Below are 70,397 nucleotides of genomic sequence, written 5' to 3'. Positions count from 1 at the left end.
ATACACCGGATCAGCACCCGGTGGATCTCGCCCCCTTTTTGACCCCGTCGCTCAAAGGAGACCGAGCAGATTCCCTTTTCTTTTGTGTCTTACAGGAACCTTAGATGAACTGTACGTGGACAGACGAACTGTTGCCACCTCACGACTGAAGAGAGATGTGACTGGTATCTTAGGAACAGGACTGGGAGTCTTAAATAGTATAGATACTTGCAAAGAAACTAGTCACAACTACTAGTGATCTAGACAAATTAAAACATCCTCTACAGTCCTCTCGATCGGCATTGGGAAATCACCAATGGCTTTTATTGAATATATTGCCTCAGTGGGAAGAAACAGGTGAAAAGGACCATCAGCTGATCACAAATGCACTTGGTACAACCCAAAACAAAGTTTCTTTGGCTCTTAGTTGTATCCAAGACCAAGTATGGATGTGTAGGAATGTATCTGAGAGAAAATGGCCATGTGAGCCAGCCTCCCTACTGTGAGAGATTAGATTAAGGGCAAAACAGGCGGTAGAAGATGGCAGTAGTACATGGGAAAAACGGGAACTGAGAAGGCAGAAAACATGTTGTGCTAATGACTAAGCAATTTACTATGCGAATTCTTGTAACCAATCTGATGTGTGAACGAACTGCATGCACAGCGCGTGGACAGTGTAACTGGCTGATCAGAAATAAGCGAGTCGCGTGTACGGCTACAACACAGGGTATAAAAGATGATGATCGGTGCTTAATAAACGGCTTCTGTTGATTCACACTGGATCATCTGGAGTCCAGTTATTTCTCCTCAACGGGGTGCGGGAGGAGAAACCATGCTCTCTGCTAAGACACTAGAGGAACCCACTAGCAGGGTTTGACCAGCCACATTTTAACCAAAAGAGGCAGAAAATGCCAGCGACGACACTGTGAGCACCCGGAGATCTGCGGAAAGGTCTGAAAGTCCATTCAGTCCCTGGCCAGATGAGAGAGAGCTTCACCCGGAGCTGCTTCTGGACTTTCTCATGGGATCTTTTGAGAGAGGTCCCAGCCCTAGCTCTGTCCCAGCATCAGTGACACCTCCAGCATCTGAGCTGATCCCATCCCTGCTACGAGTCCCTCTTCACCAGCAGCAGCCAAGGGAGCACAGCCGCCAGCATGGCCACCGTCAAGATGAGCAGGACGGCGAGGGCGATGGGCGACTGGCAGCATTTCACCCCCAGGGCCGAGCTGGATGACACCGAGCTTCGTGTTTCCGTTCTGCTTCTCCTCCCCAGGGAGCTGCAGTCCGCATCCACCAGTGGCATCCCATGGTCACTGATGACAAAGATGTGGGCTTCCTGCGCCAGCTCTCCTGGGACCCCCTGCGAGTCCATGGGGCTGTTTCCTGTGCTGCAGCACCGGTCGAAGCTCTGCACCAGCATCACAAAATGGCTGGGCACCACCAAGGTGTTGCTGGCCTCCAATTTGGTCAGATGGGACAGGGAGGAAGGTGACAGAGGCATCTCCAGGGCCCGGAGGTTGGTGCCTGCCTTGGGCGGCCATAGAGCCGCCTTCTTGCTGAGGAAAGTCACGTAGCGGCAGATGGGTAGATGATGCTGCTCTGGACCTGGCCGTCAAGCTTGGCGGAGAGCAAGCACTTCACCAGGCAGTCGTGGCAGAAGGTGTGCCCGCAGCTGAGCTGGCGGTGCATGGCCTCCAGCGGGTGGAACTTCTCGTAGCACATGGGGCACTAGGCCGGGGGTCCCTCCTTGCTGGACGAGGCCTCAGACATCCCTGCTCTGTCGGCCACAGGCGCTCCCCAGCTGCGAGGAAGAGGCACGATGGGTTAATAAGGTTGAAATGATAAGCATGATCCATCTCTTCATCTCTCCTCCTCCTCCCTGCTCTCTTGCTTTTGCCCTCTTGCCCCTAACAGATGCAGTTGACAGCTACTAGGCATCCTCTCAACAAGACAGGGCATTTTCAGGAGCATTACGCCTCTCAGTGTGGCCCTTGGGGCAAAAGAGAGATGACGGGAGGACCCCAACTCCAGAGCCAGCGGGGGCAACAATCCCCGGCTGCAAAATCACATGCACGAGCCCCTGCATGGACGTGCTCAGCACGTGGTACAGCTAAAGCAGGTTCAGCTTGTGTCACGAGTGCCGCCGTGCACTGCTGCCAGCTCCAGGTGCATGGGAGGTGGGAACTCCCATCCCACAAAGAAACCTGCCATGGAAAGGGAGATGCTCCCATCCCAGGGGACACAGAGGGGCCGGCGGGAGCAGGGGGAGGCCAGGGCAGTGGGACAGGTGGGAGCACAGGACCCCCCGGGGATGGAGAGGGGGCATGCTGGACCCGGGGCAGGCAGCGAGCACCCACGCCAGGCTCCTTCCAGGCTGCTGGAGGATGTCCCAGGCTGGTGGCCAGGCCACAGCCATCTCCAGGCTGTGCTCCTCACGCCGGAGCATGGTGTGGTCAGCAAGCCCCGGAGCCCGGCGTCTCCTCTTAGTCAGAGCGGGGAGGGCAGAGCCCAGCCATCCCGCCTGGCCCCTGCCCCAGCCTGGGGCGCCAGGGGGAGCGCGGGGCCGCTGGGATCCCCAGACCCGCGTCTGGGCTGGGTCTGAAGCTCTGCCGTGCGTCTCCCAGGGCAGGGAGCATTCATGCGGCGGCTCAAGGAAGGGAGAGGGGAGCGGGAAGAAGGGAGAGAGGAGAGGGGAAAAGGGAGAAGGGAGCGGGAGATGGGTGAAGGGCGGAGGAAGAGAGGAGAGGGGAAAGGGGAGAGGAGAGAGGGGAGAGGGGAGGAGGGATGCTCAGCTCAGCTCCTTTCTCTTAAAACTGGAGCTTCATAAAACCTGCAGGTTTTTCCAGACCTTGCAGCATTGTCAGACCCGACCCAACCTGCACCCCTTTTCTCACGCATGACTGTGCCCATGGGCATCCTCACAGCTGTCTCTGGAGGTTTTGCCATCCCCTCCTTGGCTGACCTCCTCTTCCTTGGGAGCCATCCCCTGCGCCAGGACGGTCACAAGAACACAACAAACCATCCCCTCCCAATCAAAGAGAAGAAAGATGCAGGCTCCTGCTCTGCTTTAAGAGGGATCAGGGACCTGGTCCCCCAAAGTGCTGCAGAAGGAGACCCTGACCCTGGGCACCAGCTCCTCTGTGCCCCCAAAGCCCCCTTACCTGCTGCAGGGCACCAGGGCAGGAGCCCTTCCATGCACTCCACTGCTGTCCCCAGAAGCGGGGCTGGCCGTGCCCCAGCACCGAGCACCAGCTGGGGAGAGGACTGGGACACCTATCTAACACGGAGGTGTTGGCTGCGCGTGTCATGCGGGCGCGTTGCGCAGAAGCTGGAGCAGGGACAGGGCCAGCTCCCGGGGATTGAATGCGGAGGAACTCGTTCCCCGTTTTAAAGGCCTGATATTTGCCTGGTTGGCCAGGGAGTGGGCGAGGAGCCAGTGTCAGGCGTCGGAGGGCAGGGACAGGCAGCACGGTCCTGCCTGCTTTCCCTCATGTGATGGGCACCTGTAGTCGGGCTCATCCCTGAGCTCAAACCCCAATGAAACAGTCGCTAAAGGGGATGTCGGGAGCCCAAATTCCCTCTGTTGCTGCAGAGCAGGGTGACCGGCAGCACCCTGCACCAGGGCTGGGCTCCTGCCAAACAATTCTTGCCTCCAGCCGCCACAGCTCCCTGTTCCTCGCCCTGGCCACATCTTCATCCCTACGCCCCCTCCCCTCCTCATCCCCCAAACACTCCTCACTCCAGCCCTGCGCTCCCCGCCCTACACCATCAGACGCTCACCCAAGCACCGGTGTGGCAGCACACAGCCCAGCAAACACACTCCAGCAGGCTCGAGGGCCACTGCTGCCTTGAACCTGCCCTGGAGGGGGTTTCCAGCATCCTTGGGAACTGCAGTCCAGGCAGCGGCAGGAGCCCTGTGGGCTGAGGGCAGGCAGAAGCCCCGAGCTTGGCCATCTCAGCAGCCGCAGGTGGCTCATGAGTCACTGTTTGGCCAGGTGCCAGCTGGAAACACACGTGGAGAAGGTTCCCTGTGGCCTTACATGTGTCCCAGGGTGCTGCCCATCCCTCGCTTGACCCCCAGGCGAGAAGCTGAGAGGTGTCTCCCCTGCAAAGCCTTGAAAAAACTGCCACGGGGTGGGTCACTCCTCCCACAGTCTCGACTCTTTCCAGCCACCTCTGCCACCCCTCAGCCCGGCCAGTGGCCACGGGGCTGCCAGCCCACACTCAGGCTTGCTGAGCGGCTCCACAGGGATGTGAGGATGAGATTCCCAGAGCAGGCACAGTGACCCCAAGGCGCCCTGCCTGCACGCCTTCCCCAGCTCTGGCTGTGGCAGTGCAGCCACGGGACCTGGATTTGAACCATCAAGGGGCCCCAACGGCCTGGAGGGCCTGGAGTCTCCATCATGGAAAGCCTTCCGGAGAACCCTGACATAGCGGGGAGTCTTGCCTTGGGGCAGAGAGATGCTCCGCACAAGCATTCCCAGCCCTGCGGTCCTCCAGCCCCAAGAAGATGCCCAGGGCTCTGCAGGATCTGTGGGGCAGGCAGAAGAGGAGATGCACCTCTGGCACCCAAACCCCAGTGAGATGGGCCCTGGAGGTCCTCTATGGGCAGGAGGGGTGGTTTCGTGCGGCTGGCAGTCGCGGCAGGGCTGCAGGCGTGGGCAGCAGTATCAGTCGCTCGTGGGTGCAGCGGTTGCAGCAGTTACAACATGGGGCTGGTTTCTGGAAGGAGCAGGGGAGGTGCAGCCCCGCCGAGCCATCCCGTGCACTGGGGCAGCTGCCAAAAGAGAGCACCCATGGTGGGAGACATGCCCCGGGGGGGATGTCTCAAGCCGTGAAGGCCTGTCCCTCGCTGGAAGGAGACCCGTAGCATGTCATCACCTTCCACACCCCCTGCTTAAGATCAGGGACCAAGCCACTCCACTCGTTATCCCAGTTTTCTTGGGATGGTCCAGAAATTGAGGCTGAAACCTCTCCAGACAGATCGTGCCGGGGCTGAGGTTGCACAGTCACCCCTGGGGTAGGCATCCCCATCCCCCTCCCTGGCCCCTCCTTGAAGCTGCTGGAGGTGCCAGGGTTGCACCCACCGAGATCTCCATTGCTGAATGAGTGATCTGGGCCAGCGAGAGCAGATTTGGGGCAGCCGAGCATCTCCCCAGCTTCAGTTTGCTCTCTGCCAGCACCAAGGCGGGGTGGAAATTCCTGTTTCCCATACTTTGAATGCTCCCCGCCGTCGGAAACTATGAGCTCACGGCTCTATACATAGGCACTGGAAAAACGAGTCTGCCTCCCTTTGCTGCTTTGACCACGCCAAAATCAAAGGGATTTTGGCGTATCACAGCCCTGGCTCTGTGAGCACTTTCGTTCTTTCCTGGGCATGGCTTTTCTCGCTGCCTTTGCCCCACTTCCACATGCAGCAGCATCTTTCCTGAATGACGGGATTGAGTCTGCTGGTGCTTGAGGGAGGAGAAACCAGTTTCAGGAGCAAAGCAAGTCCCTATACGCTGCCTGTATGTTTTTCTCCAGCTTTAAGCAATGCAGCTCATGGCCAGTGTTTCAGCCACCTCAAACCCAGTGCAGGGTCAAGGTCTCCAGGATCCTTTTATCCAAGCAAGAAGGCAGCATCAGGCTCAGCTTCTCTCCAGGGATCACAGCTGAGGCCTTCTCTGCTCTGAGGTTGGTGGCTTCCAGGGAACAAGGGACATTCTGACCCAGAAGAGGACACAGCCCTCCCTACAGGCGGGGGTGGCCGGGGGTCCCTTCACTAAAACTGCGATGGCTTTTGGGCAGAGCTCTGCAGCCTTTTGCAAGGACAAGAGGATGCTGCAGACAGCCCTTGTCTTCCACAGCATCACCCCAACTTCCCACTGTCACCGACCAGGTGGGGAGGAGGGAAAATAATATTAGATATAGTTACGTGAAAGTGCTTATTTTCAAAGCACATTTAAAGCCAGATGATCAAACTATATGTGAGCCTGGTGCCAGGCAAATACTCACTATAGGTCTCGATATTTCCATAACAAATCCATGCTGCACTTCTCCAAATCATAAGAGATGAAGCAGGGACATTTCCAATAAGCAGAGACGTGTCCTCCATCCCTTCTCTCAACGAGGGCGAGGATCCCGGTGAGAAAAATCATGGATTTATTCCTGACGGCAAGATGCACGCGCGGAGCTTTGCCATGCAGCCACAACCCATCCACATGGCTGGTGGCTGCTGGAAAGGATGGGCTGGGTGAAGTGTCCCTCACCTGGGGACACCTGCCCCATCCCTCCCACGACACGGCCAGTCCTCCCGAACTCCCCCAGGTTTTTCCTTAGCGATGGCTCAACCTGCAAATCTGAGGCTTTCTCCAAGTTTCTGCTCAGCCTGTTCTCCTCCCACCACTTCCCAGCCCCGGCTCAAACATGGTGAATAGTTGGCACTGGTGGGAACCAGGTGAAGGGAAGAGGGGAAAAAGTAAATCCAAGGGGTGGAGGGTCCAAGGGTCCTGGCCCCTGTCTTAGCTGTATCCATTCCCGTGCTGTCAAAATAAACTCACATAGATGGAAAAGATGGGTGAGTTTGGAGGCACCCAAGCCCTTTAAGGGGGGTCCATCTTTTCCCATACTTGCTTTACTTGAATTCAGAGTGGGAAAATAAGTGTCTTTTCCTTCTGCATGTCTCCATCCTGCCTGTCAGGCACCTGGCAGGATGGAGACCCACCATCAAGCTGCTGATTTAGCCAAGACAGCCCAAAACACCTAGCAGAAGCTCTTCCGACAGCTTTCTCCTCAGCGCTTTTTGCCGTGCCCAGCAGGTGGTGATCTCGGATCAAAAAAGATATCGGGAAAAAAAAGACCCGGGTGCACCGTAAAAAAAAGCCCTGGGCCTGCCTCTCCAGGGGTGCCAAGGTCTGGAGCTGGTGGTCCCCACCAGCTGGGATGCTGCCTCTTCCCCACCAGGGTGGATGGGATCTGCTTATCCTCCTGATGATCAGAAATTTACATCCAGTCATTTGACATGACGAATGCTTATCAAACACCAAGGAACAACGGGGTACATCCCCAAACCCCTCTCCAATGCCTGTTTTCCCACCAGATGCTGCGGTTTTGCGAAGGCACCTGCACAGTACCTGGGCATCACAGCACCCACCTGCCTCTGCCTCCAACAAACCCTCCCAGGAATGACCCCGAGCCTGGTGTGAGCCCTTGGAGCCTTATTCTGACAGCAAAACTTGGGGATTTGTCTCGTCCAGTCCAGGCCGAGCCACACAGCCCCACGGTGCATGGGGTTTTCCCATACCTGGGAGGGCAACTGCACTCTCCAGGGGCTCCTTCAGCTTCTTTCCCCCCTCCACCAACACAGCGTCAGCTCAGTGAGTCCGGGGGCAGCCCAAGGCAAGCGCCTCAGATGATGAGCAAGACCAGGGCTGCACAAAACCCCTGGATGTGGGGGCAAAATGGCTTGTCCCCCCTTCCCCGGTGCCCACACCAGCCCCTCGGGGGAAGCACACAAACCTGCTGTAGACCCTCCGCGGTCACTGTGACCCGTCCCTGCTGTGCCATGAGCCATGCCACTCCAGGGATGTTTTACCACCCGCGTCCCCTGCAGCAGCGGGTATTGCCGGACTCTTTTACGCCATCCCCTCTGGCTGCCTTTTTACCAGGCAGCTCCCTCGAGCCTTATTCTGGGGGACAATGCACAGAATCCCTGCAACGTCAGGAGAAAAGGCTGCCGGGGTTAGGGATTGGGGGGCTTTTACCAAAACGGGATGTTCCCTGTGCTTTTGGCTGCCAGGTTGTGTTGCAGTTTGGCTTTTTCCTCCAAGCCCTGTCTCCCGGAGGGCCGAGATTGCAGAGGGGTTGCTGCCTTTAATGGGAACAAGTAGAGGTCAGCTTCTAGCCCTGCAACACCACACACGCTGGAGCGGCCCGGAAAGGAAAGGCTCCATAAAAGGAGCACTAAATACTGGATTTTGGTTCATTTCATGATCTTTCCAGGGTCTTATGACCATGCAGTCAGCATGGTGCTGTGAGCAGAGAGTTTGCAGGCAGAGCTGCTCCACCAGCCAGGGTCAGCTGGTGGATCATCAACCAGAAACCCAAGTGGGTTATTGATAGGAGGATGCTTGGGAAAAAATGCATCTGCCCAGACATGCTGGCACAAGGCAGGAGGGCTACTGTCCCCGTCCCACCATCCTGTGGGCTCTGCAGTCCCCGTAGTCAAAATATAGGAAGGATAACCCCAGTCCTCCCTTCCAGATGGGGTCAGCTGGAAAACACACAAGGGTCCTGACAACCCCCAACCCACGGTGTCCCATGAGGGACAGGGCAGGTGGTGCCCGGGTGTCCCCTTCTGCATCCTGGGAGGATGATGGGTCCAGCACAGAGACGCTCCCGAGCTGGCATCGGGGCTGTGGCTGGTGTCACAGCAGTTTCCCACATCTCCTTGGCCCTCCATGTCCATCGTTAAGGACCCCCAGGAAAATGGGCACAAGCAGATCCAGGGTGCCTAAGAGGTCACCCCTGCACCCCACGAGCAGCCTGGCAATAACCAAGACAATCAACGTTTCAGGGTGGCTGTGCTTTTGGCAGCCAAGCTGAGCTGCAAAACAGTACTTTTAGGCATCGCTGGCAAAGTCTGTTAAAGGAGCGATTCAGCAAATACTGCCCAGGCACCAAAGGTGGCACTCACATTAGTCAAGAAAAATAGCTACATTTATCAAAAAAAGGCTCCATGTGGATGGACACAGCCAGCTCAAAGGGGGACTTCGGGTGAGGCATAAAGGGAGGATAAATGAAGTGATCGGCGTTGTTGCGTACAACAGAGGGTCTGCTGCCTTCATGCTTGAAGAAGTGCCCTGTTATGTGTATGTGTACGTTATGTGTATGCGGGGGCAGCTCGCAGAGCGGCGGTGACTTTGCTTTCCCGGCTCTTGCAACATCCCAGCAGGCTGCGAGGACACGGCACGCGCCAGACAAGCCGAGCCTCTGCCGACCCCACTGCCAGCACTGCCCGTGGCTGGGGGACACGTCAGCACAGAGCCATCGGGTCCCCCGCCCCCGGCAAAGCCATAGGATGTCCCCATCTGCAAAGCCTCGCTGCAGGGGCTGGGCAGGGAGCGCCGGGGGGCTCTGCCTGGGCCACTCGTCCCTCTGGCAACCCTCCCAGAGCCACTGCCCTGCCACATGGTCCCCCAGTGCTGTTGCCCATCGACCCCTGCTCCCCAAAGCCCTCCTAGATCCCTGCCTCTCTGTACATTCCCTACAGCATCGCCATGCCGTGTCTTTCACAGAGCTGTACTCCCTCCATTCCCCCTACGCCCACTCCCTGCCCAGTCTCATCCTTCCCAGTCCCATCCAAACCACATCCCTCCCAGTCCCATACCTCCCAGTTCCATCCCTCCCCACACCCCTCCCAATCCCATCCTTCCCAGTCCCATCCAAACCACATCCTTCCCAGTCCCATCCAAACCACATCCTTCCCAGCCTCATCTCCCCTCATCTCTCCCCACCCCATCTCTCCCCACATCCCTCCCAGCTCCATCCCTCCTTACACCCCTCCCAGCCTCATGTCTCCCTATACCTCTCCCAGCCCCACCCTTCCCTGTATGATCTCCCATATCCCTCCCAGCCCTATACCCTCCCCAAACCCAGCTCTCTCTACAGCTCCTCCACTCTCATCCCTCCCTACCCCCACCCCAGCCCCAGCCCTCCCTTCCCCTCGCTGGGGGCACACAGACCCCCACGGCCCCTCTCGTGGGCTCCAAATAGCCATGATTCAACCCACTGGCTTACAAGGATGAAATATTGCTGCTGATGTTGTCACCATGGCACTTGGATGGGGACTGTGAGTAGGTGTGAGCAGCTGATCTCGCATGCACATGGCGAGTCCTGCACCAAACACTATCCTCGGGCAGACAGGGAAGGAGGCAGCAGGGTGGGGGTATAAGATCAAGGCTGTTTGGAGGCAAACATCAGTCTGAGCAGGAAAGCTGATATTCCCCAGCACCTGCCAGACTCGTGACATGGGGTCCAGGGTGGGAGCCATGCAAGGCCAAAGGTTGGCCAGGCTTTTTCTAGTGGTCAGAAAACTGCTGGGTCTGAGGTCATCTTTCCTGAGACCAGGAGCAGCCAGGCTTGGCAAGTTCGAGCCTCACAAAGCTCTTGAGATGCAATGAGTCGACAGTTCCCAGATCACATCCCCAGGGTCAACACTCACAGCTCCAGAGCCACAAGCAGAGATGGATGCTGCCTCCCAGCACAGACCAGTGCCCAGCTCCCGGGGCTGTTTCCCTCCCCATCCCTGCTTCTCCTTTGCCCAAAGCCTCCTTTCCCCTGGACCTTCTCAGCACTAGGAAGGCTAGGCTGCATGTGAGGGGGGGGGGGGGGGGCGGGGCTTGGCTGACCCCCTGCTTCTTCTCCTTGGCTCCCTGGAGGTGCCGGCTGCATCCCTGAGATGATGGCCTGGGTACCAGGGGACTCTGCCTGCATCCCTGGGGTGGTGGCACTGGCATCAGAAGTCCTCCTCCATCTGAGGGAGCGCCTGCCCACGTCTCAGATGTCACCGTTGCTCTACGTGTCCCTGCTTGCATTCCCAAGGAACCAGGATGTGTCCCTGGAGTGCCTTTGATGGTCCTGGGCACAGGCTGTGTGCCTGGTCCCGTCGGACCCAGCGCTGAGCTTTCCAGTCCGTGCTGAGCCAACGGAGCCGGACTCAGGCAACGGCCACCTCTCCCAGGCACCGGGGACACCGGGAACGGATCCAGCACCCAGAAAGACGGGCAGGGAGAGCTGGTGTTCCAAAAGTGATATATAGATTTTTAATTAATAAAATCATGATTGTGATTTAAAATTTAAATGCATTACTATTCTTTAATTAGTAAAATTAATTCCCTGGAGAAGGGAGATGAACGGTGGTCACAGGGCTGGGGGGAACACATTGACAAATCACAGCCCCCAGTTCTGCTTCGCCCCGGCCCTGCAGAGGTGCAGAGGAGGGAGGACGGGGTGAGGGGGGGTTCAGGGGGGTCTGTGCAAGAAGCCGTGCTGAATTCCAGAAGCCAGAGGAGAGGCGCGTGTTGCTCTGGGCGCTGCAGCACCTGTCTGGGAAATCCAGAGCTGGGGGGGCACCAGTGGCTCCGTGCCGCCGTGGCCATGATCCGGGCTCTCGACAGCCACCTCCATCCATTTATTTTTCATTATTCCCCCTCTGCCCTCTCCTGCCCTGCTGCAGGGCTGCTCGGGCATGAAGTGGGCTGTTAGAGAACCCACACACACCCTTCAGTACCTCTGGGATGCTGCTTCCTTCTCCCTGGATTTATATATATATATGATACACATAGATTATAGCGATAGATTAAAAAAATAAAGTGGGGGAAGAAAAGGCCAGCTACAGGCTCCCATGGGCCGGTGCCCACCCCAGCAGCATGTCTTCCCCTTAAAGACAATAACAAAACCCAGACAATGATCCCAGTGAGTTCCTGGGGGAGCCCCCGGTCCCAATGCCCTGGCCCGGACCCCCCCAACTCCCCTCCGCGCCAACCCTTTGTTGCCTCAGAAAACCACAATAATGGCGGCGGTTGGGAGCCGGGCCTGGTCTCCTGCGGGACGTGTCACCGGAGCGGGCTGAGTGACCGGGACAGCCCTGCGAGGGAGCTGCCTCTGCCCGGGCTCGGGCTGCGCTGGCTGCGGCCACAGATCAGCCTGCGCCAGCTGCGCCTCAGGGATGGAGGTGGAAAAGGCAGCCGGGACCCTCGGCCTCTCCCATGCCTGTGGATAACCGCATCCCAAGGACCGGCCGGGAGTGGGGCGGGGCGTCGCCCAGCAACGGGGGACACTGCATTGTCCCTTGTCACCCGTCCCACCGCCGCTGTGACCACTCTGCTGCTAGGAGGCAACAGAGGAGGAGGAGGAGGGGGAGAAGCACAAGGACAAGGAGGACGCGGACAGGGAGGAGGACGAGGACGAGGGGAGGAGGAGGAAGGCTTTGACTGCCCATCCCTCCCACCCATCCCAGTCTCCCCCAGGCAGAAAGGGCCCCCTGGGCAGCTCTTTCTCCCACTCCCCCAGGAGCTCAGGTCCCGCTCAGGTCCCTCTGTCGTTTCCGGCACGGCAGCAGCCATGGCCCAGCTCAGCCTGGCCCAGCTGCTGGATGTCGCCATCGGGACGACCAAGATCAGGGCCATCGACTTCGTGGCCCTGCGCAGACTGCTGCTGGCCATGCTCTGGCACCTGGGCCTGCAGGACCTCCCTGTGGAGAAGCGGGGACACAGCCCAACCCCCCTCCTGAAGAGGCACCAGCCTGCCAAGGCACCCCCTGTTCTGGAGAAGAAGGGGGACAGGGCCCAGGGCACGTGGCAGCAGCCCCAGGAGCCAGGGGAGCGGCTGCAGGAGACCACGAGCGGCCCCCAGCTCACCTGCGAGACCACCTACGCCCGGAAGATAGAGAAGAAAATCAAAGAGCACGGGAGCAGCATCTTCAAGGTAGGGGCTTCTGCCAGTCTCCTGGGTGCTCCCCCCACGAGACACCCCCTCCTCCAGGGTCCACGCCGCCGTTGCATCCCCTTACACCGAGGTCTGCTTTAAGCCTGAGCCCATGGCAGACGTGGGCCTTCACAGCCGGAAAGAACTGGAGTTTTGGGGAGGAAGACCTGGGGCTGAAATGCCCCACTAGCTGGAGGCTCAGCAGCCCTGGAGCTCTGGCCCCATCGCCCTCTCCATCCCTCCCTTCCCCGCTCCTGACCTACGGCCGCTACCGCATCCGCTCCTGGGGCAGCTGGGAGGCTCCATCAGCCCCTCATGGGCCTCATCTCCCACCCCAAATCCCCTCGGCTCGCCCAAGGGCTAAAGCCAGCACTGGTGGGGAACAGACAGGGGCCTCATCCTGCACGGCGCTGAGACGCTGGCGGCCGTGCTTTGCCCCCCAACTATCCCCCGTGGGCAGAAATAAACCCAGGTTCAAGTTAAGAGCACAGCAGGGGTCAAGGTCCTGGTCCCCAGGGACCCTCCCCTGGGGCTCACCCCACCACCCCCCTCTCGTGGGCCACGGCTCTCTCCCAGGAGCTGCTCGAGGAGATCCACACCATGAAGGTGGCGCAGTCCCGCATGGCAGAGGACATCCGCAGGATGCAGGAGGCGCTTGGCTTGGTGAGCTGCCGCTGGTGCCCCGGGAGGGAGCTGGGCCCTTGCCCCCTCCCTGCCCCTCTCCCTGTCGCCACCCCAAAGTGGGAAGGGTGTCCCAAGGGGGGAGCAGGGGAGCTCAGCCCACCCTCCTGCAGCCCCCCACCCTCTGCCCCCCACCACTGCCCCGGCGAGGGCACAAACGGACGCCGCTGCCTGCAAGTCGGGCTGCGGGTAGAGGGAACTGCGGGCATCAGCCAAAGGGATGCTGGGGCACTTCTGAACTAACAGGCAGAAAAAAAGAAACGTGGGAGCTGGGAAGGAGGGGGATAAGGCTCTGCCCTGGGCAAGCCAGCCACAGACCCCAGGCTGCCTGCCCGCTCTCCCTTTGTCCTGTGCCCAAATGCTCCTTTGAAATCCCGCTCCCACATCCAGACTGGTGCCCCTCCCCTCGCCCCGCTCCAGAGGAAACTCCAGGATGCTGCTGGCCGCCTGCCGGGCCCCTGGGACCAGACAGTGCTGGAGCGTGATGGGCTACGGCCACAATCCCGCCTGGATCCTGCACCGGGACAGGGGGCAGCTGCATCCCCAGCTCCCTCGCGGAGACCAGTCCTCCTGTGTCGGGCCATGGTCCACGGCTTGGCGGTGCTGGGCACTGATGTCCCTGTGGCTCCGTTCCCCCCAGCCCCGTGTCCGGCCTGACCCCTTGATCCCTTCCTTCCCCAGCAAAGGCTGAAGGAAAGGCAGAGCCTCTGCCCGGCCCCGGAGGAGGTGAGCAGCATGGTGGGCTGGGAGGTGCTGGGGGATGGATGGCCTGGTGGGCAGCATATTGGGAGAGGGGGGAGAAGGAGGAGGAGGAGGCCGAGGAGCCTGAGCTCTGTCGGCGCTGAGTGCTGGGGCATCCCGGCTGCGGGAGCGGGACCCAGCGGCACCGCAGCCCCCAGTGCCTCCAGCCACTGCACGCCCCGGGGCTCTGCGGAGCTTTGCTCAGCCCTTCTCTTCCCTGCGCATCCCGCCGGGAGGCAGGACCTGGCACAGGCAGCGCCACGGCAGCTCCTCGGCTGCCCCGACAGACAGACCTCCTGCGCTGCCTGTGGCAGGGACGTCTCACAGCAGCCCCTCCGGGGGACAAGTGAGCACCTGAACCCGGGGCATACAAAGGACCCCCGTGCTGGGACGACACGGGGGGCCGTGCCCTGACTCCGCCAACACCCCCGTTCCCAGACCAGGCAGCTGGAGGATACGCGTGGAAAGCCCAGGGTGGATGGAGCCAACTGGAAATTGCATGGAAGCGCCCCGATGGGGTAAGAGGATGGGAGGGGGTTTCCTACCCCAGGGGGCTGCAGGGGAGCCCAGGGGGGCTTGGAGCACCCCGGTCTGGGGGGTGATGAACACCCCCGAGCAGCCCAATGGAGGATAAACCTCCACGTGCCCCCATCTCCCTGGCCAGGTCCACGCTGCAAAAAATGAAGCAGGAGCTGATGGAGATGAAGGACCTGGGCCTGCAGGAGATAGAGCGGGAGCTAAAGGAGCTGGGAGAGCATCAGCAGAGGACTGAGGCCAGGCTGAAGCTCCTGGCGATGCAGACGGACGAGCAGGTGAAGGCACAGGTGAGGTAGCGCTCCCTTCACCCACCACCTCGGGGGGGTGGTTCTGGCGAGGTTCCCAGCCACCTCCCTGGGCTGGCTGGGGCCATGGAGCCTCCAGGGCACCTGGGCTCCTTGGCTGCATCCATCCCAGCTCACAGCCCATTCCTTCTCCCCTTCCTGCAGAAAAACAAGCTGAGGGTGATACAGCACATGGGGCAGGAGGAGGCAGAGGCGCAGGCAGCACGCCCCGTCTCCAGCACAGACACCGGAGTGAAGGTGGGGCAGCTTCTCCAACGCCATGAGAAGCTCCAGGAAAAGGTGAACACCTTCATGTCCTGGCAGGCGGTGGGCAAGGTGGTGAGGCAAACCACCGCTGCAAGGGTGCAGTCAGGGTCCCCTCGACCCCAGACCACCACCCTGGGGACAGAGCCACAGTCCCTGGGCACCCAGACCATGACCTGGGGACAAAGCCATGGTTCCTGGCACCCCTGACTACCACCCTTAGGACACAGCCAGGGAACCCTGGGAACCCAGACCACCACCCCAAGGGTTCAGCCATGCTCCCCTCGACCCCAGACCACCACCCTGCGGCCACAGCCAGGGGCAAGGTGGTGAAGCAGCTGCCGAGGAGGAGCCACGTAGGGAGAGGCAGACGTGGGGGGCTTGGCAGGGGGCTCCTAGGAACCCCCCGGCTGGTTGTGCTTTGCAGTAACGTGGGGGAGCCCCTCACCGCCCCCCAGACTGGCTTGTACAAGTCAGCAGCATGGAAGGAAATTACAGTCTGGTGCAAATGTCCTGCTGGCACTGATAGCCCATGGCCACCAGCCAAGTAACCTGGGTCTGTCCCCACGGGGCAGCCACTGCCCCCTTGCATGGCACTGCCTCGTCATCTTCCTCTCTGAAGCAGGATGAAGAACTGCTGAAGAGCACCCAGGCCACCACGGTGCAGGTACAAGGGGACTGTGAGAAACTCCGCTCCGTCGTGGGGGACGTCCTGGCTGACAGTCACCAGGAGCACAAAGATACCGAGGTAGGTGGCTGAAAGCCCCGTGGGGTCAGAGCATCCTCCAGGCAGAGCCCAGGCTGGGCACCACAAGGCGTTTGTCCCCCTGCCAACCTGCTTGCAGCTCTGCAGAGCTTCCAAATGCCTTTCCTGGAGGAGTCTGAGAAGCCGAGGAGGCCAGTGTTCTGGGCTGGCTGGGAGGCAGCTCTGACCCTGCCGTGGCATCATGGGGTGCTCTCTGCATGGGAAGGCTCCGTTCCAGGCCCTGGAGAGGCTGGAGAAGGAGAAAGCGGACAAGGAGGACCCGGTGCAGGGAATTGCTGTGCTACACCCTTGAGGGGCCACAGCACCAGCCAAGGGGGTCCCAGGCAGGGTGACAAACACCCCTGGTCCCTTGGGTGCTCGGTGACAGAACCAGCCGATGGGAGGGAGGATTTCCAGGATTTCCCTCGCCGGGTCCTGCTCTTTCCCCCCAGGTCCCTTTGGCTGCTGGGACCAAGCCCACGGGGGTGATGGGGCGAGCAGGGCCATGTAGCTGCTTCTCCCTCTCCTCCCGACACGACCTGGCCCTGCCCATCGTACCGCCGTCCTTTCCCCACCGCTCTCCTGCCTTTCCCTCTTGCTAGAAAGCAGAGACAGCCCTGGCCACCAATGTCAACTTCACCGAGTTTAACACAAGCATGAAGCGGCGGAATGACGCGATTGAGGAGCTGCTGAGCCAGGTTATAGGCCAGGAGAAGGTCCAGCAACAGTTCAGTGAAGAGACGGCCTCCAAGGTGAGGGTTGGCTTGTCCCCACCACACAAAACTGGCACCATCGGGCCTTGGGGGCCTATGGCGGCCTGCCTGCAAGGGCCCTCCCCTCCCAGCTGTCCCCTCCGGGGACAATGATGTCCCATCGCGGGGCGGCTGGCTGAGGGTGTGCACCCATCCACAGCTGGACCGCCTGGAGCTGGGGGCTTTCCGGCAGCAGCTGGAGGAGCACGGCAAGAGGATCGTGGGGCAGCTCCAGGAGAAGGCGCCGCAGCCAGGGGCTGAGGATGCCGCTGGGATTAAGGAGTGAGTGCGATGGGGTCAGTGGTGGCTGCAGGCACAACGCTCGCCCCGGTCCCTCTGGCTCCCCGACTGGTGCCCACGTGGTCCCTGGCACAGGAACAATTTCCCAGCGATCCGTGGGCATGCTGATGAAGTAGCTGCTGAGCCATGTCCACAGCCTGTCCTGGGACCGGCCCCCCAGCATGCGGCTGCTTGGCCCCGAGTAGGACCCGGCACCGTGGGTGGGACGGGGGAGACGGGTGCTGGCACGGGGGTGCGGGTGTCTGCCTAGGGGGTGCGACCCTGCCAAGCCCCGTCGCAGCCTTGCCCGGCAGCAGGGACCCAGGGCGCCCTCCCCAGGGGGAAGAGCGGGGATGGAGGTGCCATGGGGTACAAGCCTGTGAATTTGAGGACGCTGCCCCGAGCAGGGTGGGGGCGGAGGCTTCCAGGGGGGCTTGGGCAGGGCAGGGGAGCAGAGATGTGCTGCGCAGGGGCAGCTGTGCTTGCCCCCGCTCTGTGGGGTTTTACAGCCTGCCCACACTGCCCCACCTGGCCCAGGTCTCTGTCTCAAGGGTGCTGAAGCCACATGTGACGAGTTCTGTTGGGTCTCAGCCTGAACTTGGGCTTGGGGAGCTGTGGGGAAAGAGCAGATCCAGGATGGCTGGACGGGTGGAGGGTCTCCTGCCGCAGTGGGAGGGGAGACGGAAGGGACAGATACCACCGGGGAGCACCCCCTGGCCCCCTCCCTGCCGTAGCAGGCTGGAGCACGGGGTGCCACAGTACTGGGCACTGAGCATCCCTGTGCCCCGTCCAACAGGGCGCCAGCGGCCGAGGGCAGGGACCCCACCGTGCCACGCAGCTGCGGGGGCTCGCAGAAGGACACCACCCCACTGCAGCACATGGACTGCCTCCAGACCCCCACAGCCTTCCAGCCCCTCCTGCTCCCCGGCAAGGTAGGAATAACGATGGTGGGGATGCAAAAGGGGCGACTGAGGCTGGGAGGGAGATGCTGAGCATCTCGGGGAGCCGTGCCTCAGTTTCCCCAGATGCGGAGTTCGGCCCCGGGGCTCAGCCAGCCCGCTCTCTCCTTCCAGCACAACGTGAGGGATCTGCTGGGGAAGGACGGCCACACCTGCAGGGACCGGCTGGACGAGCAGCTGCCTGCTGAGCAGGGGCCCCACAGGACGGACCCAGCACCCAGGCAGCCAGCCAGGAACAGCTGGTGCTATGAACGGGATTTTTCATTTTTTTTTTAAGTTCATCAATCTTAATTAAATAATTAAATTAAAAATTCTTCTTTAATTAATAAAAAACCTTGTAACTGTTTTTTACTGGGGTCTTGGGTGGGCTGGTTTGTTTCTTGTTTTAAGCGAGGTTGATTTGAAAACTAAACCCCCCCAGCTCCCCTCTTGCCCAGGGAAGGGCCAGGAACGGTGGTCACAGGCTGGGGGGGGCATCCCGTTGACAAATCACAGCCCCCACTTCTGCTTCCCCCCTGCCCTGCAGAGGTGCAGAGGGAGGGAGGACGGGGTGAGGGGGTGTTCAGGGGGGTCTGTGCAAGAAGCCGTGCTGAATGTTGTAAGGCAGAGGAGAGGCTTCTACTTAAATATAACAACAAGACCCAGACAATGATTCCCGTGTGTTTCTGGGGGACTCCCCGCTCCCAACACACTGGCCCAGACCCCCCGATTCTCCCCCCTCACCAACCCAGCTTTGTCTCTGGCCGTCCATGGTGGCCAGGGCCTTTGCAGGGGGGGCAGGTGGGGGGCACGGGGGCCAGGTGGGCTGGTGGCCATGGGGCGAGGATGTCCAGAGGGGCTGCAGCTGCCCGTGGGGAGCAGGCCATGGAGGGGATGGGGCTGTTCATGCTCTGCAGGCTCTTCGAGGTCCACAGCTTGGAGAACGTGTCCAGAGCACCCGGGAAGTTGGGCAGTGTGGCCGGCGTGTTGCTGGGGGTTGCCGCACCTCCATCTGCCGGGGAGAGGAGAGGGTGGGCATCAGGTGGGTCACGGATGCTTCTGGGGTCCCAAGCCACCTGCAAGAGCTGGACCAGTCACCGGGGATCCCAACTGCGTCCCACACCTGCAACCCCTGGCCCCACTGGATGCTCGGAGCCCAGCTGTGGCTGTTGCTCCAGTGCCTGAAAACGGATCTCTCGTATCTTTTAGAAGAGCAACTCTCTGCTCCCTTTCCTGCTTCCCCACCCGCCTCCTTTCCTGGGAACTCTCTTGGAGTGCCTCACCGAAGGAGGGAGATGGCAGTGCCCCCACTGTGGAATGGTCGGGCTTGGAGGGCTGTAAGGGAAAAGAAGCTCATGCTGATTCTTTTCCTACGTACTTGTCTGACGGATCACTCGGATTCAGAGATTTTCCCAGTGTTTGAATCCTTCCTAGGCTTGTCTGGCAGCTCGTGTTTATTTGTGTTTCTTTTTCCCTGCTTCTGTGGCTCTTTGCTTTGGAGCAAGATGCTAGAAATCAAAGGGAGTTGGTGCTGTCACCAGCAGTCTTTGAAGTCTAAGGGAGAAGTTAAAATCTGTCTTGCACTTCGATTCCCCCCCAAAAAAATATTCGTGGTGGCTCCCAGCGGGGCCTGGTCTCCTGCAGGACGTGTCACCGGAGCGGGCTGAGTGACCGGGACAGCCCTGCGAGGGAGCTGCCTCTGCCCGGGCTCGGGCTGCGCTGGCTGCGGCCACAGATCAGCCTGCGCCAGCTGCGCCTCAGGGATGGAGGTGGAAAAGGCAGCCGGGACCCTCGGCCTCTCCCATGCCTGTGGATAACCGCATCCCAAGGACCAGCCGGGAGCGGGGCATCGCCCAGCAATGGGGGACGCTGCGTTGTCCCTTGTCACCCGTCCCACCGCCGCTGTGACCACTCTGCTGCTAGGAGGCAACAGAGGAGGAGGAGGAGGAGGAGAAGCACGAGGACAAGGAGGACGCGGACAGGGAGGAGGACGAGGACGAGGGGAGGAGGAGGAAGGCTTTGACTGCCCATCCCTCCCACCCATCCCAGTCTCCCCCAGGCAGAAAGGGCCCCCTGGGCAGTTCTTTCTCCCACTCCCCCAGGAGCTCAGGTCCCGCTCAGGTCCCTCTGTCGTTTCTGGCACGGCAGCAGCCATGGCCCAGCTCAGCCTGGCCCAGCTGCTGGATGTCGCCATCGGGACGACCAAGGTCAGGGCCATCGACTTCGTGGCGCTGCGCAGACTGCTGCTGGCCATGCTCTGGCACCTGGGCCTGCAAGATCTCCCTGTGGAGAAGCGGGGACACAGCCCGACTCCCCTCCTGAAGAGGGACCAGCCTGCCAAGGCACCCCCTGTTCTGGAGAAGAAGGGGGACAGGGCCCAGGGCACGTGGCAGCAGCCCCAGGAGCCACGGGAGCGACTGCAGGAGACCACGAGCGGCCCCCAGCTCACCTGTGAGACCACCTACGCCCAGAAGATAGAGAAGAAAATCAAAGAGAACGGGAGCAGCATCTTCAAGGTAGGGGCTTCTGCCAGTCTCCTGGGTGCTCCCCCACGAGACACCCCCTCCTCCAGGGTCCACACCGCCGTTGCATCCCCTTACACCGAGGATCTGTTCAGACTGGTGGCAAATAAAGCAGTATTTCCTCTCTAAACTACTTTTGGTTTCGAGAACTTTTATTTCAGGTAACAGCACCATCACACCCAGGGAGCCTCACTCCAAACTCCTGCTAGCTAATTTACATCATTGGCATTGTTATTTCCAACATCAAAACGGGCTCTGCAGAATCTAAAGTGCTTTAACTGACTCTTTTGAGAGCCCTTGACATATTTTCCCCAAAAAAGTGGTTAGAAAGTACACAGAATTACAGAATGTGTTGGGTTGGAAGGGACCTCTCAAGGCCATCTAGTCCAACCAAAGGGGAACATCACAGCACACAACAAACCCCCCCCCCCCATGCTGAACCCTAACTAATTCCACATATTCCGAGCACCGAGTACCGCTCCTTTTCAAAAGGAGAGGAAGAAATGACTGCACCGCGGCGGCCACTGCGATGGCCAGAAGAAAAAAAAATGCCTCTACGTAAAGACCAAGTTCTGCCAAAAATTCCCGACCGAGGATTTCTTGCTCTTAGCCCAGAGCAGACCTTGGCACTCGGCGATTAACCGTTGAGTACCGTCCTTGGCACAGGCACAGAGAAACAAATTCTTACCGCTTTCTACAACGCCGTGCGGCATGCACAGCCTGTGTTTTGAGAGAGACTTAAATGAGAACGGTTTGTGCTTATTTGGTATAGGATCTTTCGTATTTTTGAAAATAAGTACGTTCCTTGCAAAGAGAGTCTGAGGAGCGTTAACAAGGAGCGGGCAGGGGATGAGGGCGAGCCCCGGAGTTGGTCCTGCCACAGCATCCTTGTTCCGTGTCCCTGTTATCGCTCCGAATCGTGGCCGACCGCGGGTCCCCCAGCAGCGGAGGGGCTCGGAGACGGGCAGCAGGGAGGGAGGGCACAGGGACCCACCAGAAAGGATACTGCGGGCTATTTTTATTCCATTTTTACCGACAGATTTTAAAAGCCTTGCTTTAAAAGCCCAGGAAATATCTTTTGATTCTCTCTTCCTACAGCACCGGTGAGCTCTGGCTCCTGCATCCAGGGTCCCACCAGATGAAGACTGGTCCTCAGCGGTGTTGCTCCCCCAGCCCGGCCGCAGGGTGGATGGGGCAGAAGCTTTTGCCCAAGCAAAACCTCCTTTTCCTGATGCCAGAGCAGAGCCTTCACATCAATAAGAGCTGGCAGAGAGCTCTTTAAGGCTCGAGCACGATGCACCTCTACTCAAAGAGCTGCCCACTGGGGCACCTCATGAACCAAACTCAGCCGCTTCACGGCGTTTTTAGCAGGGCCTTTCCGACTATAGTCCCTTCAATGACAAAAATTCACCACTGAAAGGATCCAGAGGGAAGCCCCTCTTCGAGCAGCTCCTGGGAACGGGGCAATACAGACTGGCAACCCCCAGCAGGGCAGTCAGACGTGGAGGAAACCACCCCAACCACGTTTTGGACAAGCCCCTCTCAACACTTAAAAACTCCCCAACACACGGCACCCTGCAAACACCCAGGAAAAAAAAAAAAAAAGCGGTGGAGATTTGAAAAGCAAAAGATTTGAGGAGGCTTTAGAGCCAAGGACCCCCGCAGAGCACCCATCTCCCCACGTCGGGGACCCACAAGAGTTTTGCTCCCACCAGGCTGGGGACTAGGGCGACCTGAATCTCCACAAACCCCTGACAGTCTGCCATCACCGCAAGACCCTTTGAAAGCACACAGTGCTCTTCCCTGCAACTTGCCAAGACCACGTGGCATCGGTTTGCTCCTACGCCAGGAGCGTGTTTCCGGCGTAGTGTGACATCGGTATGATTCACAACTGGTTTCACTGGGAGAATCTGTCTCCAGCGGAAAGCAAAACCCAGGCTAACTGAAAACAAACGCTGGACGCGGCACCACTGGCATTAGCCCTGCCTTGTGGGGAAACTGAGGCACGGGCTTGCCTGACTCCTTGAGCACAGGTCTCATGACACTGGTACCGCTAGGTGCCCTGCAAACTGCGTCACGGCATCTCAGCAAGCACCCCTCCCCTGCTGACCTCAGCACACAGCTCGCTGGGTGACGTCACCCAGCGCCACAGCAGCCTCCACCCAGCCCAGGCCAGAGGTGGCCGTTCGGCCACTCCAGATGTGCAGGTGCCGCGTCAGCGGCGGGATGAGGCAGGGCCTGAGGGCTCAGCACGTCCCACCCCATGGGGCTCGGCAGCGAACCACGGAGCGAGGAGAGTGCCCCAAAACTCAGCCTGTCGCAGCGGCAGAAAGCAGGGCAACTTTCTGGATAGGGGACAGGGTGTCCCCTGGAGACGGGGTGTCCTCAGGGCACCGCGGCATCTTTAAACCACTTTAACACAGGCAAGAGGGAGGCGTGATGAAAACGGCCCCTCCACTCCCAGCAGGGCGATGGGCGCCCAGCGAGCCCTGCTCCAAGGACTGCCTCGCGTTTATACATCCCAGTGTCATCGAAAGGGGCTAATAACAGGAGGCTACCGAAAAGCACTCGAGCCGGTCACCTCCGCTGCGGCTGGGCGCGCTGAACACCCTGCCACGGTGCTGCCAGGAGCTGCCCCACAGCTGGGGGGCAGAGCAATGGGCATCGGGGCTGGGACCCACGCTAAGCCCCAGACCAGTTTCAGGGACTGGTAAAGCTGGGGGGGGCGCAATCTCCCCACCAGGACACCGGGAATGCGGTGGGTCCCTGTCCCTCCACCTGGGGACAGAGCAGAGGAGGGGAGGGGATGGGGAGGGAGGGAATAATTTCGGGGGCGGAGCGGGGGTGTGCAGTGAAAAGCAAGAGGGAATCGCAAGTAACCCACACAGGCAAATCCCCCTTGATTTCCTAAGGCTGGGGAGGAGAATAAAAGCGAGGGGCAGCGATTTGCGGGGGGGGATGTCCTGGTTCCGGTGGGGATAGGGTTAACTTTTCCTGGTATTCCATGCCATGTGAGCCACGCCCACCCTGAGCTGCCAGGGGAGGGGGCAGGAAGTTGCTGCTTAAAAGCGGGCTGGGGCGGCCCGGGTCCGGCCGGCGAGCGGCGAGCGGCGGGGGGAGCGGCGGTTCCGTAATCGCGTTTGTATATTCCCCTATCCGTGTTGTTGTTGTTGTTGTTGTTGTTTGCCTGTTCCCTTTGCTGTTCTATTAAACTGCCTTTGTCTCAACCCAAGAGTCTTGCCTTTTCTTACGATTCTTCCTGTGTTTGGAAGGCACGAGCGAGCGGCACGTGGTTCTTTGTTGCCGTCTGAGGCTAAACCACGACAGTCCTTTTTGGCGCCCAACGTGGGGCTCGAAGGGTTGAGATAACGACAGAATCCAACTAGAACGTGGAAAAAACGGTTTTGGTTTTTTTTTTGTATGCATTTATTTTATTAGGTAAGTAGTCACTGGTCATCATGTTGCTTGGTTTGTTCTCATGGCTGTGTTACATAAATTCCTATATGGCTTATGTACTCCCTGCGATGCTGTTTACCATGTCTGGAACAGGGATGAGGATTATCATTCTGCTGTCCTGTGCGATATCTGTTTATGATATGATAACATCACTGTTCAGACAGCTATTTTGGGGTGTTTATGCGGTTTTGCTGTCCTGTCCGTACATTGGACACCGTCTCTCAGAATTTGTTAATAATTTCCCCAGCCCTTTTGCCTCCCTTTTCTCCTTCGGGTCAGGTATGACAGCTTTTGAGAATTTTGAATATCCTTGGGATACTCAAACTAGCGTGTTCGTAGTGCTATGTCTCCTGAATACGTTCCAGGTCTTGTTTAGGGTTAAGCGACTATTTAAGACTACCACCCGGAGATCTGCTCCGAGGCTGGATAGTCAGGGGTGGCATGGCATGTGGGAGAGCATGGGCAGGTACCTAGAGAACTACTCACCTCCAATGGTCTGGGACTTCACCCCTGAACAATTACAGGACCCTGATAAAGTGGTAGAATATTTGAAGGGAAAATGCTGTGGCTATTCTAGAGAGGCACAACTCACCGCGCTGTGCTGGGCCCTGGCCAGTATCTACCAGGCACTGCTCAGAATTATGCAGCACCCTCAAGGGGAAGAGATGGAAACCAGACCTGCGGCGGCCCCTGCGGCTGCTGCAGCCCCTGCTGCAGCCCCTGCGGCGGCCCCTGCGGCTGCTGCAGCCCCTGCTGCAGCCCCTGCTGCAGCCCCTGCGGCGGCCCCTGCGGCTGCTGCAGCCCCTGCTGCAGCCCCTGCGGCGGCCCCTGCGGCTGCTGCAATCCTTGCGACGGACACTGCGGCTACTGCAATCCTTGCGACAGACACTGCGGCTACTGCAACCCCCGTGGTAGCCACTGCCACTGAACCAGGGAACCAACCCATGCCAGTATCAGTTGCCCCCATACAGAAGAAGAAGTACACAAAGAAATCAGTTCGCTTAGTAAGAGATGATGATGAACCAGGGCCATCACGAGAGCAGGAGGAAGAGGCAGAACCAGAGATAATTACTCGATCCCTATCCTTGAGTGAGCTGCGGGATATGCGAAAAGATTTTAGCCGACTTTCAGGCGAGCACATTGTCACCTGGCTGCTCCGGTGCTGGGATAATGGGGCCAGTAGCCTGGAATTAGAGGGTAGGGAGGCCAGGCAGCTGGGATCCCTGTCTAGGGAAGGCGGCATTGACAAGGCGATCGGGAAAAAGACCCAAGCCCTCAGCCTCTGGAAACGACTCCTGTTAGGCGTGAGGGAGAGGTACCCCTTCAGTGAGGATGTTGTATGTCAGCCAAGCAAGTGGACTACCATGGAAAGAGGTATCCAGGACCTGAGAGAATTAGCCGTGCGGGAGATGATTTATTATGACTTGGACAATGCAGACTTACCCACAGACCCTGATGAGGTGCGATGCACAAGGCCCATGTGGCGGAAGTTTGTACGGAGCGCACCATCGTCATATGCCAACTCCCTGGCAGTAGTGGAATGGAAAGGTGAAGAGGGACCAACGGCGGATGAGGTAGCTGGCCGGCTCCGGCGATATGAAGAAAGTCTCTCTTCCCCCCTTGTCTCAGCTGTGGAGAAACTGTCGCGGAAGGTCCAGCAACTTGAAGAGAATATCTCCTACTCCCCACCTGCACGGGCCAGCATCTCAGCTATTAGAAGCAGGCATTTCCCCACTCAAGAGAGAGAGTACAGAGGGTACACACCACGAGGCACCCTGTGGTTCTACCTGCGGGACCACGGAGAGGACATGAGGAAGTGGGACGGACAACCTACTTCGATCCTGCGGACACGGGTACAGGAGTTGCAAGGAAGGACAACCACAAAAGGGGATCCCTCCAGGAAAAGTGCTGCCCCAGTTTCCAGTGGGCCATTCCCCAGACAAAGAAGAAGGCTTGATCTTGCTTCTGATCCTCTTGAAGGAACTTCCAAGTCATTTATGCAAGAAGTGAGTAATGGATACTATGACCAGTATTAGGGGGGCCCTGCCTCCGGCCAGGTGGAGGAAAGGGATAACCGGGTTTATTGGACGGTGTGGATTCGATGGCCTGGCACATCAGACCCACAGGAGTATAAGGCTCTAGTGGACACGGGTGCGCAGTGTACTTTAATACCATCAAGCTATAGAGGGGCAGAACCCATTTGTATTTCTGGGGTGACAGGGGGATCCCAAGAGTTGACTGTACTGGAGGCAGAAGTGAGCCTAACTGGGAATGAGTGGCAAAAGCATCCCATTGTGACTGGCCCAGAGGCTCCATGCATCCTTGGTATAGATTACCTCAGGAGAGGGTATTTTAAGGACCCAAAAGGGTACCGCTGGGCCTTTGGCATAGCTGCTTTGGAGACAGAGGAAGTTAAACAGTTGTCTGCCTTGCCTGGTCTCTCGGAGGATTCTTCTGTTGTGGGGTTGTTGAGGGTCAAAGAACAACAGGTGCCGATTGCTACCACAACGGTGCATCGGCGGCAGTATCGCACTAACCGAGACTCTCTGATTCCCAACCATGAGCTGATTCGTCAACTAGAGGTTCAAGGAGTGATCAGCAAGACTCGCTCACCCTTTAACAGTCCCATATGGCCGGTGCGAAAATCTAATGGAGAATGGAGGCTAACTGTAGACTATCGTGGTCTGAATGAAGTCACGCCACCGCTGAGTGCTGCTGTGCCGGACATGCTAGAACTCCAGTACGAACTGGAGTCCAAGGCAGCCAAGTGGTATGCCACGATTGATATAGCGAATGCATTTTTCTCAATCCCTTTGGCAGCAGAGTGCAGGCCACAGTCTGCTTTCACTTGGAGGGGCATCCAATACACCTGGAATCGACTGCCCCAGGGGTGGAAACACAGCCCCACCATTTGCCATGGACTGATCCAGACTGCACTGGAACAGGGTGAAGCTCCAGAACATCTGCAATACATTGATGACATCATTGTATGGGGAAACACAGCAGAAGAAGTTTTTGAGAAAGGGAGTAAAATAGTCCAAATCCTTCTGAACGCTGGTTTTGCTATAAAGCGAAGTAAGGTCAAGGGACCTGCGCAGGAGATCCAGTTTTTAGGAATAAAATGGCAAGATGGACGCCGTCAGATTCCAATGGATGTGATCAACAAAATAGCAGCTATGTCTCCACCAACTAGTAAAAAGGAAACACAGGCTTTCTTAGGTATTGTGGGTTTTTGGAGAATGCATATCCCAGATTACAGTCAAATTGTAAGCCCTCTGTATCAAGTAACCCGGAAGAAGAATGATTTTAAATGGGGTCCTGAGCAACGACAAGCTTTTGAACAAATCAAACAGGAAATAGTCCATGCAGTGGCCCTGGGGCCAGTCCGGGCAGGACAAGATGTTAAAAATGTGCTCTACACTGCAGCCGGGGAGAACGGCCCTACCTGGAGCCTCTGGCAGAAAGCACCAGGGGAGACTCGAGGTCGACCCCTAGGGTTTTGGAGTCGTGGATACAGAGGATCCGAAGCCCGCTACACTCCAACAGAAAAAGAGATATTGGCAGCATATGAAGGGGTTCGAGCTGCTTCGGAAGTGGTTGGTACAGAAGCACAGCTCCTCTTAGCACCTCGACTGCCAGTGCTGGGTTGGATGTTCAAAGAAAGGGTCCCCACCACACATCATGCAACCGATGCTACATGGAGTAAGTGGATTGCATTGATCACACAGCGAACTCGAATGGGAAACCCCAGTCGCCCGGGAATTCTGGAAGTGATCATGGACTGGCCAGAAGGCAAGGATTTCGGAATGTCACCAGAGGAGGAGGTGACGCGTGCAGAAGAGGCCCCACCGTATAATAAACTGCCAGAAAATGAGAAGAAATATGCCCTGTTCACTGATGGGTCCTGCCGTATTGTGGGAAAGCATCGAAAGTGGAAGGCTGCTGTGTGGAGTCCTACACGACGGGTTGCAGAAGCCAGTGAGGGACAGGGTGAATCGAGCCAGTTTGCAGAGGTGAAGGCTATTCAGCTGGCTTTGGACATTGCTGAGCGAGAAAAATGGCCAGTACTTTATCTCTACACTGACTCATGGATGGTGGCAAATGCTCTGTGGGGATGGTTACAGCAGTGGAAGCAGGGCAACTGGCAGCGCAGAGGCAAACCCATCTGGGCTGCTGACCTATGGCAAGATATTGCTGCCCGGATAGAGAATCTGGTTGTGAAAGTACGCCATGTAGATGCCCACGTACCAAAGAATCGGGCCACGGAGGAACATCAGAACAACCAGCAGGTGGATCGGGCCGCTAGGATTGAAGTGGCTCAGGTGGATCTGGACTGGCAACATAAGGGTGAACTATTCATAGCTCGGTGGGCCCATGACTCCTCAGGCCATCAAGGGAGAGATGCGACATATAGATGGGCTCGTGACCGAGGGGTGGACTTGACCATGGACACTATTGCACAGGTCATCCATGAATGTGAGACATGCGCTGCGATCAAACAAGCCAAGCGTTTGAAGCCTCTTTGGTATGGAGGGCGATGGCTGAAATACAAATATGGGGAGGCCTGGCAGATTGATTATATCACGCTGCCACAAACCCGTCAAGGCAAGCGCTATGTGCTCACAATGGTGGAAGCAACCACTGGATGGCTGGAAACATACCCTGTGCCCCATGCCACTGCCCGGAACACTATCCTGGGCCTTGAAAAGCAAGTCCTGTGGCGACATGGTACCCCAGAGAGAATTGAGTCGGACAATGGGACTCATTTCCGAAACAGCCTCATAGACACCTGGGCCAAAGAGCATGGTATCGAGTGGGTGTATCACATCCCCTATCACGCCCCAGCCTCTGGGAAGATAGAACGATACAATGGACTGTTAAAAACTACACTGAGAGCAATGGGTGGTGGGACTTTCAAACACTGGGATACGCATTTAGCAAAAGCTACCTGGCTAGTTAACACCAGGGGATCTAACAATCGGGCTGGCCCTGCCCAATCAAAACTTCCACGTACTGTAGAAGGGGATAAAGTCCCCGTAGTGCACATGAAGAATATGCTAGGGAAGACAGTCTGGGTTAGTCCTGCCTCAGGCAAAGGCAAACCCATCCGTGGGATTGCTTTTGCCCAAGGACCTGGGTGCACTTGGTGGGTGATGCGGAAGGATGGGGAAGTCCGATGTGTACCTCATGGAGATCTGATTTTGGGCGAGAATAGCCAATGAATCAGATTGTGTGCTGTTAATTGCTAAGTAACACTGTCACTGTATGTCCTCATTGCTATCAGTTGTACTACAAGTAAGGCACAGGGGTGATGGGATAAGAACTGATCTCAGCAGCCGGCGCCCAGCAGTTTCCTCAAGATCTACATCTTCAGCCTACAGACTGCGTGCATGAGCCACACCAGGTGCACCAGTCACAAGCTCCGAAAAATACAGCATGCAACAGACCAGCACCACCCAGCATCTCACCTGCCCTGAGAGACTGTTCTAACAGATGGAGCCCAAAGCCGTGGATTAAAAGAACTCAACGGACACTTTGGAGGGATGACCCATAAACTAAGGGTATTATATGTGTGTATATATATATATATAACAGGGGAAAGTGGTGGCAATTCATTGGAACCTGCTGGGCATGGCATAGATGGTATGGAATAAGGGGTGGATAATGTCCTGGTTCCGGTGGGGATAGGGTTAACTTTTCCTGGTATTCCATGCCATGTGAGCCACGCCCACCCTGAGCTGCCGGGGGAGGGGACAGGAAGTTGCTGCTTAAAAGCGGGCTGGGGCGGCCCGGGTCCGGCCGGCGAGCGGCGAGCGGCGGGGGGAGCGGCGGTTCCGTAATCGCGTTTGTATATTCCCCTATCCGTGTTGTTGTTGTTGTTGTTGTTGTTTGCCTGTTCCCTTTGCTGTTCTATTAAACTGCCTTTGTCTCAACCCAAGAGTCTTGCCTTTTCTTACGATTCTTCCTGTGTTTGGAAGGCACGAGCGAGCGACACGTGGTTCTTTGTTGCCGTCTGAGGCTAAACCACGGCAGGGGAGCACTCACCGCTCGTGGAGGAGGTCAGACAGTGGAAGACGCTACCGGAGGTGCAGTTCTGCCAGAGGTCCGCCGTGTGCCCGCCGTTCACCAGCCATTGCTGCAAAGAGACGCAGCCCCGTGAGCAGCGCCCTGGCAGGAGGGGGCAGGCAGCCGTGTGCCCCCCGCCAGGGCTTCGGCACCCAGCAGCCCCAGGGCGTACCGGCCGGGGGCTCCCAGGCACATGCTTTTCCACAGAAAAGGGGTTTGGAAAGGAAATACCGATAGTTGCTTTTAGCCGCTTTCACCCCAACGGCAGAAAAAACACAGAAGCTCTTTATTCTCTTTAAACACGGACCAAGTCCCGCGGGGGACGCGCGCTTCCCTCCCCTCTGCCGTCCTCGCCCAGCGCCGGGCCGGGCTATTTGAATGGTTCCACGTGATTTCTAATGACTTGCAAGATTTATTTTTTTTTTTAACGTCTTCTACTACTATGACCACCCAGAAAAAAAAAAGAAAAAAAAAATTAAGGGAAAGAAGAACCTGGTGAAGCAAGCCTGGAACTCACCAGCTCTACAAAACTGCTGCCTTAAAACCAAGGCAAACCTCTTCCTAAGTAGATGACGTGTTAACTGGGCTCTGGACCGAGAACGGTGCTGGGAACCCTCTGTGCAGCATCCAACCCTCCATCTTCCCACTGCTTGCACAGCTTAAGCCTTGAAAATCGCCAGGAGGAGCCCATGCGGGCGGGGAGCGAGAGGCTGTGCCCAACGCACAGCCCCAAAGGAGCAGAGCTGGAGAGCAAAACTGCTGGTGCTGAGGAGCCAGTGCCCAAACCAGTCCCGTTTCAAGGGGTTTTGCTCAGACTGGCTGTACTGGTCCTGTGGCCTGAAGCCCGTTAGCAGGTGGAGCTCCTTTATGAAAGGGGAGCGCGGCGTCACCCCCACCAAGGGTCTTTTGGGTGCTCTATGATGTGACATGGGGACGATGAGGAGATGGGCTTCAACAGCCCTCTCCTCTGGACTGATGGGGATGTCCTGAGCACCCGCTGCCGCACACAACCAAGCGACCCCCCCCATTACACCTGACTGACCCACCCCCCCAGTGACACCTGACAGCACAAATACGGAAAAGAGCTTTCTGTGCGAAATTCTCCAAAATCCCACCGTTAGGAAGACCAGCAGTCGGCAAGTACTAATTCTTGCTAAAAGCCAGGCTGGAAAATAAACCAAAAATAAAAACACCACCTTCTGGTTTTGCCATGCCATAACCCCCCCGCCGGCCGCTCCCTGCCTCGCTGGTACCCCGGTGCCGGAGGAAAAGTCCGTACTTACGCTAACGATGGTGGAGACGAAGAGGAGCACCAGCACGGTGACGTGGAGCACGATGATCCCCAGCAGCAAAAGCAGCATCTTGGCGGCCCGGATGCCCCCGGGATCCCCCAAGCTCCCCCCAAGCCCGCTCACCGAGGGGCTCCCTCAGCCCCTCTCCTCCGAAGGGGGGGCTCCCATCCCTCCCCCCGAGGGCAGCGTGCTCCTCGGCAACCCCGGCGGGGGGGGTGGGTGTGTGTCTATCTCGGCACATCTCAGCCGAGGGGCTACCCCGGCCCCCCTCCGCCGGGATGGAGGGTCCCCTGCCCACCTACCCATGGGGACCACCGGGGGTCATTCTGCCGGCCCCTCTCCCCAGGGGGGGCTTTCCCTGGCCCATCTCCCCTGGCGACCCCCGCAGAGGACGGCTGGGGGAAGGAGGGGGAGACACCTATCTAGGCGCATCTCCCCCCGGGTTGGGGGGGGTGTTCTTCTCGACCCATCTCCCCTCGACACCCCCAACAGGGGCTTTCTTTGCCCCTCTCCCGCCCCGGGGTGTGTGTGGGGGGGCTTTCCCCAGCCCATCTCCCCTGGCGACCCCTGCGTAGGGTGGGAGGGGGGGAGCGTCTATCTCGGCCCATCTCCCCCGACAGCTACTCCTGCCCCTCTTCTGCAGGGGGGGTCTCCTCGGCCCATCTCCCTCCGGCCCCCCTAGCAGGGGCTCTCATTGCCCTTCTCCTCCCAGAGGCGGGGGGGGGCCGCTTTCCGCAGCCCATCTCCCCTGGGGACCCGCGGAGAAGGAAGGACGGGCTGCCCTGAGCCCTCTCCCTACAAGACCCCCGTAGGGGGGGTGTCTCCTCGGCTTATCTGCCCTCGACACCCCCAGCAGGGGCTCTCATTGCCCTTCTCCCCCGGGAGCAGGGGGGGTGGGGGGGTCTTTCCGCAGCCCATCTCCCCGCGGAGAAGCAGGGAGGGGCTGCCCTGACCGCTCTCCCTAGAGGACCCTCGCAGCGGGGGGACGGGGGTGCGCTCCCCGCTCCCTCTCCCCTGTGGACCCCCCGGAGGGTCTCTCTGGCCCTTCTCCCCATCGGGAGAGCCCTTCCCTTCCCTTCCCTTCCCTTCCCTTCCCTTCCCTTCCCCTTCCCCTTCCCTTCCCCTTCCCGGCGGAGCCCGCAGCAGCCGCCCCCCTCCCGGGCCGGGCCGTACTCACGTCGCGGCGGAGCCGAGGGGCGCGGGGCGGCAGCGGCGGAGCGGAGCGGGCGGCGGCGCTGACAAGTTTCCCCTTTAACCGGGGCCACGGCCCCGCTGGCGGCTGCGGGACGGGGAGGGCCCTGCCGCGGCGCCCGGCCGCTCCTCCTGTAAATGCGGCAGCGCCCCGGCCCCGCCAGCACCCACCCCCCCTCCGCCGGCCCCCCCCAGCCGGGAGTCACTCCCTGCCCCATCCCCGTCCCCCGCACACAGGCGCGGCCGATCCCGCTGGCTCAGCGGGGGGATATTTTTATTTTTTTTTGGGGGGGGGGGCACCCCACGGGATGGGTTGCCCCCCTCTTTGCTTCCCCAGCCAGGACCCCCAGCTTCCCCATCGTGGACCCCGCCCCCGCCCCGGGGGGGCTGTGCCGGGAGGCGGCTCTGCCCCGTTCCGCTCTCCGGAGCGGCCGCGGGTGGGGGGCGGGGGCGGGGGGCGCAGCACGGCGGGGTGCGGGGCTGTAGGAAGCCCGGGGTGCCGGAGGCGGCCGGTGGCCGGCGGCTGCAGCCGCGTGTGTTGCTGAGCAGATAAGTGAGTTCTGGTGAGGGCTGGCAGGGCGCTTCCCTCCCCCGGGGATGCTCGGGGAGGGGGACGCGGTCAGCGAGGAGGTGACACGCAGAGGACAGAGAGCTCCGCTGCACCGGGTGGCCCTCCACGCCCCGGCGGAGGCGGTTCGTGTAGCCTCAGCCAGGGGTCCGTGGGGCGGGATTTGGGGAACGGGCTGTGCTGCAGTCGGGGGCAATGTCCCCTCTGGTTTACACGGTGCGGCTGCGGCCAGGAAAGTGACACCTCTGCAATTTGCTCCCGCGATGGGCAATGGGATTCTGGCTCCGGGGGCTGGGGCTTTTTTGAGCGCTTGAAAAAGCCAGATCCTGTGGGACTGAGCAACCTTTCACTAAATGGAGATTTTCCGAAATGCTGGAGGACTTAGGTGCTCGGAGCGGTATATATTTCATTTTTATTTTTTTTTATTTTATTAATATTTCATTAAAGTAATTTAGTCCCTTCTAAACTCCTAATTCTCTTTCTTTCTCTCCCTCCTCTCCTTGGGGGTGGGGGAGAGCATCTATCGTTCATCTCACCGGCCCAAACCACGATAATAATTCTATAAAAATACAGAGAGAAATAACTCTCTAAATAAGTCTTTCCAGCTGAAGGCCTGGGGGAAGGCTCTCTTTCATAAAAGCAATGAGTTTGGTTTTTTTTCTTTCTGACCGCTGATGCTGTTTTGGGAATTCTCTCTCCCTCAAGCCGGATAATATGCCTTACTTATGCAATATCCTGTTAACATGTTTTGTGGCAAGCTTTGATTTCACCCAAATTCATATCAGACTCCTCCAGGACATTCTCTCATTCTTCTTTTCTTAGGCAACAAGAAGAGGTATGGCCCTTGGATTACTACCCATTCCTGTTCTCCCGTGTGGGTGGCAATGAAGCCACAATGCGTAATCCAAGGGGTCTCGATCATAGGATCATAGAATGGTCTGGGTTGGAAGGGACCTTTAAGATCATCAAGTCCAACCATCAACCTAACACTGCCAAAACCATCACTAAACCATGTCCCTCAGCATCCCATCTAGCCATCTTTTAAGTACCGCCAGGGCTGGTGACTCAAACACTTCCCTGGCAGCCTGTTCCAATGCTTGATAACCCATCAAAGGAGACTTCAGGGCCTTGGGACGGTTGGTAAGGGAATCTGGGAGGCAGGTTATTTTTTCCTCTCCTCCCAGTTGCGGGCAATGACACTGGAAGGAACAGGTGGGACCAGCCTATTAATACGTGGCTCCGTCGCCGGTGTGACCAACACCATTTTGGGTTTTATGGTAATGGGATGGCATACACGGCACCAGGCTTGCTGGTGTCAGATGGGGTTCACCTCTCATAGAATCCAAGACTCATAGAATGCGTTGGGTTGGAAGGGACCTCTAAAGGCCATCTAGTCCAACTCCCCTGCAGTCAGCAGGGACATCTTCAACTGGATCACGTTGCTGAGAGCCTCAGGCAGCCTGGCCTTGAATGTCTCCAGGGATGGGGCCTCCCCCACCTCTCTGGGCAACCTGGGCCAGTGTCTCCCCACCCACCTCCAAGGGGGAAGAGGGTCTTTGCTCAGGAGCTAGTGGGGCTCATTGACAGAGCTTTAAACAAGGCTTGAAGGGAGAGGGGGACAATATCGGGCTGTCCCTGTGGGATGAGATGCCCAGGTTGGAGGGACAGGGTGCCAGCGAGGGCCTGTTGCTCTGAGACGCGCTGGTGACGCTGCCTCACACTTGAAGTCTTGGAGAGATGAGCCGGGGGCTCCTGAGGTCACAGGAGGCAAGAGGGAAACACCAGTGCAATACCCCAAAGGAATCAAGGGGTGTTCCTGGAAGAAGGTGGTATTTGAAAAGTCATGGCATCAGGTGAAGTCCCCGGGCACTGGAAAAAGGGAAACATTGCACCCATTTTTAAAAAGGGTTTAAAGGAGGGTACGGACCTGTCGGCGTCACCTCTGTGGCTGGGAAGGTCATGGGGCAGATCCTCCTAAAAGCCACGCTAAGGCCCATGGAGGACAGGAGGTGATTCGAGACATGGCTTCACCCTGTGCTTTTTCCACATCAGTCTCCAATGGAGGAGGACACGACACTTTTTCTCCTAAAATCACAGACCGAATGGGTAGGAATGAATTCCCGTGGGTGGATTTGCTCTTAGTTGCATCCAGGATATTTTCAGTTACTTTCTGGCACGCCGTGAAAGAGCAGTGGAAAGAGAAAAACCAAAGGGAAAAAAAAAATACTCCTGGTAGACCATGTGACATGCAAAGCGATAATTTAATTTCTACCCAGGCTTCTATTAGGAAGTGGAAGTTTAATCATGTACTATTTAAAGCATATTGGCAAAACTGATAACTCCGGCAATGGATGCCATGGGGTGGGCTGAGCCCAGCCTAGATGGGACCCAGCAGCCGCGCGGTGCTGGGAAAGGTCTTGCGCATCCCCATACACTTCTCCTCGTCGATGAACAGGGAGTTGGCTTTGACGGCCAGGTCGTGCTGCAGGACGGCCTTGGCGCGAACCAGCATTTGCAAGGTGTCCTGGCTGTCTCTCAGCTGCTGCTGAAGAGTCTGCACCGTCTCATGGATGTCACGGACCTCGTTAACAAGGCTGGAAAACAGCAAGGAGCCCTCATTAGAAGTCCCGTCACGCGGGTGGTTTCTAGCATGGCATTGCTGATGGGCCCCTGGGGCATGGGTTTTCCCCCTTCAGTGTGCTCAGACTCACTCGGACCCCCCCTGTTTGTGGCAGATCCATGGGGAAGCTGAGGGCAGAGCTCCTCGGGGTCTCGGCGCGGAGGCACAGTGAACGTCTGCTCAAAGGCTTCGGCAACGCGCAGCCGCGTCTGCCAGAGCAGGTGGTGCCACCAAGCAGAGGGACGAGCAGCTGTCGTTTCCCGTTCCTGTTTGGTTTTGTGGCTTTCTTGGCTCCCCCTCCTGGATTTCCCCGTGCAAGGGTCCTCCCCACACCCACGGGTGCACACGCAGCGAAAGAGGACAGCTGGGAGAGGCTAAAAGCGAAGGTGAAACAAGTGGAGGATGGAACAAAGGATGGCGTGAGAGATGCTAAACAGGCTCTGGGGCTGGGTTTAAATTGCTTTGAAAAGGCTTCCCAGGGAGCCTCACCCAGCGGGCTGCCAGGAGGAGGTGTGAAGTTCAGGGTGCCTGATCCTCCACAGCCCCTCGGGGTGCAATGCCAAAGAGCTCCCTCTGTCCTTGACAGGATTTCCAGTGTCCCCAGGGGAGGTGAGCACAGCCCTCACTGCTTCTCCGAGTGGTGCACAGAATCCCAGGCTGGTGGGGGTTGGCAGGGACCTCTGGAGATCACCCAGTCCAACCCCCTGCCAGAGCAGGGTCACCCAGAGCAGGTGGCACAGGAACGCCTCCAGGCGGGTTTGGGATGTCTCCAGAGACGGAGACTCCACCACCTCTCGGGGCAGCCTGGGCCAGGGCTCTGCCACCCTCACAGCAAAGAAGTTCCTCCTCATGTTTAGGTGGAACTCCCTATGGTCAAGTTTGTGCCCGTTACCCTTGTCCTGTCCCCGGGCACCACTGGAAAGAGCCTGGCCCCATCCTCCTGACACTCCCCCTTTCAGTATTGATAAGCGTTGATAAGGTCCCCCCTCAGGCGTCTTTTTTCCAGCCTGAAGAGACCCAAATCCCTCAGCCTTTCTTCACAAGAGAGGTGTTCCAGTCCCCTCATCCTCTTGGTAGCCCTTTGGTGTCCCCTCTCCAGCAGTTCCCTGTCCTTCTGGAACCGGGGAGCCCAGCACTGGACACAGCACCTTGCACAGCAGCTGCACCCTTGCGGTTACCCAAAAGGAAGGACCTAAGAGCTCTCAGCATGAGCCTGTTGGAGAGTAAAGGGCTTGTCCTTCAAACCTGAGCCCATCCAGCCGCCGGGAAGCAGGCAGGAGAGAAGACGGGGTTGACGCAAGTAGGAAAAATCCAGCCCCTCATGGGGTGGCATCAGGCCGCCCCCGGCCATGGGGTACAGCCTCCGTTGTGGGCGCAGAGCTCTCCCAGCACCCAAAGGCTGGGATACCCGCTCATTGCTTTTGATTATGTCGGTGCACTTCTGGAAGGACTCTTTAGGAAAAAAAAGCAACCCCCCATGATTAATTTTGTCATCCAGCGATGCTCCCGAGTGCTACCACCCGTGAGCCCTCGAGGTCCCCGCCGGCCCCGCGCTCCTGCCTTACCGCAGCTGGGCAGTGTCCCGGCACAGCTCCATGTTTGGCCTCCGAGTGCGCTCGTCCAGCCGGGTCTGAGCCACCTTTAATGGAGGCCCCTGGTCCCTAATGGCCTTTTGGATGGCTTCTATATTCCTCTCCGTCTGGAATATTTCCTGCACTGTCTGGCGTAAGAAAGAAACACATGCATAAATTTAACAAATATATTCTCCAGCGGCAACGGGATTTCCCTTTTCTGCCATCCATCTGCAGAAAAAAACCAAGTTCAATTAGCAGGCCCCGGGCTCAGACTGCTCTCACTCTGCCATAGATGGAGGCACAGATCCAGCAGCCGTTTCTCTGCGGGGAAAAGCCTCTCTTTGCTCTTGCTGTCACATCAGAGGAGGTTTTGGAGCAGTGATGGATCTACTGAATTACCCGCTCCCCAAAATTACTGCTTGCAGGAACTGATCGTCCATCACTAGCAACTAACAGAGGGCAGGTTTTTGGTGGATGCTCGCTGAAGGATGTGGCACCAGCCCGCAATGCTGCAAGCCCAGTTTCTGCTCGGTTAATCTGTGCCGAGCACTTTTCAGGCAGCTTTCCATGAGAGCCAGTGGTGCGAGCCTGCTGCCCATGGCTGATCTCCACTTCATCTGCTTGGTGGAGCAAACACACCGATACCTGTGCAGCAACCACAGAGTGCTGAGACCGAAAACACGTCCTTGGAGGAGCAGCAAAGCTGCAAACCCCACAGCAGACACCCCAGCAGAGTCCCAGTAAAGACCTTCTGCAGGGCAGCCAGCGCCTCTGAAGTAACTAGCGCTGATGCAAGTAGCGCTGGCATTTTCTGCTGGAAATCCCTGTGCTAGCAGGCTGTCAGCTGGGATGAGCAAAGGGCAGTATCCCTTGGGATGAAATTACACTGCCAACTCATCCTGCTCCAAGAAGAAAGTCCCCAAGAAAGCTGGGCAGGGGCTGTTTGCAAGGGCATGTAGCGAGAGGACGAGGGGCAATGGTTTAAACTAGAGCAGGGCGGGTTTAGATGAGACATTAGGGAGAAGTTCTTTGCACTGAGGGTGGTGAGACCCTGGCCCAGGTGGCCCAGAGAGGTGGGGGAGGCCCCATCCCTGGAGACATTCAAGGCCAGGCTGGATGAGGCTCTGAGCAACCTGATCCAGTTGAAGATGTCCCTGCTGACTGCAGGGGGGTTGGATTAGATGGCCTTGAGAGGTCCCTTCACACCCAACACATCCTATGGCTCTATGATTCTAAATGATGCTATATAAGCTTCTTGTGGTGACCATTCCTCTGCTGGGGCCAGGTCTGCGTGGAGGGTCGCGCTTTGGAGGTGTCACCGGGAAGTGACAGTGTCACACCAAAAGGGAGGGGTTCAGGCTACCTTGGCCAGGTGGGTCTGAATCTTTCTCTTGGCATCGGCCGTCTCGGCGATGCGGTTGGTGAAGGCGACGTTCACGGCGTTGAACTGCCGCCACATCTGGCTGTCCGTCACCGCCAGCAGGTTCTCGATGTTGTCCCGCAGCTTGGCGGAGGCCGCCCGCTCGCTCTGGGAGCGGAGGATGTTGTCGTTGGTGAACTTGGCCCAGGACTGCGGCACCGAGATCCTGGCGGGGAAAAGGAGAGGCCCCCGGTAAGCTGGATGTGGGCAGGCATGGACCCTGCCAGGGAGCAGCGTGGATTCACTATAGCTTAAATCTACACTTTTAATTGGACTGTATGTCATAGTTTAACCCCAGCCAGCAGCCAGGACCACGCGTGCGCTGGTGCAGTTCTCCCCCTCCCCCCCAGAAGGGAGAAGAGGGAGAAAAGGAGGGGAAAGGGAAAGGGAAAAACTCATGGGTGGAAATAAGGACAGTTTAATAGAACAGTAACACAAACGAACAATAATAAAAATAGTAATAATAATAATAATAATAATAATAACAATAATAATAATGACACAAGTCACTCTCACCACCCAGTGAACTGGCACCTTCCCGAGCCCCGACCGCATATTCCCACCCCGCACCAACCCCCATTTATATCCTGAGCATGGCATCTATGGTACGGAATATGCCGTTGGCATTTCCCTTGTTCTGCCTATGCTCCTCCTCACTTCTATGGGAAGCTGAAAAGAGTCCTTGAAAAGTATAAACATCGCCTGGCAACAACTAAGACACATCTTTGAAAATATGCATAAACTTAGTGAGTTGTTTCAGCAGAGGTGCTCAGCTGAATTAATTGGCAGGCTGATCTCTCAACCCCTGGTAGAATGTTTAATGAGGTGGGACTGGTTTTCACCCTCTGGATGTTTGGCATCCAACTGTCAGCAGAGGGTTGTGCTCCCTTTCCGGGGAGCGGAGAGAAATGACCGCGCTGAGGGAGGTGTCTCCAGGCCGGATGGATCTGGGTTGGGGACAAGCAGCTCCCTGCCAGGAAGAGGCACCGCGTATCCCGGCGACAGCTTGCTGCTGGGGACCGACAGCGTGCACTCACGTGGCATCGACCTGCTCCACCCCTCGGTAGTAACTGATGCCCTGGGAGGTGTTCATCAGGTGGTGGCACCTGTCGTCAATCCGGTGGGCCACCTGCTTGTTGGCCAGATCCTTCTCCAGATTCTGCTGGGCCACCCGGTTGGACCTTCAACATGCAAACAGCAGCCATCGGTGGGGACGTACGGGTGGAATGGCTTCCTCCCCGTTCCACTCCCCACAGGAGCTCCCGGCCCCCCACGCAGCTCTGTCCTCCCACGAGCATCACCGCCCGCATGCCATGGAGCCTCCATGGGCTTTACGCCTGCGGGGTGTGGGGAGAGACAGGCTTCTTCTGGGGGTTCACATCTGCTGGGGTTCTGCTGGGGCTCTGCTGTGACCAGAAATGCACATCAGCCCTACGACATGAGAGAAGGAGCTCCTCCTTACGTGATCTGGGCTTTGACCTTGTCCAGGAACTGCTGCATCTTCTCCTGGCACGACCTGATGACATCGACCTCCTGGGCAAAGGCAAAAGAGGACCCCATCAGTGTCCATACTCACTCGTCCTGGTCACACTCCTCCCCTTGGACCTCTCCAACCCTGCACACAGCAAGAACTTGCCTGCTTGTCTTCCTGCCCAAAGCAAACAGGCAGGAAAACTCGCAGCTGAGCCTGCGCCCAGCGCCCTGGAGGGGACAGAAGGGTGCTGTGGCTGCAGCCACGGCCTTTGCGTTCCCTTTCAGGGTGGGTCAATAAGGATTTTTTCACCTTGACCTCAGTGTCAAGCGGTGGTTAGTCCCACTGCACGGACAGGGACACATCCTGGTGTGGACAGGCAGAGTGGTTCCCTGGACCACTACACACCTCCGTCCCCAGATCAGCACCTGCCCTTTTTGCTCCCAAAATGTTTTCCTCCCCAGGAGGAATCCCATCCGTACGGGACAAGAGGCGATGGACTTGACTTCGGTGTAAATGCCCAGGCTGAATTTCTGAGACACATTCAGCTCCACCGGAGGAAGTGTGTTGCTCTCAGCTCACTTGACTTCAGCACAAACCCATTGCCTTTGTGAAGCTCCGGCTGCTGGAGGCAGGTGATCAGTGCTCCAAATCCCATAGCTTTGAAATCCGGTAAAAATAGCTTCAACGCATGATCTGAGTTACCCAACTTACTGTTAAGAGCTGTTCCTCCACGTTGTCATGGACCAGGTCGATGCCCATCCTCTTCTCCCGGTGAAGTAAGCACTCCTGAGCGACCTGTTGGGGACACGCCATCACCGCTGGCTGCAGGGGCAGGGCTCTCTATGGGGACTGTCCCCATCTCCAATAATGTAAGAAAAGAAACTCTAGGTGGGCACGGAGATGACAAGAGGGGAAAAAAGTGCCCCGGGACAGCTGGTTTTGCTGACAAGGAGCAGCCGAGCTGCAACATCAGCATTAAACCATCATGAGGGAGCAGACGTGTCCCTGGTGCAGCCACAGCTGAAACGGGGGACCTGTGTCAGCCTTGATGCCCACCTCGCCAGAGCCTCGTGGTAAGACACGGGCTTTTGTCTCCCAAACTGGGATTCTGGATGTACGGCTTCTAAAAATATTGAGTTAAGCAAACGCTGCTCTGACGTGCTCAGCCTGTGCTGATAGGGGATCCAGCAGATGGCAAGGGGGGTTTGGTTACTACTAACTTAACTAATGGCCTCAATAAAAGCTTTCTAGACATTCTGGAGCTGCAGTGAAACTTAATGAGACGTTTGAAGGGCTGCAGATGTTTCAGCAGTAGGCTACAGCTTGCAGCGCGCCAGGACGGGTGCTTACCCGGAGAGGGGCCTCCGCCTCGGCCAAGGCTCTCTCCAGCCTGGTCTTCACCTCTGTGAGCGCGTTGGTCTCCCCGATCACCTCATCTAGCTCGTGGCAGAGCTCCGATTTCCAAAACGCGATGTCATTGGTGCGCACTCCCAGGTTTTTGGTGCTTTCTACTTGCGTTTTCTTGGTCTGCTGGTATTTGTGGTCAATGATGCGGGAGGTATCGGCTCTCAGGCGCTCCGCGTTCTTCTGGGAGGTCTCCGACTCCCTGTAATTGGTCACGTTGGACTTGTACCAGTCTTCAGGGGTGTAGCGGGTGAAGACGGTGGTTCTGGTGGAAACAGATGGAAGCTTCTCGCCGTCGGTTATCCCCTGGGAACTCTTGGAAAAGGCAGCCAAAGTTGGTTTGCTGGCAGCCGTTTTGTGGTAGGTGCTGGGCATCCAGGGGAGGCTGTAGCTCTGAGGCAAGGGGCGGTAAGGAAATCGGTTCTTATAGCTTGACGCCATGGTGTGGATGGCAGGGAGAAACCTGGTGGGTATGGCTCTGGGATGGGCGAACTTTGCTGGTAAGGGAGAGCCGACAGACTCCATGCTCCACCGCTGCTATTCGTGTGTCCCGTCCGTGTCCTGCACAGAGGAGGAGAGAGAGGACAACCTCAGCAACCTCCTGCACTTGCCTTACTTCTTACAGCAACACCCGCAACTTCAAACACAAACAGCGATGCACAGAGCGCCCTCACAGCGCCTGAACAGGCCTAAACCCCTTGAAAACAAATCCCTCCTGACAGCATCCCAAACATTTGTATATAAAAGCGTTTGACTTTGTTGTTAGTGTCTAGCATCAGGTCTTGGAATGCGGAGAAAGACAAATCACGGCCGTAAGGAGAATGACAGATACCGTGCCTTCCTTTTCCTTAAATGTGTCAATCCAGTCAAACTGGAGTTGCTCCTTCTCTGCTGTTCCTTTGTTTCTTTTGGCTGGTGTATCTGCTGATCTTCTGATACTCCAGAGGTCATTTTCTCTGTAAAAGTTCCATTCCCAGCCCCGAGAGCTGCGTCCCTTTTGGACACACATCTGCTACCGGCCCAGCGCCATTTGTGGGTGGGTGAGGGACTCCATCCTCACCCCCTCTATCTTCCCTTGCCTTAAATGCTGGAGTGAGGAGCCTGCAGGTGAGCTGAGCTTTGCAGGACTATATCCAAATTTGACCCCCCCACACCCCTATTTCAGCCTCAAAAGAGGGGCCGCCTCTTGCCTTGCAAAGGAGGAAAGGTGTCGATGGCTCACCTGCTGTAAGATCAGTGTGCGTGGGAAGGAGATGGCCCACAGTCTTTTCAGAGCGCTTGGGAAACACCAGCCTTGCAGTAGCCCTAGGAGGAATGGCCACACATGAAGATTTTGCTACCAAGAATTGCATATTGTCCTCTCCAGCTTGAGGCTGTCAATCGATGGTTATGAGCCATATAACGCAGGGGGCCACCAAACACACCTCATCTGAGGACAAACACTCCGGAGGGGTACGTGGTGCTCGGTACGAAGCTCTTGTGAGGTTACAAGTGTCACCCACGGGCAGGAATAAGTCCCTGAATACGGCTGTTGTAGCCAGCCTGACGTGTCCTTCCCCTAACACCGTCCCGTCCCCACTGCTCCCAGCCTGGCTCGGAGCCCCAGGGGAAGACGAGGACACGGGTGTGCTACAGCAAGATCCCTGATGGGAGTGGCTGTGGGACAGGCAGCGGGAAACTCACACCCTCAAATTTAGCAAAAAAAAAAGCTTTTGCAAACACGACCCTCCGAGGCAGTTTGGCAGAACCGAGGACGAAATGTCTGCGCTCAGGTCCAACAAAAACCACCGTGTGTGCCGCTTCCCACAAACCGCTCCCTTCAGCCCTTTTCTCCCGGCTAGGGATAAATGACGGCGCTTTCCCTAGCTCCGTGCCGCTTTATACCTGAGAAACAGCCTTGGGAGGGTGGGAGGCAGCTTCCCTGGCTCCCACCCCCACAAATAAACTCTGCCCTTTCAGACACTGACAGACACACGTTTAGGAAAGGGAGGGAAAACCCCTTGGGAACGGCCCAGGGCTACTTTTCCCTGCATTTCCAGCTGAAATAAATGCCCCTGCATCCCCCTTGGGATAAGCCATCCCAGGGCGACACTTTGTGCCACCCCTGAACACGGACACAACGACAGGAGCCCCCGACCACCTCATCTGGGTACATTTAGAGGACAGAAGAGATATGGAGGGGGATTAGGAGAATGACCTGTTTTTTTCCCTCCCAGTTCAGGGACATACTCACCCTGCAGAGGCTTGGGGGTGTGCGGGGGGGGCTGCTACTCAGTGCTGTGCTGTCAGGTTGGGTGGCAGCACTGCCAGACACTGCAGCATCCCCAGTGCCCTCTGTGTCACAGAACCAGGGCAGCGTTGCCGCTGGCGCAGGGTGCTCAGTAACCGGGTTCTACGCGGGCAACTCCCTGCAGCCGCTCTGGCAACCTGATGCAGCTGTTGGGCAACGCATTGCTGTGGATGGGCAAGCCGGGGCCAGCCCTGGGCAAGAAAATACCCTCACATGGCATCCTAGATCCTGCCCTGGACAACCTACTGCCCTCCATGGGCAGGTTTTGCAGCGCCTGGGCATCCAGGTGCAGCTTTTGGGCAACTGTTGAGCGGCTTAGTCATATGATTTGGTTTTAGGGAAGTGGAATAATTACTAAATTGGCCAAGAATACAAAAACACAGCATTGTTCACACATGAAGGAAAGTCCTAAAATCCAGAGGCTTCTGAGGTAGAATACAGCCGCAGCTGGCACGCGAAGAATGCAACATCTGTGATTCCCTGTACTAGGTTGTTTGCGAAACTACACGAGGGGTGGAATGGAACCGTGTGGAGTTTTGCAGGACGCAAAAAAGGATTAGACACAGTTAAATTGGGCCTGTTAGAAACTTCTCTACCTTTGCCTTCCTCTAAAACTACCAACATCCGACAGTACCCACTGCCTGCAGCGGCACTTGCAGGAGCAGACGGGGTGGCATCAGATTTAGAAAAAAGAAACATCATTAAGAGCACTCACTCGCCTTATAATTCACCGGTGTGGCCAGTAAAGAAACCAACCGGGCAATGGCGTTTCACAGTAGATTACCGAAAGTTAAACGCCAACACTGCACCCCTGACCGCTGCGGTTCCGAATATCGCGGAAATTGTGACAATGATAAAAGGAGCTGCCCGTCCTTGGATGGCTGCCTTAGATGTAAAAGACAGGTTTTTTATGATTCCCCTCCTTGAGCAGGACAAAGCGCGGTTTGCATTCCCGTGGAAAGGAGCCCAATATATTTTAACCGACTTCCACAAGGATACAAGCATTCCCCCACCATTGCTCCTAATGCTTTAGCTAAAGTGCCATCAGCGATTCCTGTTTCACAGGGATGCACGGTATACCAATATATTGATGACATCCTAATAGGGGGAGAGAGCCAAGAAAGTGTACAAGACATGATGCAAAACATCCAAAAAACATTATCGGATTTAGGATTGGAAATTCCAGACGCAAAGTGTCAGGGACGTGCAGAGGAAGTTAAATTCCTGGGGGTCTGGTGGATTAAGGGAGCTGCTTCTGTCCCTCAGGATACCCTGAAAAAAATAGAGCATGGACAGAATCCTTCCAGCACGAAGGAGTTACAGCAAGTTCTGGGAACTTTAAGTTATTGCCGTAAACACATCCCTGGCTTTTCCATCATTGCTCGCCCCCTTTATTGTTTGCTGAAAAAGGGTAGATCCTGGGAGTGGACTGAACAACATACTAATGCACTGGAATTGCTAATAAAGGAGCTAAGGTTATTCCAACAACTTGGCGCCATCCCTCCAACTGACCCTGTCCATGTGGAATGGGGCTTCAGTGAACATGGTTCTCATTGTAACTTGTGGCAGAAGGGACCAGCAGGACTGGAGAGACCATTAGAATTTAGCTCTCACTCCTTCAATGATACTGAGAGCAGATATTCAGACCTTGAGAAGGGTTTACTGTCCCTGGTGCGAGCATTGCAACGAGCAGAGCAGATAAGGAGAGAACAAAGCGTGGTTATTCGCGACCCTTTTCGTCTCCTAGATGTGGTCCGTCAAGGGACAGCACCACCAGCCGGCATTGCCCCGAAACCCACAGTTCGAAAGTGGTATGCTTATTTCGAAGGCATTAATGAAATCACGCCAATCTCTGAAGGCAGTGTTAAAGTATCCAAGCTCCAGAAGGATACAGATGGTGCCCTATTGTTCCAATCCCCACCAAACAGACCATCTCCAATCCAAGAAGCACCTCCTCTGAAAGAAGGCAGTGATCTTACAGGAGTGTGGTTTACTGATGTGTCGTCTCACCGTGAGAACGATAAGTGGAAATACAAAGCCGTAGCACTGGAAGTAGCAACGGGGGAAAGAGCAATTGAAACAGGAGAAGGTAGCGCACAAGTAGGGGAACTCAGAGCTGTCCTACTAGCTGCACGACATGGGGCTACTCACATTTACACTGACTCATATGCTGTTTTTAAAGGAGCCACTGAATGGATCGGACACTGGACAGCCAACGATTGGCAGGTGAACAGAGTCCCAATTTGGGAGACAGATAGTTGGAAGCAACTGTTAGAAAGAGGAGGGCAGAGAGCATTGCACATTGGTTGGGTAAAAGGTCATGATCGTTCGAACTCGATCACTGCTCAGTTCAACCAACAGGTAGATAGCCTCACGCGGCTGCAGCAAATTGACATTGTAGATGATGGTGGGAAAGGGAACGCTTAGTCGAATGGTTACGTGTTAAGCGTGGCCACGCAGGCCGTGCTGATGTGTATCAGGAAGGACTAGCCCGGGGGTGGCCTGTATCAGCTGAACTGTGCGAACAAGTAGTAACTGCCTGTTCACAATGTCGCCTACGGCTCAATAAAGATCATCCGAGTAAGGCGCCTCCCTTACCCATTCGGGACAAGAAACCATTGTGGCATTCCTGGCAAATTGATTGTATTGGGCCCTTGAGATCATCAGGTGAGAAAAGAGACATCCTAGTAGGAGTGGAGATTATCTCTGGCCTCACTATGGCCACCAGCTTCAAATCAGCTACCGGGGACAACACAGTGAAAGGCCTACAAGGGTGGTACAGCACCCTTCCCCTTCCTGAGGCAATCCAAAGTGATAACGGTTCACACTTTACCGCTTCGGTGGTACAAGATTGGGCCAAAGAAGAAGGCATTCGATGGGTATTTCATACTCCCTATTATCCTCAGGCTGATGGCATTGTTGAACGCACCAATGGATTGGTTATGCGTTTTGCAAAAACTCATGAACCTGGTTGGCATTTGCGATGGGATGATGCCACCTATCAATTCAATAACGGAGTGGAGATGGCTGTCCTAGAATGAAAGCTTTCTGTGTATCTGCCAATATCATCACTCCAAAAGTTCCCAATGAACCAGGAAAATACCTAGGACAATTTCACCCTGGGCAACCTGTGTTAGTGAAAATGCCTCAAATTGGCACAGTACCAATGGTGCTAGCTACTCCCCAAAATCCCCATGCATGGGAAGCCAAAGACTGTTCAGGGAAGATACACCGGATCAGCACCCGGTGGATCTCGCCCCCTTTTTGACCCCGTCGCTCAAAGAAGACCGAGCAGATTCCCTTTTCTTTTGTGTCTTACAGGAACCTTAGATGAACTGTACGTGGACAGACAAACTGTTGCCACCTCACAACGACTGAAGAGAGATGTGACTGGTATCTTAGGAACAGGACTGGGAGTCTTAAATAGTATAGATACTTGCAAAGAAACTAGTCACAACTACTAGTGATCTAGCCAAATTAAAACATCCTCTACAGTCCTCTCGATCAGCATTGGGAAATCACCAATGGCTTTTATTGAATATATTGCCTCAGTGGGAAGAAACAGGTGAAAAGGACCATCAGCTGATCACAAATGCACTTGGTACAACCCAAAACAATGTTTCTTTGGCTCTTAGTTGTACCCAAGCCCAACTGTGGATGCAATCTATGACAGCCACAATCATAAGGGAAGGTGAACAAGGCACCTTGCCCACTGAAGTCCAAAAAGTAATATGGGATAACGCAATTGAGTTTGAGAAAAAATTTCAATCCTGGTGGTATCTGGTTAATTTCCCCTACGATCCCACTGAGAGCAAGGCCACAGCTTTTCTCTTAACGATACGCACTGCCTCGGTGTACACCATATACCCAGTCATCGCCCTGGGGTTGAATCACCATGGAGCCATACTCCATCCGGTAGAGCACAGAGCGTGGGCACAACAAAATGAGAATAAATGGCAAACTGTTGATGTTGCAGCATGCATTTCATGAGATCAACAAGGATTCATTTGTGAGAGTAATACTCTCAAGGCACAAGACATTTGTCTTGACACCAACCAGAATGTTTGTCACTTTGAGATACATCCCGATGAAACCCCAGAAACTGTGCTTGTATATATTGGGAAAGGGTGTGTTTGCATGAGGTCTCCCTGTACTCTTGTATTCATAGATGACACAGCAGTAGATAGAAGTAATCACTCAAATCTTTGTGTTTGTAACTTTACTAATGTCATTGGATGTGACTTCAATTCTTCAGCTCCTGTTACGTCTTTTCAATTGCTACAATCTAATTACACGTTGATTCGAGATTTGCTGCCCACCCCTATCGGAATGAATCTCTCACTAGTGAAGAAGTTGCTGCAACACGATGAATTGAAGTGATTGTTGAAAGAGGCCCAAGAAAATGGACAAAGAATTCTGATTACTGTCCATCGTGATGTTGAAGAAATACACCATGTACTGGAAAGGGTCAAGAGAGATGGGGGACAGGAATGGTGGGACAGCCTTTTTGGATGGTCACCAACAGCTACAGGACTTTTGAACAAGATGCTCCATCCTGTTGTCGTTTTACTAGTACTCACTGTATTGTGCTTTGCTTTGACAGTTGTTTTGTATGTTCGACTTCGGATTGTGATGAAAAGCTTAACTCGCTTAATCACCCCACAAGGTGTATTTGCACTTGATATCCCTCGCCACAAGAGGACATGTGATATTCCCCATCAGTATTGAGTATCGTGGAGCTTGAGTGACGGTAGTCACGGGGTGGATTATGTGGAAGAATTACTAAATTGGCCAAGAGTGCAAAAATACAGCATTGTTCACACATGAAGGAAAGTCCTAAAATCCAGAGGCTTCTGAGGTAGAATACAGCTGCAGCTGGCACGCGAAGAATGCAACATCTGTGATTCCCTGTACTAGGTTGTTTGCAAAACTACACGAGGGGTGGAACGGAACGCACTTGTTCCGTGGCCTTCCCTTGTGACGAATAGCAGATATGGGGATGAGATGGTACTACGGAACAGATAAGCGGCCTACACGCTACCCGAGCCAACATTTCGTCAAATGTTGATGAAATGCTGTCCTTTGTGCGAACTTTGCTCACTACAATGTACCAAAACACACCTCCATCCCGGAGACTACCCGCCCCCCGAGGTGCGAACACTCCTCCTTGAGTACTTTAATCATACTAAAAGTATGTATGACTAAAGTCACTCAAACTCCACTTTGAAGACAAAAAAATAGTCTAAAAATAGCCCAAGAGAGAGGGGATGCCAGGGAAGACACCATCGCGAAGAATTCCATTGCTGATTTACGGGATCAGTCGATGGGCTGAGCCTTTCTTCCCCCGCATAGGGACGCCTTTGGGTAAGACTTCGATGACACCGAGTACTTTCTCGGGGACTTTAGAAATTTCTCTAGAGGATCTCTACCCTACATTTATAGCCAGGCTGTATCGCTTATAATTTTGTCGCGCGTTTTGTATACTTAACAATATCTTTATTTGCACGTGCTTTGCAGAGAGTGTATTTATCACCGGCAATCGTAAAGAACCTGTATATCTGTTGTTTAAATAAACCGCGCTGTTTAAGTAGCCAGTCATTTCGCTTTCTCACTGAATGCGACCAAAGACTCGAGAGAGGCCGTGCTAGATCAAGAACACGACTAGACTGAAGGTGCAGCCCACTATTAGTGTATCCAAATCGTAATAGTTTAATACATATTAAAGGCGATTGGACTGATAGTGCTGGATTGGGCATCACTCAGAATTGAAACCCAGCCGCACCTGGCCTCCCACTTGGGTGAGGAGTGTTAGAACGCAAGGGGGTTTCTCTTCTGCCAAAACCGCTTGGCCCCTTTTCACGCAACAAGGTAGTCCTGCAAGGAGCAGGGAGATGGACTCGATGATCCTCATGGGTCTCCTCGACTTGAGACGTTCTATGATCCTATGAACTCACGGCCCCCAGTGGGCAACCGAGTGCCACCCCTGGGCAAGTCAGTGCAGACTGCGTGCATCCTAGTGCCTTTGCTGGGCTACTTGATCCCTTGCCTGGACAACCCCCAGCACCGTCAATGGGCAACCCAAAGAGCCCTTGGGCATCCAAGTGCCCCCCCTGGGCAACCAAGTGCCACCCCTGGGCAAACTGGTGCCCTCATTGGACAAGGCGGTGGCAGCGGTGGTGCTGCTGGGCCAGCCCGTGGGCGAGCAGAGGGCTCGCTGGGGCAGGCAGGTAGACCATGGTGGGGGTGCTGGTGAGGAGATGCACGGTGTCCCCAGCAGCCCCACCACGGCACAGCCTCTCGCAGCACCAGGGCACCGTGCACCAGTGACACTGGGAACTTCTCCTGGGAGAGGGTCCTTCCCCACTTATTTCAGGCTTTAGCCTGAGAAAAGGCATTGGAAGAGGAGGAGCCCAGCCCAGCCGGGGGTGGTTAGCACAGCTGCTCCGGCTAACCCAAGGGGCTTTCTCTCCAGCTTCTGAAAATATCCATCAAGTCTGCTGCCATGACCTCTGTGTCCCGCTTTATCCAGAGGAAACATTCTCATTGGCTTCATTTTACCGCTTTAGATGAACTGTGAGCTGTGTGAATGGCTCGTGCCAGGCTGACACCTCTGTCTTCTCATTGCTGTTTTCCGTCGCCTCTCCTTTTCCCAGCTCTTGCAGCTGCGGACTGAATCACAGAATCATAGCATTGCCCAGGTTGGAAGGGACCTTTCAGATCGACGAGGCCAACCATCGACCCAACACTGACAAAAACCATCACTAAACCCTATCTCTAAGCACCACGTCTGCCCATCTTGACATGTGACAAGATGTTTCCTCTTGTCCCATGGCCTGTTCCTTGGGAGAAGAGACCGACCCCCCCTGGCTACCCCCTCCTTTCAGGGAGCTGCAGAGAGCGAGGTCTCCCCTCAGCCTCCTCTTCTCCAGGCTGAACACCCTCAGCTCCCTCAGCCGCTCCTCACCAGACTTGTGCTCCAGACCCCTCACCAGCTCCGTCGCCCTTCTCTGGACACGCTCCAGCCCCTCAGATTGTACCAACATGTTTTACAGCTTCTCGTGAGCGCAGTGACACCCTGCCCCAGCGCTCCTGCTTTCTGTGCGCACACACACACGGAGCCGGCCTCCACGGGAAAGCCGTGCCTCTGCTGCCAGAGATCTGACAGAAAAGATGGCTCAAACTCTTTTGCGTATACAAAGGTTTTCTTAGGCAACAGGAAGAGGTATGGCCCTTGGATTACTACCCATTCCTGTTCTCCCGTGTGGGTGGCAATGAAGCCACAACACGTAATCCAAGGGGTCTCGATGATAGGATCATAGAATGGTCTGGGTTGGAAGGGACCTTTAAGATCATCAAGTCCAACCATCAACCTAACACTGCCAAAACCATCACTAAACCATGTCCCTCAGCATCCCATCTAGCCATCTTTTAAGTACCTCCAGGGCTGGTGACTCAAACACTTCCCTGGCAGCCTGTTCCAATGCTTGATAACCCATCAAAGGAGACTTCAGGGCCCTGGGACGGTTGGTAAGGGAATCTGGGAGGCAGGTTATTTTTTCCTCTCCTCCCAGTTGCGGGCAATGACACTGGAAGGAACAGGTGGGACCAGCCTATTAATACGTGGCTCCGTGGCCGGTGTGACCAACACCATTTTGGGTTTTATGGTAATGGGATGGCAAACATGGCGCCAGGCTTGCTGGTGTCAGATGGGGTTCACCTCTCATAGAATCCAAGACTCACAGAATGCGTTGGGTTGGAAGGGACCTCTAAAGGCCATCTAGTCCAACCCCCCTGCAGTCAGCAGGGACATCTTCAACTGGATCACGTTGCTGAGAGCCTCAGGCAGCCTGGCCTTGAATGTCTCCAGGGATGGGGCCTCCCCCACCTCTCTGGGCAACCTGGGCCAGTGTCTCCCCACCCACCTCCAAGGGGGAAGAGGGTCTTTGCTCAGGAGGTAGCGGGGCTCATTGACAGAGCTTTAAACAAGGCTTGAAGGGAGAGGGGGACAATATCGGGCTGTCCCTGTGGGATGAGATGCCAAGGTTGGAGGGACAGGGTGCCAGCGAGGGCCTGTTCCTCTGAGATGCGCTGGTGACGCTGCCTCACACTTGAAGTCTTGGAGAGATGAGCCGGGGGCTCCTGAGGTCACAGGAGGCAAGAGGGAAACACCAGTGCAATACCCCAAAGGAATCAAGGGGTGTTCCTGGAAGAAGGTGGTATTTGAAAAGTCATGGCATCAGGTGAAGTCCCCGGGCACTGGAAAAAGGGAAACAATGCACCCATTTTTAAAAAGGGTGGAAAGGAGGGTACTGACCTGTCGGCGTCACCTCTGTGGCTGGGAAGGTCATGGGGCAGATCCTCCTAAAAGCCACGCTAAGGCCCATGGAGGACAAGGAGGTGATTTGAGACATGGCTTCACCCTGTGCTTTTTCCACATCAGTCTCCAACGGAGGAGGACACGACACTTTTTCTCCTAAAATCACAGACCGAATGGGTAGGAATGAATCCCCATGGGTGGATTTGCTCTTAGTTGCATCCAGGATATTTTCAGTTACTTTCTGGCACACCGTGAAAGAGCAGTGGAAAGAGAAAAACCAAAGGGAAAAAAAAAATACTCCAGGTAGACCATGTGACATGCAAAGCGATAATTTAATTTCTACCCAGGCTTCTATCAGGAAGTGGAAGTTTAATCATGTACTATTTATAACATATAGAGAAAACTGATAACTCCGGCAACGGATGCCGTGGGGTGGGCTGAGCCCAGCCTAGATGGGACCCAGCAGCCGCGCGGTGCTGGGAAAGGTCTTGCGCATCGCCATGCACTTCTCCTGGTCAATGAACAGGGAGTTGGCTTTGACGGCCAGGTCGTGCTGCAGGACGGCCTTGGCGCGAACCAGCATTTGCAAGGTGTCCTGGCTGTCTCTCAGCTGCTGCTGAAGAGTCTGCACCGTCTCATGGATGTCACGGACCTCGTTGACAAGGCTGGAAAACAGCAAGGAGCCCTCATTAGAAGTCCCGTCACGTGGGTGGTTTCTAGCATGGCATTGCTGATGGGCCCCTGGGGCATGGGTTTTCCCCCTTCAGCGTGCTCAGACTCACTCGGACCCCCCCTGTTTGTGGCAGATCCATGGGGAAGCTGAGGGCAGAGCTCCTCGGGGTCTCGGCGGGGAGGCACGGTGAACGTCTGCTCGAAGGCTTCGGCAACGCGCAGCCGCGTCTGCCAGAGCAGGTGGTGCCACCAAGCAGAGGGACGAGCAGCTGTCGTTTCCCGTTCCTGTTTGGTTTTGTGGCTTTCTTGGCTCCCCCTCCTGGATTTCCCCGTGCAAGGGTCCTCCCCACACCCACGGGTGCACACGCAGCGAAAGAGGACAGCTGGGAGAGGCTAAAAGCGAAGGTGAAACAAGTGGAGGATGGAACAAAGGATGGCGTGAGAGATGCTAAACAGGCTCTGGGGCTGGGTTTAAATTGCTTTGAAAAGGCTTCCCAGGGAGCCTCACCCAGCGGGCTGCCAGGAGGAGGTGTGAAGTTCAGGGTGCCTGATCCTCCACAGCCCCTCGGGGTGCAATGCCAAAGAGCTCCCTCTGTCCTTGACAGGATTTCCAGTGTCCCCAGGGGAGGTGAGCACAGCCCTCACTGCTTCTCCGAGTGGTGCACAGAATCCCAGGCTGGCGGGGGTTGGCAGGGACCTCTGGAGATCACCCAGTCCAACCCCCTGCCAGAGCAGGGTCACCCAGAGCAGGTGGCACAGGAACGCCTCCAGGCGGGTTTGGGATGTCTCCAGAGACGGAGACTCCACCACCTCTCGGGGCAGCCTGTGCCAGGGCTCTGCCACCCTCACAGCAAAGAAGTTCCTCCTCCTGTTGAGGTGGAACGCCCTATGGTCAAGTTTGTGCCCGTTACCCCTTGTCCTGTCCCCGGGCACCACTGAGAAGAGCCTGGCCCCATCCTCCTGACACCCCCCCCTTTCAGTATTGATAAGCGTTGAGAAGGTCCCCCCTCAGGCGTCTTTTTTCCAGCCTGAAGAGACCCAAATCCCTCAGCCTTTCTTCACAAGAGAGGTGTTCCAGTCCCCTCATCCTCTTGGTAGCCCTTTGCTGTCCCCTCTCCAGCAGTTCCCTGTCCTTCTGGAACCGGGGAGCCCAGCACTGGACACAGCACCTTGCACAGCAGCTGCACCCTTGCGGTTACCCAAAAGGAAGGACCTAAGAGCTCTCAGCATGAGTCTGTTGGAGAGTAAAGGGCTTGTCCTTCAAACCTGAGCCCATCCAGCCGCCGGGAAGCAGGCAGGAGAGAAGACGGGGTTGACGCAAGTAGGAAAAATCCAGCCCCTCATGGGGTGGCATCAGGCCGCCCCCGGCCATGGGGTACAGCCTCCGTTGTGGGCGCAGAGCTCTCCCAGCACCCAAAGGCTGGGATACCCGCTCATTGCTTTTGATTATGTCGGTGCACTTCTGGAAGGACTCTTTAGGAAAAAAAAGCAACCCCCCATGATTAATTTTGTCATCCAGCGATGCTCCCCAGTGCTACCACCCGTGAGCCCTCGAGGTCCCCGCCGGCCCCGCGCTCCTGCCTTACCGCAGCTGGGCAGTGTCCCGGTACAGCTCCATGTTTGGCCTCCGAGTGCGCTCGTCCAGCCGGGTCTGAGCCACCTTTAATGGAGGCCCCTGGTCCCTAATGGCCTTTTGGATGGCTTCTATATTCCTCTCCGTCTGGAATATTTCCTGCACTGTCTGGCGTAAGAAAGAAACACATGCATAAATTTAACAAATATATTCTCCAGCGGCAACGGGATTTCCCTTTTCTGCCATCCATCTGCAGAAAAAAAACAAGTTCAATTAGCAGACCCCGGGCTCAGACTGCTCTCACTCTGCCATAGATGGAGGCACAGATCCAGCAGCCGTTTCTCTGCGGGGAAAAGCCTCTCTTTGCTCTTGCTGTCACATCAGAGGAGGTTTTGGAGCAGTGATGGATCTACTGAATTACCCGCTCCCCAAAATTACTGCTTGCAGGAACTGATCGTCCATCGCTAGCAACTAACAGAGGGCAGGTTTTTGGTGGATGCTCGCTGAAGGATGTGGCACCAGCCCGCGATGCTGCAAGCCCAGTTTCTGCTCGGTTAATCTGTGCCGAGCACTTTTCAGGCAGCTTTCCATGAGAGCCAGTGGTGCGAGCCTGCTGCCCATGGCTGATCTCCACTTCATCTGCTTGGTGGAGCAAACACACCGATACCTGTGCAGCAACCACAGAGTGCTGAGACCGAAAACACGTCCTTGGAGGAGCAGCAAAGCTGCAAACCCCACAGCAGACACCCCAGCAGAGTCCCAGTAAAGACCTTCTGCAGGGCAGCCAGCGCCTCTGAAGTAACTAGTGCTGATGCAAGTAGCGCTGGCATTTTCTGCTGGAAATCCCTGTGCTAGCAGGCTGTCAGCTGGGATGAGCAATGGGCAGTATCCCTTGGGATGAAATTACACTGCCAACTCATCCTGCTCCAAGAAGAAAGTCCCCAAGAAAGCTGGGCAGGGGCTGTTTGCAAGGGCATGTAGCGAGAGGACGAGGGGCAATGGTTTAAACTAGAGCAGGGCGGGTTTAGATGAGACATTAGGCAGAAGTTCTTTGCACTGAGGGTGGGGAGACCCTGGCCCAGGTTGCCCAGAGAGGTGGGGGAGGCCCCATCCCTGGAGACATTCAAGGCCAGGCTGGATGAGGCTCTGAGCAACCTGATCCAGTTGAAGATGTCCCTGCTGACTGCAGGGGGTTGGACTAGGTGGCCTTGAGAGGTCCCTTCACACCCAACACATCCTATGGCTCTATGATTCTAAATGATGCTATAACCAGGTTCTTGTGGTGACCGTTCCTCTGCTGGGGCCAGGTCTGCGTGGAGGGTCGCGCTTTGGAGGTGTCACCGGGAAGTGACAGTGTCACACCAAAAGGGAGGGGTTCAGGCTACCTTGGCCAGGTGGGTCTGAATCTTTCTCTTGGCATCGGCCGTCTCGGCGATGCGGTTGGTGAAGGCGACGTTCACGGCGTTGAACTGACGCCACATCTGGCTGTCCGTCACCGCCAGCAGGTTCTCGATGTTGTCCCGCAGCTTGGCGGAGGCCGCCCGCTCGCTCTGGGAGCGGAGGATGTTGTCGTTGGTGAACTTGGCCCAGGACTGCGGCACCGAGATCCTGGCGGGGAAAAGGAGAGGCCCCCGGTAAGCTGGATGTGGGCAGGCATGGACCCTGCCAGGGAGCAGCGTGGATTCACTATAGCTTAAATCTACACTTTTAATTGGACTGTATGTCATAGTTTAACCCCAGCCAGCAGCCAGGACCACGCGTGCGCTGGTGCAGTTCTCCCCCTTCCCCCCAGAAGGGAGAAGAGGGAGAAAAGGAGGGGAAAGGGAAAGGGAAAAACTCATGGGTGGAGATAAGGACAGTTTAATAGAACAGTAACAGAAACGAACAATAATAATAATAATAATAATAATAATAATAATAATAATAATAATAACAACAACAATAATAATAATGACACAAGTCACTCTCACCACCCAGTGAACTGGCACCTTCCCGAGCCCCGACCGCATATTCCCACCCCGCACCAACCCCCATTTATATCCTGAGCATGGCATCTATGGTACGGAATATTCCGTTGGCATTTCCCTTGTTCTGCCTATGCTCCTCCTCACTTCTATGGGAAGCTGAAAAGAGTCCTTGAAAAGTATAAACATCGCCTGGCAACAACTAAGACACATCTTTGAAAATATGCATAAACTTAAGGAGCTGTTTCAGCAGAGGTGCTCAGCTGAATTAATTGGCAGGCTGATCTCTCAACCCCTGGTAGAATGTTCAATGAGGTGGGACTGGCTTTCACCCTCTGGATGTTTGGCATCCAACTGTCAGCAGAGGGTTGTGCTCCCTTTCCGGGGAGCGGAGAGAAATGACCGCTCTGAGGGAGGTGTCTCCAGGCCGGATGGATCTGGGTTGGGGACAAGCAGCTCCCTGCCAGGGAGAGGCACCGCGTATCCCGGGGACAGCTTGCTGCTGGGGACCGACAGCGTGCACTCACGTGGCATCGACCTGCTCCACCCCTCGGTAGTAACTGATGCCGTGGGAGGTGTTCATCAGGTGGTGGCACCTGTCGTCGATCCGGTGGGCCACCTGCTTGTTGGCCAGATCCTTCTCCAGATTCTGCTGGGCCACCCGGTTGTACCTTCAACATGCAAACAGCAGCCATCGGTGGGGACGTACGGGTGGAATGGCTTCCTCCCCGTTCCACTCCCCACAGCAGCTCCCGGCCCCCCCCGCAGCTCTGTCCTCCCAAGAGCATCACCGCCCGCATGCCATGGAGCCTCCATGGGCTTTACGCCTGTGGGGTGTGGGGAGAGATGGGGTTCTTCTGGGGGTTCACATCTGCTGGGGTTCTGCTGGGGCTCTGCTGTGACCACAAATGCACATCAGCCCTACGACATGAGAGAAGGAGCTCCTCCTTACGTGATCTGGGCTTTGACCTTGTCCAGGAACTGCTGCATCTTCTCCCGGCACGACCTGATGACATCGACTTCCTGGGCAAAGGCAAAAGAGGACCCCATCAGTGTCCATCCTCACTCGTCCTGGTCACACTCCTCCCCTTGGACCTCTCCAACCCTGCACACAGCAAGAACTTGCCTGCTTGTCTTCCTGCCCAAAGCAAACAGGCAGGAAAACTCGCAGCTGAGCCTGCGCCCAGCGCCCTGGAGGGGACAGAAGGGTGCTGTGGCTGCAGCCACGGCCTTTGCGTTCCCTTTCAGGGTGGGTCAATAAGGATTTTTTCACCTTGACCTCAGTGTCAAGCGGTGGTTAGTCCCACTGCACGGACAGGGACACATCCTGGTGTGGACAGGCAGAGTGGTTCCCTGGACCACTACACACCTCCGTCCCCAGATCAGCACCTGCCCTTTTTGCTCCCAAAATGTTTTCCTCCCCAGGAGGAATCCCATCCGTACGGGACAAGAGGAGATGGACTTGACTTCGGTGTAAATGCCCAGGCTGAATTTCTGAGACACATTCAGCTCCACCGGAGGAAGTGTGTTGCTCTCAGCTCACTTGACTTCAGCACAAACCCATTGCCTTTGTGAAGCTCCGGCTGCTGGAGGCAGGTGATCAGTGCTCCAAATCCCATAACTTTGAAATACGGTAAAAATAGCTTCAACACATGATCTGAGTTACCCAACTTACTGTTAAGAGCTGTTCCTCCACGTTGTCATGGACCAGGTCGATGCCCATCCTCTTCTCCCGGTGAAGTAAGCACTCCTGAGCGACCTGTTGGGGACACGCCATCACCGCTGGCTGCAGGGGCAGGGCTCTCTATGGGGACCGTCCCCATCTCCAATAATGCAAGAAATGAAACTCTAGGTGGGCACGGAGATGACAAGAGGGGAAAAAAGTGGCCCGGGGCAGCTGGTTTTGCTGACAAGGAGCAGCCGAGCTGCAACATCAGCATTAAACCATCATGAGGGAGCAGACGTGTCCCTGGTGCAGCCACAGCTGAAACGGGGGACCTGTGTCAGCTTTGACGCCCACCTCGCCAGAGCCTCGTGGTAAGACATGGGCTTTTGTCTCCCAAACTGGGATTCTGGATGTACGGCTTCTAAAAATATTGAGTTAAGCAAACGCTGCTCTGACGTGCTCAGCCTGTGCTGATAGGGGATCCAGCAGATGGCAAGGGGGGTTTGGTTACTACTAACTTAACTAATGGCCTCAATAAAAGCTTTCTAGACATTCTGGAGCTGCAGTGAAACTTAATGAGACTTTTGAAGGGCTGCAGATGATTCAGCAGTAGGCTACAGCTTGCAGCGCGCTGGGACAGGTGCTTACCCGGAGAGGGGCCTCCGCCTCGGCCAAGGCTCTCTCCAGCCTGGTCTTCACCTCTGTGAGCGCGTTGGTCTCCCCGATCACCTCATCTAGCTCGTGGCAGAGCTCCGATTTCCAAAACGCGATGTCATTGGCGCGCACTCCCAGGTTTTTGGTGCTTTCTACTTGCGTTTTCTTGGTCTGCTGGTATTTGTGGTCAATGATGCGGGAGGTATCGGCTCTCAGGCGCTCCGCGTTCTTCTGGGAGGTCTCCGACTCCCTGTAATTGGTCACGTTGGACTTGTACCAGTCTTCAGGGGTGTAGCGGGTGAAGACGGTGGTTCTGGTGGAAACAGAAGGAAGCTTCTCGCCGTCGGTTATCCCCTGGGAACTCTTGGAAAAGGCAGCCAAAGTTGGTTTGCTGGCAGCCGTTTTGTAGTAGGTGCTGGGCATCCAGGGGAGGCTGTAGCTCTGAGGCAAGGGGCGGTAAGGAAATCGGTTCTTATAGCTTGACGCCATGGTGTGGATGGCAGGGAGAAACCTGGTGGGTATGGCTCTGGGATGGGCGAACTTTGCTGGTAAGGGAGAGCCGACAGACTCCATGCTCCACCGCTGCTATTCGTGTGTCCCGTCCGTGTCCTGCACAGAGGAGGAGAGAGAGGACAACCTCAGCAACCTCCTGCACTTGCCTTACTTCTTACAGCAACACCCGCAACTTCAAACACAAACAGCGACGCACAGAGCGCCCTCACAGCGCCTGAACAGGCCTAAACCCCTTGAAAACAAATCCCTCCTGACAGCATCCCAAACATTTGTATATAAAAGCGTTTGACTTTGTTGTTAGTGTCTAGCATCAGGTCTTGGAATGCGGAGAAAAACAAATCACGGCCGTAAGGAGAATGACAGATACCGTGCCTTCCTTTTCCTTAAATGTGTCAATCCAGTCAAACCGGAGTTGCTCCTTCTCTGCTGTTCCTTTGTTTCTTTTGGCTGGCGTATCTGCTGATCTTCTGATACTCCAGACGTCATTTTCTCTGTAAAAGTTCCATTCCCAGTCCCGAGAGCTGCGTCCCTTTTGGACACACATCTGCTACCAGCCCAGCGCCATTTGTGGGTGGGTGAGGGACTCCATCCTCACCCCCTCTATCTTCCCTTGCCTTAAATGCTGGAGTGAGGAGCCTGCAGGTGAGCTGAGCTTTGCAGGACTATATCCAAATTTGACCCCCCCACACCCCTATTTCAGCCTCAAAAGAGGGGCCGCCTCTTGCCTTGCAAAGGAGGAAAGGTGTCGATGGCTCACCTGCTGTAAGATCAGTGTGCGTGGGAAGGAGATGGCCCACAGTCTTTTCAGAGCGCTTGGGAAACACCAGCCTTGCAGTAGCCCTAGGAGGAATGGCCACACATGAAGATTTTGCTACCAAGAATTGCATATTGTCCTCTCCAGCTTGAGGCTGTCAATCGATGGTTATCAGCCATATAACGCAGGGGGCCACCAAACACACCTCATCTGAGGACAAACACTCCGGAGGGGTACGTGGTGCTCGGTACGAAGCTCTTGTGAGGTTACAAGTGTCACCCACGGGCAGGAATAAGTCCCTGAATACGGCTGTTGTAGCCAGCCTGACGTGTCCTTCCCCTAACACCGTCCCGTCCCCACTGCTCCCAGCCTGGCTCGGAGCCCCAGGGGAAGACGAGGACACGGGTGTGCTACAGCAAGATCCCTGATGGGAGTGGCTGTGGGACAGGCAGCGGGAAACTCACACCCTCAAATTTAGCAAAAAAAAAAGGTTTCACAAACACGACCCTCCGAGGCAGTTTGGCAGAACCGAGGACGAAATGTCTGCGCTCAGGTCCAACAAAAACCACCGTGTGTGCCGCTTCCCACAAACCGCTCCCTTCAGCCCTTTTCTCCCGGCTAGGGATAAATGACGGCGCTTTCCCTAGCTCCGTGCCGCTTTATACCTGAGAAACAGCCTTGGGAGGGTGGGAGGCAGCTTCCCTGGCTCCCACCCCCACAAATAAACTCTGCCCTTTCAGACACTGACAGACACACGTTTAGGAAAGGGAGGGAAAACCCCTTGGGAACGGCCCAGGGCTACTTTTCCCTGCATTTCCAGCCGAAATAAATGCCCCTGCATCCCCCTTGGGATAAGCCATCCCAGGGCGACACTTTGTGCCACCCCTGAACACGGACACATGACAGGAGCCCCCGACAACCTCATCTGGGTACATTTAGAGGACAGAAGAGATATGGAGGGGGATTAGGAGAATGATCTGTTTTTTTCCCTCCCAGTTCAGGGACATACGCACCCTGCAGAGGCTTGGGGGTGTGCGGGGGGGGCTGCTACTCAGTGCTGTGCTGTCAGGTTGGGTGGCAGCACTGCCAGACACTGCAGCATCCCCAGTGCCCTCTGTGTCACAGAACCAGGGCAGCGTTGCCGCTGGCGCAGGGTGCTCAGTAACCGGGTTCTACGCGGGCAACTCCCTGCTGCTGCTCTGGCAACCTGATGCAGCTGTTGGGCAACGCATTGCTGTGGATGGGCAAGCCGGGGCCAGCCCTGGGCAAGAAAATACCCTCACATGGCATCCTAGATCCTGCCCTGGACAACCTACTGCCCTCCATGGGCAGGTTTTGCAGCCCCTGGACAACCAGGTGCAGCTTTTGGGCAACTGTTGAGCGGCTTAGTCATATGATTTGGTTTTAGGGAAGTGGAATAATTACTAAATTGGCCAAGAATACAAAAATACAGCATTGTTCACACATGAAGGAAAGTCCTAAAATCCAGAGGCTTCTGAGGTAGAATACAGCCGCAGCTGGCACGCGAAGAATGCAACATCTGTGATTCCCTGTACTAGGTTGTTTGCGAAACTACACGAGGGGTGGAATGGAACTGTGTGGAGTTTTGCAGGACGCAAAAAAGGATTAGACACAGTTAAATTGGGCCTGTTAGAAACTTCTCTACCTTTGCCTTCCTCTAAAACTACCAACATCCGACAGTACCCACTGCCTGCAGCGGCACTTGCAGGAGCAGACGGGGTGGCATCAGATTTAGAAAAAAGAAACATCATTAAGAGCACTCACTCGCCTTATAATTCACCGGTGTGGCCAGTAAAGAAACCAACCGGGCAATGGCGTTTCACAGTAGATTACCGAAAGTTAAACGCCAACACTGCACCCCTGACCGCTGCGGTTCCGAATATCGCGGAAATTGTGACAATGATAAAAGGAGCTGCCCGTCCTTGGATGGCTGCCTTAGATGTAAAAGACAGGTTTTTTATGATTCCCCTCCTTGAGCAGGACAAAGCGCGGTTTGCATTCCCGTGGAAAGGAGCCCAATATACTTCTAACCGACTTCCACAAGGGTACAAGCATTCCCCCACCATGGCTCCTAATGCTTTAGCTAAAGTGCCATCAGCGATTCCTGTTTCACAGGGATGCACGGTATACCAATATATTGATGACATCCTAATAGGGGGAGAGAGCCAAGAAAGTGTACAAGACATGATGCAAAACATCCAAAAAACATTATCGGATTTAGGATTGGAAATTCCAGACGCAAAGTGTCAGGGACGTGCAGAGGAAGTTAAATTCCTGGGGGTCTGGTGGATTAAGGGAGCTGCTTCTGTCCCTCAGGATACCCTGAAAAAAATAGAGCATGGACAGAATCCTTCCAGCACGAAGGAGTTACAGCAAGTTCTGGGAACTTTAAGTTATTGCCGTAAACACATCCCTGGCTTTTCCATCATTGCTCGCCCCCTTTATTGTTTGCTGAAAAAGGGTAGATCCTGGGAGTGGACTGAACAACATACTAATGCACTGGAATTGCTAATAAAGGAGCTAAGGTTATTCCAACAACTTGGCGCCATCCCTCCAACTGACCCTGTCCATGTGGAATGGGGCTTCAGTGAACATGGTTCTCATTGTAACTTGTGGCAGAAGGGACCAGCAGGACCGGAGAGACCATTAGAATTTAGCTCTCGCTCCTTCAATGATACTGAGAGCAGATATTCAGACCTTGAGAAGGGTTTACTGTCCCTGGTGCGAGCATTGCAACGAGCAGAGCAGATAAGGAGAGAACAAAGCGTGGTTGTTCGGGGCCCTTTTCGTCTCCTAGATGTGGTCCGTCAAGGGACAGCACCACCAGCCGGCATTGCCCAGAAACCCACAGTTCGAAAGTGGTATGCTTATTTCGAAGGCATTAATGAAATCACGCCAATCTCTGAAGGCAGTGTTAAAGTATCCAAGCTCCAGAAGGATACAGATGGTGCCCTATTGTTCCAATCCCCACCAAACAGACCATCTCCAATCCAAGAAGCACCTCCTCTGAAAGAAGGCAGTGATCTTACAGGAGTGTGGTTTACTGATGTGTCGTCTCACCGTGAGAACGATAAGTGGAAATACAAAGCCGTAGCACTGGAAGTAGCAACGGGGGAAAGAGCAATTGAAACAGGAGAAGGTAGCGCACAAGTAGGGGAACTCAGAGCTGTCCTACTAGCTGCACGACATGGGGCTACTCACATTTACACTGACTCATATGCTGTTTTTAAAGGAGCCACTGAATGGATCGAACTCTGGACAGCCAACGATTGGCAGGTGAACAGAGTCCCAATTTGGGAGACAGATAGTTGGAAGCAACTGTTAGAAAGAGGAGGGCAGAGAGCATTGCACATTGGTTGGGTAAAAGGTCATGATCGTTCGAACTCGATCACTGCTCAGTTCAACCAACAGGTAGATAGCCTCACGCGGCTGCAGCAAATTGACATTGTAGATGATGGTGGGAAAGGGAACGCTTAGTCGAATGGTTACGTGTTAAGCGTGGCCACGCAGGCCGTGCTGATGTGTATCAGGAAGGACTAGCCCGGGGGTGGCCTGTATCAGCTGAACTGTGCGAACAAGTAGTAACTGCCTGTTCACAATGTCGCCTACGGCTCAATAAAGATCATCCGAGTAAGGCGCCTCCCTTACCCATTTGGGACAAGAAACCATTGTGGCATTCCTGGCAAATTGATTGTATTGGGCCCTTGAGATCATCAGGTGAGAAAAGAGACATCCTAGTAGGAGTGGAGATTATCTCTGGCCTCACTATGGCCACCAGCTTCAAATCAGCTACCGGGGACAACACAGTGAAAGGCCTACAAGGGTGGTACAGCACCCTTCCCCTTCCTGAGGCAATCCAAAGTGATAACGGTTCACACTTTACCGCTTCGGTGGTACAAGATTGGGCCAAAGAAGAAGGCATTCGATGGGTATTTCATACTCCCTATTATCCTCAGGCTGATGGCATTGTTGAACGCACCAATGGATTGGTTATGCGTTTTGCAAAAACTCATGAACCTGGTTGGCATTTGCGATGGGATGATGCCACCTATCAATTCAATAACGGAGTGGAGATGGCTGTCCTAGAATGAAAGCTTTCTGTGTATCTGCCAATATCATCACTCCAAAAGTTCCCAATGAACCAGGAAAATACCTAGGACAATTTCACCCTGGGCAACCTGTGTTAGTGAAAATGCCTCAAATTGGCACAGTACCAATGGTGCTAGCTACTCCCCAAAATCCCCATGCATGGGAAGCCAAAGACTGTTCAGGGAAGATACACCGGATCAGCACCCGGTGGATCTCGCCCCCTTTTTGACCCCGTCGCTCAAAGAAGACCGAGCAGATTCCCTTTTCTTTTGTGTCTTACAGGAACCTTAGATGAACTGTACGTGGACAGACAAACTGTTGCCACCTCACAACGACTGAAGAGAGATGTGACTGGTATCTTAGGAACAGGACTGGGAGTCTTAAATAGTATAGATACTTGCAAAGAAACTAGTCACAACTACTAGTGATCTAGACAAGTTAAAACATCCTCTACAGTCCTCTCGATCAGCATTGGGAAATCACCAATGGCTTTTATTGAATATATTGCCTCAGTGGGAAGAAACAGGTGAAAAGGACCATCAGCTGATCACAAATGCACTTGGTACAACCCAAAACAAAGTTTCTTTGGCTCTTAGTTGTATCCAAGACCAAGTATGGATGTGTAGGAATGTATCTGAGAGAAAATGGCCATGTGAGCCAGCCTCCCTACTGTGAGAGATTAGATTAAGAGCAAAACAGGCAGTAGAAGATGGCATTAGTACATGGGAAAAATGGGAACTGAGAAGGCAGAAAACATGTTGTGCTAATGACTAAGCAATTTACTATGTGAATTCTTGTAACCAACCTGATGTGTGAACGAACTGCATGCACAGCGCGTGGACAGTGTAACTGGCTGATCAGAAATAAGCGAGTCGCGTGTACGGCTACAACACAGGGTATAAAAGATGATGATCGGTGCTTAATAAACGGCTTCTGTTGATTCACACTGGATCATCTGGAGTCCAGTTATTTCTCCTCAACGGGGTGCGGGAGGAGAAACCATGCTCTCTGCTAAGACACTAGGGGAACCCACTAGCAGGGTTTGACCAGCCACATTTTAACCAAAAGAGGCAGAAAATGCCAGCGACGACACTGTGAGCACCCGGAGATCTGCGGAAAGGTCTGAAAGTCCATTCAGTCCCTGGCCAGATGAGAGAGAGCTTCACCCGGAGCTGCTTCTGGACTTTCTCATGGGATCTTTTGAGAGAGGTCCCGGCCCTAGCTCTGTCCCAGCATCAGTGACACCTCCAGCATCTGAGCTGATCCCATCCCTGCTACGAGTCCCTCTTCACCAGCAGCAGCCAAGGGAGCACAGCCGCCAGCATGGCCACCGTCAAGATGAGCAGGACGGCGAGGGCGATGGGCGACTGGCAGCATTTCACCCCCAGGGCCGAGCTGGATGACACCGAGCTTCGTGTTTCCATTCTGCTTCTCCTCCCCAGGGAGCTGCAGTCCACATCCACCAGTGGCATCCCATGGTCACTGATGACAAAGATGTGGGCTTCCCGCGCCAGCTCTCCCGGGACCCCCTGCGAGTCCATGGGGCTGTTCCCTGTGCTGCAGCACCGGTCGAAGCTCTGCACCAGCATCACAAAATGGCTGGGCACCACCAAGGTGTTGCTGGCCTCCAATTTGGTCAGATGGGACAGGGAGGAAGGTGACAGAGGCATCTCCAGGGCCCGGAGGTTGGTGCCTGCCTTGGGCGGCCATAGAACTGCCTTCTTGCTGAGGAAAGTCACGTAGCGGCAGATGGGCAGATGATGCTGCTCTGGACCTGGCCGTCAAGCTTGGCGGAGAGCAAGCACTTCACCAGGCAGTCGTGGCAGAAGGTGTGCCCGCAGCTGAGCTGGCGGTGCATGGCCTCCAGCGGGTGGAACTTCTCGTAGCACACGGGGCACTCGGCCGGGGGTCCCTCCTTGCTGGACGAGGCCTCAGACATCCCTGCTCTGTCGGCCACAGGCGCTCCCCAGCTGCGAGGAAGAGGCACGATGGGTTAATAAGGTTGAAATGATAAGCATGATCCATCTCTTCATCTCTCCTCCTCCTCCCTGCTCTCTTGCTTTTGCCCTCTTGCCCCTAACAGATGCAGTTGACAGCTACTAGGCATCCTCTCAACAAGACAGGGCATTTTCAGGAGCATTACGCCTCTCAGTGTGGCCCTTGGGGCAAGAGAGAGATGACGGGAGGACCCCAACTCCAGAGCCAGCGGGGGCAACAATCCCCGGCTGCAAAATCACACGCACGAGCCCCTGGATGAGCCCCCTGCTCAGCACGTGGTACAGATAAAGCAGGTTCAGCTTGTGTCACGAGTGCCGCCGTGCACTGCTGCCAGCTCCAGGTGCACGGGAGGTGGGAACTCCCATCCCACAAAGAAACCTGCCATGGAAAGGGAGATGCTCCCATCCCAGGGGACACAGAGGGGCCAGCGGGAGCAGGGGGAGGCCAGGGCAGTGGGACAGGTGGGAGCACAGGACCCCCGGGGATGGAGAGGGGGCATGCTGGACCCGGGGCAGGCAGCGAGCACCCACGCCAGGCTCCTTCCAGGCTGCTGGAGGATGTCCCAGGCTGGTGGCCAGGCCACAGCCATCTCCAGGCTGTGCTCCTCACGCCGGAGCATGGTGTGGTCAGCAAGCCCCGGAGCCCGGCGTCTCCTCTTAGTCAGAGCGGGGAGGGCAGAGCCCAGCCATCCCGCCTGGCCCCTGCCCCAGCCTGGGGCGCCAGGGGGAGCGCGGGGCCGCTGGGATCCCCAGACCCGCGTCTGGGCTGGGTCTGAAGCTCTGCCGTGCGTCTCCCAGGGCAGGGAGCATTCATGCGGCGGCTCAAGGAAGGGAGAGGGGAGCGGGAAGAAGGGAGAGAGGAGAGGGGAAAAGGGAGAAGGGAGCGGGAGATGGGTGAAGGGCGGAGGAAGAGAGGAGAGGGGAAAGGGGAGAGGAGAGAGGGGAGAGGCGGGGAGGGATGCTCAGCTCAGCTCCTTTCTCTTAAAACTGGAGCTTCATAAAACCTGCAGGTTTTTCCAGACCTTGCAGCATTGTCAGACCCGACCCAACCTGCACCCCTTTTCTCACGCATGACTGTGCCCATGGGCATCCTCACAGCTGTCTCTGGAGGTTTTGCCATCCCCTCCTTGGCTGACCTCCTCTTCCTTGGGAGCCATCCCCTGCGCCAGGACGGTCACAAGAACACAACAAACCATCCCCTCCCAATCAAAGAGAAGAAAGATGCAGGCTCCTGCTCTGCTTTAAGAGGGATCAGGGACCTGGTCCCCCAAAGTGCTGCAGAAGGAGACCCTGACCCTGGGCACCAGCTCCTCTGTGCCCCCAAAGCCCCCTTACCTGCTGCAGGGCACCAGGGCAGGAGCCCCTCCATGCAGGGACAGGGCCAGCTCCCGGGGATTGAATGCGGAGGAACTCGTTCCCCGTTTTAAAGGCCTGATATTTGCCTGGTTGGCCAGGGAGGGGGCGAGGAGCCAGTGTCAGGCGTCGGAGGGCAGGGACAGGCAGCACGGTCCTGCCTGCTTTCCCTCATGTGATGGGCACCTGTAGTCGGGCTCATCCCTGAGCTCAAACCCCAATGAAACAGTTGCTAAAGGGGATGTCGGGAGCCCAAAATCCCTCTGTTGCTGCAGAGCAGGGTGACCGGCAGCACCCTGCACCAGGGCTGGGCTCCTGCCAAACAATTCTTGCCTCCAGCCGCCACAGCTCCCTGTTCCTCGCCCTGGCCACATCTTCATCCCTACGCCCCCTCCCCTCCTCATCCCCCAAACACTCCTCACTCCAGCCCTGTGCTCCCCGCCCTACACCATCAGACGCTCACCCAAGCACCGGTGTGGCAGCACACAGCCCAGCAAACACACTCCAGCAGGCTCGAGGGCCACTGCTGCCTTGAACCTGCCCTGGAGGGGGTTTCCAGCATCTTTGGGAACTGCAGTCCAGGCAGCGGCAGGAGCCCTGTGGGCTGAGGGCAGGCAGAAGCCCCGAGCTTGGCCATCTCAGCAGCCGCAGGTGGCTCATGAGTCACTGTTTGGCCAGGTGCCAGCTGGAAACACACGTGGAGAAGGTTCCCTGTGGCCTTACATGTGTCCCAGGGTGCTGCCCATCCCTCGCTTGACCCCCAGGCGAGAAGCTGAGAGGTGTCTCCCCTGCAAAGCCTTGAAAAAACTGCCACGGGGTGGGTCACTCCTCCCACAGTCTCGACTCTTTCCAGCCACCTCTGCCACCCCTCAGCCCGGCCAGTGGCCACGGGGCTGCCAGCCCACACTCAGGCTTGCTGAGCGGCTCCACAGGGATGTGAGGATGAGATTCCCAGAGCAGGCACAGTGACCCCAAGGCGCCCTGCCTGCACGCCTTCCCCAGCTCTGGCTGTGGCAGTGCAGCCACGGGACCTGGATTTGAACCATCAAGGGGCCCCAACGGCCTGGAGGGCCTGGAGTCTCCATCATGGAAAGCCTTCCGGAGAACCCTGACATAGCGGGGAGTCTTGCCTTGGGGCAGAGAGATGCTCCGCACAAGCATTCCCAGCCCTGCGGTCCTCCAGCCCCAAGAAGATGCCCAGGGCTCTGCAGGATCTGTGGGGCAGGCAGAAGAGGAGATGCACCTCTGGCACCCAAACCCCAGTGAGATGGGCCCTGGAGCTCCTCTATGGGCAGGAGGGGTGGTTTCGTGCGGCTGGCAGTCGCGGCAGGGCTGCAGGCGTGGGCAGCAGTATCAGTCGCTCGTGGGTGCAGCGGTTGCAGCAGTTACAACATGGGGCTGGTTTCTGGAAGGAGCAGGGGAGGTGCAGCCCCACCGAGACGTCCCGTGCACTGGGGCAGCTGCCAAAAGAGAGCACCCATGGTGGGAGACATGCCCCGGGGGGGATGTCTCAAGCCGTGAAGGCCTGTCCCTCGCTGGAAGGAGACTCGTAGCATGTCAACACCTTCCACACGCCCCGCTTAAGATCAGGGACCAAGCCACTCCACTCGTTATCCCAGTTTTCTTGGGATGGTCCAGAAATTGAGGCTGAAACCTCTCCAGACAGATCGTGCCGGGGCTGAGGTTGCACAGTCACCCCTGGGGTAGGCATCCCCATCCCCCTCCCTGGCCCCTCCTTGAAGCTGCTGGAGGTGCCAGGGTTGCACCCACCGAGATCTCCATTGCTGAATGAGTGATCTGGGCCAGCGAGAGCAGATTTGGGGCAGCCGAGCATCTCCCCAGCTTCAGTTTGCTCTCTGCCAGCACCAAGGCGGGGTGGAAATTCCTGTTTCCCATACTTTGAATGCTCCCCGCCGTCGGAAACTATGAGCTCACGGCTCTATACATAGGCACTGGAAAAACGAGTCTGCCTCCCTTTGCCGCTTTGACCACGCCAAAATCAAAGGGATTTTGGCATATCACAGCCCTGGCTCTGTGAGCACTTTCGTTCTTTCCTGGGCATGGCTTTTCTCGCTGCCTTTGCCCCACTTCCACATGCAGCAGCATCTTTCCTGAAGGACAGGATTGAGTCTGCTGGTGCTTGAGGGAGGAGAAACCAGTTTCAGGAGCAAAGCAAGTCCCTATACGCTGCCTGTATGTTTTTCTCCGGCTTTAAGCAATGCAGCTCACGGCCAGTGTTTCAGCCCCCTCAAACCCAGTGCAGGGTCAAGGTCTCCAGGATCCTTTTATCCAAGCAAGAAGGCAGCATCAGGCTCAGCTTCTCTCCACGGACCACAGCTGAGACCTTCTCTGCTCTGAGGTTGGTGGCTTCCAGGGAACAAGGGACATTTCTGACCCAGAAGAGGACACAGCCCTCCCTACAGGCGGGGGTGGCCGGGGGTCCCTTCACTAAAACTGCGATGGCTTTTGGGCAGAGCTCTGCAGCCTTTTGCAAGGACAAGAGGATGCTGCAGACAGCCCTTGTCTTCCACAGCATCACCCCAACTTCCCACTGTCACCGACCAGGTGGGGAGGAGGGAAAATAATATTAGATATAGTTACGTGAAAGTGCTTATTTTCAAAGCACATTTAAAGCCAGAAGATCGAACTATATGTGAGCCTGGTGCCAGGCAAATACTCACTATAGGTCTCGATATTTCCATAACAAATCCATGCTGCACTTCTCCAAATCATAAGAGATGAAGCAGGGACATTTCCAATAAGCAGAGACGTGTCCTCCATCCCTTCTCTCAACGAGGGCGAGGATCCCGGTGAGAAAAATCATGGATTTATTCCTGACGGCAAGATGCACGCGCGGAGCTTTGCCATGCAGCCACAACCCATCCACATGGCTGGTGGCTGCTGGAAAGGATGGGCTGGGTGAAGTGTCCCTCACCTGGGGACACCTGCCCCATCCCTCCCACGACACGGCCAGTCCTCCCGAACTCCCCCAGGTTTTTCCTTAGCGATGGCTCAACCTGCAAATCTGAGGCTTTCTAGAAGTTTCTGCTCAGCCTGTTCTCCTCCCACCACTTCCCAGCCCCGGCTCAAACATGGTGAATAGTTGGCACTGGTGGGAACCAGGTGAAGGGAAGAGGGGAAAAAGTAAATCCAAGGGGTGGAGGGTCCAAGGGTCCTGGCCCCTGTCTTAGCTGTATCCATTCCCGTGCTGTCAAAATAAACTCACATAGATGGAAAAGATGGGTGAGTTTGGAGGCACCCAAGCCCTTTAAGGGGGTC

The 70,397-nt window shown here is 56.0% G+C and overlaps 2 protein-coding genes and 2 pseudogenes across 2 annotated transcripts; all 4 read right to left on the bottom strand.

Annotated features, from left to right (window-relative positions):
* Positions 1-1,084: 1,084 nt before the first annotated feature.
* On the bottom strand, positions 1,085-1,749 carry LOC128918158 (RING finger protein 222-like; annotated as a pseudogene).
* A 33,406-nt stretch (positions 1,750-35,155) lies between these two features.
* On the bottom strand, positions 35,156-41,780 carry LOC128918150 (tektin-3-like; the record flags this gene model as incomplete). The annotated part of the gene is made up of 7 exons (XM_054222051.1): positions 41,202-41,780; positions 40,563-40,646; positions 39,840-39,910; positions 39,415-39,558; positions 38,321-38,543; positions 36,949-37,103; positions 35,156-35,357 (listed from the first exon to the last, which is right to left on the bottom strand). Coding segments are annotated over exons 1-7 (1,458 nt in total), but the record flags the coding sequence as incomplete, so codon positions are not given.
* Positions 41,781-52,325: 10,545 nt separating this feature from the next.
* Positions 52,326-58,964, bottom strand: LOC128918036 (tektin-3-like; the record flags this gene model as incomplete). The annotated part of the gene is made up of 7 exons (XM_054221888.1): positions 58,386-58,964; positions 57,747-57,830; positions 57,024-57,094; positions 56,599-56,742; positions 55,493-55,715; positions 54,121-54,275; positions 52,326-52,527 (listed from the first exon to the last, which is right to left on the bottom strand). Coding segments are annotated over exons 1-7 (1,458 nt in total), but the record flags the coding sequence as incomplete, so codon positions are not given.
* Positions 58,965-65,042: 6,078 nt separating this feature from the next.
* Positions 65,043-65,707, bottom strand: LOC128918163 (RING finger protein 222-like; annotated as a pseudogene).
* Between the last annotated feature and the right edge of the window lie 4,690 nt (positions 65,708-70,397).

The sequence above is a fragment of the Rissa tridactyla genome, chromosome 15 (genome assembly GCF_028500815.1).
Source record: "Rissa tridactyla isolate bRisTri1 chromosome 15, bRisTri1.patW.cur.20221130, whole genome shotgun sequence".
Taxonomy (NCBI): domain Eukaryota; kingdom Metazoa; phylum Chordata; class Aves; order Charadriiformes; family Laridae; genus Rissa; species Rissa tridactyla.
Note: the sequence above shows the minus strand (reverse complement) of the source record. Positions and strands in the feature narration are given on the sequence as shown.